Source organism: Arachis ipaensis, chromosome B10 (assembly GCF_059453495.1).
Source record: "Arachis ipaensis isolate K30076 ecotype BB chromosome B10, ASM5945349v1, whole genome shotgun sequence".
NCBI lineage: Eukaryota > Viridiplantae > Streptophyta > Magnoliopsida > Fabales > Fabaceae > Arachis > Arachis ipaensis.
Genome location: NC_142435.1, coordinates 7,945,156 through 8,006,103, shown reverse-complemented (window position 1 = coordinate 8,006,103; position 60,948 = coordinate 7,945,156). Strand labels below are relative to the sequence as shown.

Genomic DNA, 60,948 nt, shown 5'->3' with positions numbered 1-60,948 from the left:
TATTACTTGGATGACCCAGTGCACTTGTTGGTTAGTTGTGCGGAATTGTGACAAAGTGTGATTCACGTTTGAGAGCTCCAAGTCCTTTGGCGCCATTGTTGATGATCACAATTTCGTGCACCAAGTTTTTGGTGCCGTTGCCGGGGAAGGAACGAATGAACGAACAATAATTTCACATTTGTTTCCGGCAACAACACCAAGTTTTTGGCGCCGTTGCCGGGGATTGTTCGAGTTTGGACAACTGACGGTTCATCTTGTTGCTTAGATTAGGTATTTTTTTCTTCAGAATTTTTAAGAATGAATTCTAGAGTTTCAAGGTGATGTTCCCACCATCACAAAAGCTGATTGATTCTCATCAATTTAGCTATTGAATGTAATGTCCTGCTGAAGCTTGGCCAAACATGTCTAATCTTTTTAGACTGAAGCTTTAGACTAACATTGCATGATTCCTGGAATTCTTATTGAAAGTTTTGATTCTCTTTATTTTCTTTTCCATATAATTTTCGAAAAAATACATAAAAAAAATTTTTTAAATCATAAAACCAAAAAATTTTATGTTTCTTGTTTGAGTCTAGTATCAATTTTTAAGTTTGGTGTCTTGCATGCATTGTTTATTTGATCCTAGTTGCATTTTTATTGATTTCCATCATCAAAAATTCAAAAAATATTTTTAAAACTATGTCTTTTGGGAGGTTCCAACCTTGCTCTGATTATCTGTGAGGCTCCATGGGAGCTCACTGTCAAGCTATTGACATTAAAGAAGCACTTGTTGGGAGGCAACCCAATGTTATTTAATCATATCTATTTTATTTTCTCTTTGTTATTTCGTGTTTTTTTAGGTTGATGATCATGTGGAGTCACAAAAACTACTGAAAAATCTAAAACAAAATGAAAAGCAGCATTAAAAACAGCACACCCTGGAGGAGAGCAGTCTGGCGTTTAACGCTAGAAACAGGCCCCAAGCTGGTGTTTAACGCCAGAAACAACCATCTACCTGGCGTTAAACGCCAGAAACAAGCTACATTTGGGCGTTTAACGCCAGAAACAGGCAGCAGTCTGGTGTTAAACGCCAGCAAGGGCGTTTTACACGCCTAATTGGAGCAGGGATGTTAAGTCCTTGACCCCACTTGATCTGTGGACCCCACAGGATCTCCACCTCTTCTTATCTCTTCTTCACACCTTTCTACAACATTCTTCCCCAAAATAACCTCTACCAATCACCTCCAATTCCCCTGCAAAACCATCATACAACCCACCTACACCCACCCACTCAAATTCAAACCATCACTCTTTCCTTTTCACACATCCTAACCACCTAAACCCCCCTAGCCGAACCATTCACACACCTCCATCTTCTCCTTCTCTTCTTCTTCTCATCCTTTCTTTCTTCTTTTGCTCGGGGATGAGCAAACATTTTAAGTTTGGTGTGGAAAAAGCATTGCTTTTTTATTTTTCCATAACCATTTATGGCACCTAAGGCCAGAGAAACCTCTAGAAAGAGGAAAGGGAAGACAAAAGCTTCCACCTCCGAGTCATGGGAGATGGAGAGATTCATCTCAAGGGTCCATAGCTCAGTAGTAGAGCACTTGACTGCACAACAAGAGAGCCCACTCATGGACCTCAACAAGAGCATGAGAAATTCCCTCACCAAGAAATCCCTGAGATACCTCAAGGGATACATTTTCCTCCACACAACTATTGGGAGTAACTAAGGATAGGAGCACCAAAATCACTAGGGATGGAGCAATAAAGGCAAGGAAGAGACATAGAGGAGCTCAAGAGCACCATTGGTTCTTCAAGAAGAGGAAGACGTCACCCTCACTAAGGTGGACTCATTCCTTAATCTCCTTGTCTATTCATTTTTTGTTTTTCAGTTTTTGAGCCTTATGTGTTATTTATGTTTGTGCCTTTACTACGCGATCATTAGTGTCTAAGTGTCTATGCCTTAAAGTTATGAATATGAATCCATCACCTCTCTTGAATGAAAAATGTTTTAATTACAAAAGAACAAGAAGTACATGGTTTCGAATTCATCCTTGAAACTAGTTTAATTATTTTGATGTGGTGACAATACTTTTTGTTTTCTGAATGAATGCTTGAACAATGCATATGTCTTTTTGAAGTTGATGTTTATGAATGTTAAATATGTTGGCTCTTGAAGAATAAGGAAAAAGGAGACATGTTATCTGATAATCTAAAAAATCATAAAAATGATTCTTGAAGCAAGAAAAATCAGTGAATACAAAAGCTTGTAGAAAAAAATAGAAAAAAAAATATATATAGCGTAAAAAAAACAAGAAAATAGAAAAAGAAAAAGCAAGCAGAAAAAGCCAAAAGCTCTTAAAACCAAAAGGCAAGAGCAAAAAGCCAGTAGCCCTTAAAACCAAAAGGCAAGGGTAATAAAAAGGATCCAAGGCTTTGAGCATCAGTGGATAGGAGGGCCTAAAGGAATAAAATCCTGGCCTAAGCGGCTAAACCAAGCTGTCCCTAACCATGTGCTTGTGGCGTGAAGGTGTCAAGTGAAAACTTGAGACTGAGCGGTTAAAGTCAAGGTCCAAAAGCAAAAACAGAGTGAGCTTAAGAACCCTGGACACCTCTAATTGGGGACTCTAGCAAATCTGAGTCACAATCTAAAAAGGTCCCCCCAGTTATGTGTCTGTGGCATTTATGTATCCGCTGGTAATACTGGAAAATAAAGTGCTTAGGGCCACGGCCAAGACTCATAAAGTAGCTGTGTTCAAGAATCAACATACTGAACTAGGAGAATCAATAACACTATCTAACTCTGAGTTCCTATAGATGGCAATCATTCTGAACCTCAATGGATAGAGCGAGATGCCAAAACTATTCAAGAGGCAAAAAGCTACAAGTCCCGCTCATCTGATTGGAGCTAAGTTTCATTGATATTTTGGAATTTATAGTATATTCTCTTCTTTTTATCCTATTTGATTTTCAGTTGCTTGGAGACAAGCAACAATTTAAGTTTGGTGTTGTGATGAGCGGATAATTTATACGCTTTTTGGCATTGTTTTTACATAGTTTTCAGTATAATTTAGTTAGTTTTTAGTATAATTTTATTAGTTTTTAAATAAAATTCACAATTCTAGACTTTACTATGAGTTTGTGTGTTTTTCTGTGATTTCAGGTATTTTCTAGCTGAAATTGAGGGACTTGAGCAAAAATCAGATTCAGAGGTTGAAGAAGGACAGCAAATGCTGCTGGATTCTGACATCCCTGCACTCAAAGTGGATTTTCTGGAGCTACAGAACTCCAAATAGCGCGCTCTCAATTGCGTTGGAAAGTAGACATCTAGGGCTTTCGAGCATTATATAATGGTCCATACTTTGCCCGAGTTTAGACGATACAAACTTGCGTTCAACGCCAGTTTCATGCTGTATTCTGGAGTTAAACGCCAGAAACAGGTTACAAACTGGCGTTCAACTCCAAGAGAAGTCTCTACACGTGTAAATCTCAACGCTCAGCCCAAGCACATACCAAGTGGGCCCCGAAAGTGGATTTCTGCATCAATTACTCATTTCTGTAAACCCTAGTAACTAGTTTAGTATAAATAGGACTTTTTACTATTGTATTTACATCTTTGGAACATCTTTGGAACGTCTTTTTGATCATCTTTAGATCACGTTTGGGGGCTGGCCATTCGGCCATGCCTGAACCTTCATCACTTATGTATTTTCAGCGGTAGAGTTTCTACACACCAAAGATTAAGGTGTGGAGCTTTGCTGTTCCTCATGGATTAATGCAAAGTACTACTGTTTTTTTATTCAATACAAACTTATTCCACTTCTAAGATATTCATTCACACTTCAATGTGAATGTGATGATCGTGACAATCATCATCATTCCCAACTTATGAACGCGTGCCTGACAACCACTTCCGTTCTACCTTAGATTGAATGGGTATCTCTTGGATATCTAATACAGGGGACCGAGTCTGAGATATTAGAATCTTCGTGGTATAAGTTAGAACCCATGGATGGCCATTCCTGAGATCTGGAAAGTCTAAACCTTGTCTATGGTATTCCGAGTAGGATCTGGGAAGGGATGGTTGTGACGAGCTTCAAACTCGCGAGTAGTGGGCATAGTGACAGATGCAAAAGGATCAATGGATCCTATTCCAGTATGATCGAGAACCGACAGATGAATAGCCATGCTGTGACAGAGCATCTTGGACCATTTTCACTGAGAGGACGGGAAATAGCCATTGACAATGGTGATGCCAACATACAGCTTGCCATGGAAAGGAGTAGGAATGATTGGATAAAGACAGCAGGAAAGTAGAGGGTCAGGAGGAACGAAAGCATCTCTATACGCTTATCTGAAATTCTCACCAATGAATTACATAAGTATCTCTATCCTAAAGTATGGTTGGACTCTCAACCTAAAGATAGCCTGAACTCTTGGGATAAGCTGGTCAATGCTTTCTTAGCCAAGTTTTTTCCTCCTCAAAAGCTTAGTAAGCTTAGAGTAGATGTTCAAACCTTCAGACAAAAGGAAGGTGAATCCCTCTATGAAGCTTGGGAGAGATACAAGGAACTGACCAAAAAGTGTCCTTCTGACATGCTTTCAGAATGGACCATCCTGGACATATTCTATGATGGTCTGTCTGAGCTATCAAAGATGTCACTGGACCATTCTACAGGTGGATCTATTCACCTAAAGAAAATGCCTGCAGAAGCTCAAGAACTCATTGACATGGTTGCTAACAACCAGTTTATGTATACTTCTGAGAGGAATCCTGTAAGTAATGGGACGCCTATGAGGAAGGGAGTTCTTGAAATTGATACTCTGAATGCCATATTGGCTCAGAACAAAATATTGACTCAGCAAGTCAATATGATCTCTCAAAGTCTGAATGGATTGAAGGAATCATCCAACAGTACTAAAGAGGCATCTTCTGAAGAAGAAGCTTATGATCCTGAGAACCCTGCAATAGCAGAAGTGAATTACATGGGGGAACCCTATGGAAACACCTATAATCCCTCATGGAGAAATCATCCAAATTTCTCATGGAAGGATCAACAAAAGCCTCAACAAGGCTTTAATAATGGTGGAAGAAACAGGTTTAACAATAGCAAACCTTTTCCATCATCCACTCAGCAACAGATAGAGAATTCTGAGCAGAATCCATCTAGCTTAGCAAATATAGTCTTTGATCTATCTAAGGCCACTTTGAGTTTCATGAATGAAACAAGATCCTCCATTAGAAATTTGGAGGCACAAGTGGGCCAACTGAGTAAAAAGGTCACTGAAACTCCTCCTAGTACTCTCCCAAGCAATACAGAAGAGAATCCAAAGAGAGAGTGCAAGGCCATTGATATAACCAAAATGGCCGAACCCAAAGAGGAGGAGGAGGACATGAATCCTAGTTAGGAAGACCTCCTGGGACATTCAGTGAACAATAAGGAGTTTCCCTTAGAGGAACCAAAGGAATCTGAGGCTCATCTAGAGACCATAGAAATTCCAATGAACCTCCTTCTGCCCTTCATGAGCTCTGATGAGTATGCTTCTTTTGAAGAGAATGAAGATGTTACTGAAGAGCAAGTTGCCAAGTACCTTGGTGCAATCATGAAGCTGAATGCCAAATTATTTGGTAATGAGACTTGGAAAGATGAACCTCCCTTGCTCACCAATGAACTGAATGCATTGGATAGGCAGAAATTACCTCAAAAGAGGCAAGATCCTGGCAAATTCTTAATACCCTGTGACATAGGCACCATGACCTTTGAGAAGGCTCTGTGTGACCTGGGGTCAGAAATAAACTTAATGCCACTCTCTGTAATGGAGAAACTTGGGATCTTTGAGGTGCAAGGTGCTAGAATCTCATTAGAGATGGCAGACAACTCAAGAAAACAAGCTTATGGACAAGTAGAGGACGTGTTAGTAAAGGTTGAAGGCCTTTACATCCCTGCTGATTTCATAATCCTAGACACTGGGAAGGAAGAGGATGAATCCATCATCCTTGGAAGACCCTTCCTAGCCACAGCAAGAGCTGTGATTGATGTGGACAGAGGAGAGTTGGTCCTCCAACTGAATGAGGACACCCTTGTGTTTGAAACTCAAGGATCTCCTTCTGTAACCATGGAGAGGAAGCATGAAAAGCTTCTCTTTCTGCAGAGTCAACCAAAGCCCCCACAGTTAAACTCTAAGTTTGATGTTGGGAGGCCACAACCAAACTCTAAGTTTGGTGTTGAACCCCCACATTCAAACTCTAAGTTTGGTGTTGGGAGGTTCCAACCTTGCTCTGATTATCTGTGAGGCCCTATGAGAGCTCACTGTCAAGCTATTGACATTAAAGAAGCGCTTGTTGGGAGGCAACCCAATGTTATTTAAGGATATCTATTTTATTTTCTTTTTGTTATTTCGTGTTTTATTAGGTTGATGATCATGTGAAGTCACAAAAACTACTGAAAAATCAAGAACAGAATGAAAAATAGCATTGAAAATAGTACACCCTGGAGGAGAGCAGTCTGGCATTTAAATGCCAGAAACAAGCATCTGTCTGGCGTTTAACGCCAGAAACAGGCACCAAGCTGGAGTTTAACGCCAGAAATAGGCAGCAGTCTGGCGTTAAACGCCAGGATTGCACAGCAAGGGCGTTTTACACACCTAATTGGAGCAGGGATGTTAAGTCCTTGGCCCCACTGGATCTGTGGACCCTACAGGATCCCTACCACTTCTTCTCTCATCTTCATACCTTTTCATAACATTCTTCCTCAATTAACCTCCACCAATCACCTCCATTACTCCTCCAAAACCATCATACAACCCACCTACACCCACCCACTTAAATTCAAACCATCACTCCTTCTTTTTCACACATCATAACCACCTAAAACCCCCTTGACCGAACCATTCACACACCTCCATCTCCTCCATTTTCTTCTTCTTCTACTCACTTCTTTTTTCTTTTGCTCGAGGACGAGCAAACATTTTAAGTTTGGTGTGGAAAAAGCATTGCTTTTTTGTTCTTCCATAACCACTAATGCCTCAAGGGATGCACTTCCCTCCACAAAACTATTGGGAGCAAATCAACACCTCCCTAGGAGAATTAAGTTCCAACATGAGACAACTAAGGGTGGAGCACCAAGAGCACTCCATCATCCTCCATGAAATTAGAGAAGATCAAAGAGCTATGAGGGAGGAGCAAGAAAGACAAAGAAGAGACATAGAGGAACTCAAGAGCACCATTGGTTCTTCAAGGAGAGGAAGACGCCACCTTACTAAGGTGGACTCATTCCTTAATCTCCTTGTCTATTTATTTTACTGTTTTTCGATTTTTGAGCTTTATATTTTATTTATGTTTGTGTCTTTACTATATAATCACTAGTGTCTAAGTGTCTATGCCTTAAAGTTATGAATATGAATCCATCACCTCTCTTAAATGAAAAATGTTTTAATTACAAAAGAACAAGAAGTACAGGGTTTCAAATTCATCCTTGAAACTAGTTTAATTATTTTGATGTGGTGACAATACTTTTTGTTTTCTGAATGAATGCTTGAACAGTGCATATGTCTTTTGAAGTTGATGTTTATGAATGTTAAATATGTTGGCTCTTGAAAGAATGATGAAAAGGAAAAATGTTATTTGATAATCTGAAAAATCATAAAAATGATTCTTGAAGCAAGAAAAAGCAGTGAATACAAAAGCTTGCAGAAAAAAAAAATAGAAAAAAAATATAGCGAAAAAAAAGGGGGGAAAGAAAAAGAAAAAGCAAGCAGAAAAAGATAAATAAAATATAACTAGGATAGAGATACTTATGTAATTCATTGGTGAGAATTTCAGATAAGCGTATAGAGATGCTCTCGTTCCTCCTGACCCTCTGCTTTCCTGTTGTCTTCATCCAATCATTCCTACTCTTTTTCATGGCAAGCTGTATGTTGGGCATCACCATTGTCAATGGCTACTTTCCATCCTCTCAGTAAAAATGGTCCAAGATGCTCTGTCACAGCACGACTATTCATCTGTCGGTTCTCGATCATACTGGAAGAGGATCCATTGATCCTTTTGCGTCTGTCACTACGCCCAGCACTCGCGAGTTTGAAGCTCGTCACAGCCATCCCTTCCCAGATCCTACTCAGAATACCACAGACAAAGTTTAGACTTTTCGGATCTCAGGAATGGCCATCCATGGGTTCTAACTTATACCACGAAGATTCTAATATCTCGGACTCGGTCCCCTGTATTAGATATCCAAGAGATACCCATTCAATCTAAGGTAGAACGGAAGTGGTTGTCAGGCACACATTCATAAGTTGGGAATGATGATGATTGTCACGATCATCACATTCACAGTGAAGTGCGAATGAATATCTTAGAAGCGGAATAAGTTTGTATTGAATAGAAAAATAGTAGTACTTTGCATTAATCCATGAGGAACAGCAGAGCTCCACACCTTAATCTATGGTGTGTAGAAACTCTATCGTTGAAAATACATAAGTGATGAAGGTTCAGGCATGGCCGAATGGCCAGCCCCCAACGTGATCTAAAGATGAAACTAAAGATGTTCCAAAAGATGTTCCAAAAAATGTAAATACAATAGTAAAAAGTCTTATTTATGTTAAACTAGTTACTAGGATTTACAGGAATGAGTAAATGATGCAGAAATCCACTTCTGGGGCCCACTTGGTGTGTGCTTGGACTAATCATTGAGCTTTACACGTGTAGAGGCTTCTCTTGGAGTTGAACGCCAGTTTGTAACCTGTTTCTGGCGTTTAACTCCACTTTGCAACCTGTTTCTGGCGTTTAACTCCAGAATGCAGCATGGAATTGGCGTTGAATGCCAGTTTGTGTCATCTAAACTCGGGCAAAGTGTGGACTATTATATATTTCTGGAAAGCCCTGGATGTCTACTTTCCAACGCAATTGAGAGCGCTCCATTTGGAGTTTTGTAGCTCCAGAAAATCCACTGAGTGCAGGGAGGTCAGAATCCAACAGCATCTGCAGTCCTTCTTCAACCTCTGAATCTGAGTTTTGCTCAAGTCCCTCAATTTCAGCCAGAAAATACCTGAAATCATAGAAAAACACACAAACTCATAGTAAAGTCCAGAAATGTGAATTTTAATTAAAAACTAATAAAAATATACTAAAAACTAGCTAAATCATACTAAAAATTATGTAAAAACAATGCCAAAAAGCGTATAAATTATCCGCTCATCACAACACCAAACTTAAATTGTTGCTTGTCCCCAAGCAACTAAAAATAAAATAGGATAAAAAGAAGAGAATATACTATAAATTCCAAAATATTAATGAAACTTAGCTCCAATCAGATAAGCGGGACTTGTAGCTTTTTGCCTCTTGAATAGTTTTGGCATCTCACTTTATCCATTGAAGTTCAGAATGATTGGCATCTATAGGAACTCAGAATTCATATAGTATTATTGATTCTCCTAGTTCAGTATGTTGATTCTTGAACACAGTTACTTTATGAGTCTTGGCCGTGGCCCTAAGCACTTTGTTTTCCAGTATTACCACCGGATATATAAATGCCACAGACACATAACTGGGTGAACCTTTTCAGATTGTGACTCAGCTTTGCTAAAGTCCCCAATTAGAGGTGTGCAGGGTTCTTAAGCACACTCTGTTTTTGCTTTGGACCTTGAATTTAACCGCTCAGTCTCAAGTTTTCACTTGACACCTTCACGCCACAAGCACATGGTTAGGGACAGCTTGGTTTAGCCGCTTAGGCCATGATTTTATTCCTTTAGGCCCTCCTATCCACTGATGCTCAAAGCCTTGGATCCTTTTTATTACCCTTGCCTTTTGGTTTTAAGGGCTACTGGCTTTTTGCTCTTGCCTTTTGGTTTTAAGAGCTTTTGGCTTTTTCTGCTTGCTTTTTCTTTTTCTATTTTCTCTTTTTTTTCGCTATTTTTTTTCTTTTTTTTTCTGCAAGCTTTTGTATTCACTACTTTTTCTTGCTTCAAGAATCATTTTTATGATTTTTCAGATTATCAGATAACATTTCTCCTTTTCATCATTCTTTTAAGAGCCAACATATTTAACATTCATAAACATCAACTTCAAAAGACATATGCATTGTTCAAGCATTCATTCAGAAAATAAAAAGTATTGTCACCACATCAAAATAATTAAACTAGTTTCAAGGATGAATTCGAAACCCTGTACTTCTTGTTCTTTTGTAATTAAAACATTTTTCATTTAAGAGAGGTGATGGATTCATATTCATAACTTTAAGGCATAGACACTTAGACACTCGTGATCATATAGTAAAGACACAAACATAAATAAAACATAAAGCTCAAAAATTGAAAAACAGTAAAATAAATAGACAAGGAGATTAAGGAATGAGTCTACCTTAGTGAGGGTGGCTTCTTCCTCTCCTTGAAGAATCAATGGTGCTCTTGAGCTCCTCTATGTCTCTTCCTTGCCTTTGCTGCTCCTCCCTCATGGCTCTTTGATCTTCTCTAATCTCATAGAGGATGATGGAGTGCTCTTGGTGCTCCACCCTTAGTTGTCCCATGTTGGAACTTAATTCTCCTAGGGAAGTATTGATTTGCTCCCAATAGTTTTGTGGAGGAAAGTGCATCCCCTGAGGCATCTCAGGGATTTCATGGTGAGGAATTTCCTCATGCTCTTGTGTCTCTTGTTGAGGTCCATGATCTCTTATTTGCTCTATCCTTTTCTTAGTGATGGGCTTGTCCTCTTCAATGAGAATGTCTCTGGCCTTAGGTGCCCTAGATGGTTATGGAAAAACAAAAAGCAATGCTTTTACCACACCAAACTTAGAAGGTTTGCTCGTTCCCGAGCAAAAGAAGAAAGAAATGATAGAAGAAGAAGAAAATGGAGGAGATGGAGGTGTGTGAATGGTTCGGTCAAGGGGGTTTTAGGTGGTTATGATGTGTGAAAAGGAAGGAGTGATGGTTTGAATTTAAGTGGGTGGGTGTAGGTGGGTTGTATGATGGTTTTAGAGGAGTAATGGAGGTGATTGATGGAGGTTAATTGAGGAAGAATGTTATGAAAAGGTATGAAGAAGAGAGAAGAAGAGGTGTGGATCCTGTGGGGTCCACAGATCCAGTGGGGCCAAGGACTTAACATCCCTGCTCCAATTAGGCGTGTAAAACGCCCTTGCTGTGCAATCCTGGCGTTTAACGCCAGACTGCTGCCTGTTTCTGGCGTTAAATGCCCAAATGTAGCTTGTTTCTGGCGTTTAACACCAAGTAGATGCTTGTTTCTGGCGTTAAATGGCAGCTTGGTGCCTGTTTCTGGCGTTAAACGCCAGACAGATGCTTATTTCTGGCATTTAAATGCCAGACTGCTCTCCTCCAGGGTGTGCTATTTTTAATGCTGTTTTTCATTTTGTTTTTGATTTTTCAGTAGTTTTTGTGACTCCACATGATCATCAACCTAATAAAACATGAAATAACAAAGAGAAAATAAAATAGATATGATTAAATAACATTGGGTTGCCTCCCAAAAAGCGCTTCTTTAATGTCAATAGCTTGACAGTGAGCTCCCATGGAGCCTCACAGATAATCAGAGCAAGGCTGGAACCTCCCAACACTAAACTTAGAGTTTGAATGTGGGGGTTCAACACCAAACTTAGAGTTTGGTTGTGGCCTCCCAACACCAAACTTAGAGTTTGACTGTGGGGGCTTTGATTGACTCTGCAGTGAGAGAAGCTTTTCATGCTTCCTCTCCATGGTTACAGAAGGAGATCCTTGAGTTTTAAATACAAGGTTGTCCTCATTCAGTTGAAGGATCAATTTCCTCTGTCCACATCAATCGCAGCTCTTGCTGTGGCTAGGAAGGGTCTTCCAAGGATGATGGATTCATCCTCTTCCTTCCCAGTGTCTAGGATTATGAAATCATCAGGGATGTAAAGGCCTTTAACCTTTACTAACACATCCTCTACTAGTCCATAAGCCTGTTTTCTTGAGTTGTCTGCCATCTCTAATGAGATTCTAGCAGCTTGCACCTCAAAGATCCCAAGTTTCTCCATGATAGAGAGTGGGATTAAGTTTATTCCTGACCCCAGGTCACACAGAGCTTTTTCAAAGGTCATGGTGCCTATGTTACAGGGAATTAGGAATTTACCTGGATCCTGTTTCTTTTAAGGTAATTTATGCCTATCCAATGCATTCAGTTCATTGGTGAGCAAGGGAGGTTCATCTTCCCAAGTCTCATTACCAAATAATTTCTGCCTATCCAATGCATTCAGTTCATTGCACCAAGGTACTTAGCAACTTGCTCTTCAGTAATATTTTCATCCCCTTCAGATATCAGAGCTCATAAAGGGCAGAAAGAGGTGCAATGGAATCTCTATGGTCTCTAGACGAGCCTCAGATTCCTTTGGTTCCTCAAAGGGGAACTCCTTATTGGTCAGTGGACGTCCCAGGAGGTCTTCCTCACTAGGATTCATGTCCTCCTCCTCCTCTTTGGGTTCGGCCATTTTGGTTATATCAATGGCCTTACACTCTCTCTTTGGATTCTCTTCTGTATTGCTTGGGAGAGTACTAGGAGGAGTTTTAGTGACTCTTTTACTCAGCTGGCCCACTTGTGCCTCCAAATTTCTAATGGAGGACTGTGTTTCATTCTTGAAACTCAAAATGGCCTTAGATAGATTAGAGACTATATTTGCTAAGCTAGATGGATTCTGCTCAGAATTCTTTGTCTGTTGCTGAGTGGATGATGGAAAAGGTTTGCTATTGTTAAACCTGTTTCTTCCACCATTATTAAAGTCTTATTGAGGCTTTTGTTGATCCTTCCATGAGAAATTTGGATGATTTCTCTATGAGGGATTATAGGTGTTTCCATAAGGTTCCCCATGTAATTCACCTCTGCTATTGCAGGGTTCTCAGGATCATAAGCTTCTTCTTCAGAAGACGCCTCTTTAGTACTGTTGGATGATTCCTTCAATCCATTCAGACTCTGAGAGATCATATTGACTTGCTGAGTCAATATTTTGTTCTGAGCCAATATGGCATTCAAAGTATCAATTTCAAGAACTCCCTTCCTCTGAGGCGTCCCATTACTCACAGGATTCCTTTCAGAAGTGTACATAAACTGGTTATTTGCAACCATATCAATGAGTTCTTGAGCTTCTGCAGGCGTTTTCTTTAGGTGAATGGATCCACCTGTAGAATGGTCCAATGACATCTTTGATAGCTCAGACAGACCATCATAGAATATATCCAGGATGGTCCATTCTGAAAGCATGTCAGAAGGACACTTTTTGGTCAGTTCCTTGTATCCCTCCCATGCTTCATAGAGGGATTCACCTTCCTTCTGTCTGAAGGTTTGGACATCCACTCTATGCTTACTAAGCTTTTGAGGAGGAAAGAACTTGGTTAAGAAAGCCTTGACCAGCTTATCCCAAGAGTTCAGGCTATCTTTAGGTTGAGAGTCCAACCATACTCTAGCTCTGTCTCTTACAGCAAACGGGAAAAGCATAAGCCTGTAGACCTCGGAATCAACCCCATTGGTCTTAACAGTATCACTGATCTGCAAGAATTCAGTTAAGAACTGAAAAGGATCTTCTGATGGAAGTCCATGGAACTTGCAGTTCTGTTGCATCAGAGAAACTAATCGAGGTTTAAGCTCAAAGTTGTTTGCTCCAATGGCAGGAATTGAGATGCTTCTTCCATGTAAATTGGAATTAGGTGCAGTAAAGTCACCAAGCATCTTCCTTGCATTGTTGTTATTTTCGGCCATGTCTCCTTCTTTTTCGAAATTTTCAGTCAGATTTTCTCCAGAGAGTTGTGCTTTAGCTTTCCTTAGCTTCCTCTTCAGAGTCCTTTCAGGTTCAGGATCAGCTTCAACAAGAATGTTCTTATCCTTGTTCTTGCTCATATGAAAAAGAAGAAAACAGAAAAGAAAATATGGAATCCTCTATGTCACAGTATAGATATTCCTTTATGTGAGTAGAAGAAGAAAAGAATAGAAGAAGGAGAATCCAAACACAAGGGTGAGGAGTAGGTTCGAATTCTTAGATGAAGAGGGGTGTTAGTAATGAAATAAATAAATAGAAGGAGGTGAGGGAGAAGAATAATTCGAAAATTAAACAGAATAAAATAAAAATATTTTAAAATTAAATTTAAAATTCTAAAATTAAAATTAAAATTAAATTAAATTAAAATTAAAAATAATTAGTTAATTAAAATGAAATTTTGAAAAAGAGGGAAGGGATTTTCGAAAATTAGAGAGAGAATTAGTTAGGTAGTTTTGAAAAAGATATGATTCAAACAAAAAGATGGGATTAGTTTGAAAAAGATTTGAAAATCAATTTTTGAAAAGATAAGAGGTTAGAAAAGAAGTTAGAAAAGATTTTGAAATTGATTTGAAAAGATTTGATTGAAACTTATTTTGAAAACGATTTTGAAAAAGAAATTTAAAAAGATTTGATTTTGAAATTAAAGTTGATTACTTGACTAACAAGAAACTAAAAGATTTGATTTTAAAATTTAAAGATTGAACCTTTCTTATTAGGCAAGTAACAAACTTAATATTTTTGAATCAATCACATTAATTGTTAACATTGAATTCGAAAATATGGACTAAAAATAAGAAAAAGATTTTGAAAATTAATTTGAAATTTTCGAAAATATGAAAGAAAAAATGAAAAAGATTTTATTTTTGAAAAAAATTTGAAAAAGATAGAATTTTTAAATTGAAAATTTGATTTGACTCATAAGAAACAATTAAATTTTAAAAATTTTTGAAAAAGTCAACTCAAATATTCGAATTTTATGAGAAGAAAAAGGGGAAGATATTTTTTTATTTTTGAATTTTTAATGAAGAAAGAGAAAAACAACAAAAAGACTCAATGCATGAAAATTTTAAATCAAAACACATGATGCATGCAAGAACACTTTGAATGTCAAGATGAACACCAAGAACACTTTGAATGTCAAGATGAACACCAAGAACTTATTTTTGAAAATTTTTAAGAAAAGAAAAACATGCAAGACACCAAACTTAGAAATTTTTCATGTATAGACACAAACAAATTGAAAATGCATATGAAAAACAAGAAAAGACAGAAAATAAGAAAATATGAAGATCAAACAAGAGGATTCATCAAGAACAACTTGAAGATCATGAAGAATGCAATGCATGAATTTTCAAAAAATGCAAGAAAGAGATAAACATGCAATTGACACCAAACATAAAATTTGACTCAAGACTCAAAAAAGAAACATCAAATTATTTTTGGTTTTATGATTTTATTAATTAAATTTTTTTTTGTTTTTTCAAAAATTATTTGGAAAAAGAAAAAGAAGAAATTTTTTTTGTATTTTTCGAAAATAAGAAATAAAAAGCTTTAAAATTAAAATAAAATTACCTAATCTGAGCAACAAGATGAACCGTCAGTTGTCCAAACTCGAACAATCCCCGGCAACGGCGCCAAAAACTTGGTGCACGAAGTTTTTGTGATCATCAATGGCACCAACAACTTGGTACGCACAATTGTAATCTCAACTCTTTATCACAACTTCGCACAACTAACCAGCAAGTGCACTGGGTCGTCCAAGTAATAAACCTTACGTGAGTAAGGGTCGATTCCACGGAGATTGTCGACCTGAAGCAAGTTATGGTCACCTTGTAAATCTCAGTCAGGCGGGTTCAATTGATTATAGTGAATTGATAATAAGAACATAAATAAAGTATAAACTGGGATAGAGATACTTATGTAATTCATTGGTGAGAATTTCAGATAAGCGTATAGAGATGCTTTCGTTCCTCCTGACCCTCTGCTTTCCTGCTGTCTTCATCCAATCATTCCTACTCCTTTCCATGGCAAGCTTTATGTAGGGCATCACCGTTGTCAATGGATACATCCCATCCTCTCTGTGAAAATGGTCCAATGCGTTGTCACTGCATGGCTAATCATTTGTCGGTTCTCGATCATACTGGAATAGGATTTACTATCCTTTTGCGTCTGTCACTACGCCCAGCACTCGCGAGTTTGAAGCTCGTCACAGCCATCCCTTCCCAGTCCTACTCGGAATACCACAGACAAGGTTTAGACTTTTCGGACCTCAGGAATGGCGGTCCATGGGTTCTAACTTATACCACGAAGATTCTAATATCTCGGACTCGGTCCTCTGTATTAGATATCTAAGAGATACTCATTCTAGCTTGTTTGCATGTAGAGCAGAAGTGTTTGTCAGGCACGCGTTCATAAGTGAGAATGATGATGAGCGTCACATAATCATCACATTCATCATGTTCTTGGGTGCGAATGGATATCTTAGAATAGGAATAAGCTTGAATTGAATAGAAAAACAATAGTACTTTGCGTTAATTCATGAGGAACAGCAGAGCTCCACACCTTAATCTATGGGGTGTAGAAACTCTACCATTGAAAATACATAAGTGATGAAGGTTCAGGCATGGCCGAATGGCCAGCCCCCAACATGATCTAAAGATGAAACTAAAGATGTTCCAAAAGATGTTCCAAAGATGTAAATACAATAGTAAAAAGTCCTATTTATGCTAAACTAGTTACTAGGGTTTACAGGAATGAGTAAATGATGCAGAAATCCACTTATGGGGCCCACTTGGTGTGTGCTTGGGCTGAGCATTGAGCTTTACACGTGTAGAGGCTTCTCTTGGAGTTGAACGCCAGTTTGTAACCTGTTTCTGGCGTTTAACTCCACTTTGCAACCTGTTTCTGGCGTTTAACTCCAGAATGCAGCATGGAACTAGCGTTGAACGCCAGTTTGCGTCATCTAAACTCGAGCAAAGTGTAGAATATTATATATTGCTGGAAAGCCCTGGATGTCTACTTTCCAATGCAATTGAGAGCGCGCCATTTGGAGTTCTGTAGCTCCAGAAAATCCACTTTGAGTGCAGGGAGGTCAAAATCCAACAGCATCTGCAGTCCTTCTTCAACCTCTGAATCTGATATTTGCTCAAGTCCCTCAATTTCAGCCAGAAAATACCTGAAATCACAGAAAAACACACAAACTCATAGTAAAGTCCAAAATTGTGAATTTTATTTAAAAACTAATAAAATTATACTAAAAACTAACTAAATCATACTAAAAATTATGTAAAAACAATGCCAAAAAGCGTATAAATTATCCGCTCATCACAACACCAAAATTAAATTGTTGCTTGTCCCCAAGCAACTGAAAATCAAATAGGATAAAAAGAAGAGAATATACTATAATTTCCAAAATATCAATGAAACTTAGCTCCAATCAGATGAGCGGGACTTGTAGCTTTTGGACAACTGACGGTTCATCTTGTTGCTCATACTAGGTAATTTTATTTTAATTTTAAAGCTTTTTATTTCTTATTTTCGAAGAATACAAAAAAAAATTTAATTAATAAAATCATAAAACCAAAAATAATTTGATGTTTCTTATTTGAGTCTTGAGTCAAATTTTAAGTTTGGTGTCAATTGCATGTTTATCTCTTTCTTGCATTTTTCGAAAATTCATGCATTGCATTCTTCATGATTTTCAAGTTGTTCTTGATGAATCCTCTTGTTTGATCTTCATATTTTCTTATTTTGTGTCTTTTCTTATTTTTCATATGCATTTTTAATTTGTTTGTGTCTATACATGAAAATTTTCTAAGTTGGGTGTCTTGCATGTTTTTCTTTTCTTAAAAATTTTCAAAAATAAGTTCTTGGTGTTCATCTCGACATTCAAAGTGTTCTTGGTGTTCATCATGACATTCAAAGTGTTCTTGCATGCATCATGTGTTTTTATTCAAAATTTTCATGCATTGAGTCTTTTTGTTGTTTTTCTCTTTCTTCATTAAAAATTCAAAAATAAAAAAAATATCTTCCCCGTTTTCTTCTCATAAAATTCGAATATTTGAGTTGACTTTTTCAAAAAATTTTTAAAATTTAATTGTTTCTTATGAGTCAAATCAAATTTTCAATTTAAAAATTCTATCTTTTTCAAATCTTTTTCAAAAATCAAATCTTTTTCATTTTTTCTTTCATATTTTCAAAAATTTCAAATTAATTTTCAAAATCTTTTTCTTATTTTTAGTCCATATTTTCGAATTCAATGTTAACAATTAATGTGATTGATTCAAAATATTAAGTTTGTTACTTGCCTAATAAGAAAGGTTCAATCTTTAAATTTTAAAATCAAATCTTTTAGTTTCTTGTTAGTCAAGTAATCAACTTTAATTTTAAAGTCAAATCTTTTTAAATTTCCTTTTCAAAATCTTTTTCAAAATAAGTTTCAATCACATCTTTTCAAAGTCAATTTCAAAATCTTTTCTAACTTCTTTTCTAACCTCTTATCTTTTCAAAAATTGATTTTCAAATCTTTTTCAAACTAATCCCATCTTTTTGTTTGAATCATATCTTTTTCAAAACTACCTAACTAATTCTCTCTCTAATTTTCAAAAATCCCTTCCCTCTTTTTCAAATTTCCTTTTTAATTAACTAATTGTTTTAATTTCAATTTAATTTAATTTCAATTTTAATTTTAGAATTTTAAATTTAATTTTAAAATATTTTTATTTTATTCTGTTTAATTTTCGAATTATTCTCCTCCCTCACCTCCCTCTATTTATTTATTTCATTACTAACACCCCTCTTCATCTAAGAATTCGAACCTACTCCTCACCCTTGTGTTTGGATTCTCCTTCTTCTATTCTTTTCTTCTTCTTCTCACATAAAGGAATCTCTATACTGTGACATAGAGGATTCTATATTTTCTTTTCTGTTCTCTTCTTTTTCATATGAACAGGAACAAGGATAAGAACATTCTTGTTGAAGCTGATCCTGAACCTGAAAGGACTCTGAAGAGGAAGCTAAGGGAAGCTAAAGCACAACTCTCTGGAGAAAATCTGACTAAAAATTTCGAAAAAGAAGGAGACATGGCCGAAAATAACAACAATGCAAGGAAGATGCTTGGTGACTTTACTGCACCTAATTCCAATTTACATGGAAGAAGCATCTTAATTCCTGCCATTGGAGCAAACAACTTTGAGCTTAAACCTCAATTAGTTTCTCTGATGCAATAGAACTGCAAGTTCCATGGACTTCCATAAGAAGATCCTTTTCAGTTCTTAACTGAATTCTTGCAGATCTGTTATACTGTTAAGACCAATGGGGTTGATCCCGAGGTCTACAGGCTTATGCTTTTCCCGTTTGCTGTAAGAGACAGAGCTAGAGTATGGTTGGACTCTCAACCTAAAGATAGCCTGAACTCTTGGGATAAGCTGGTCAAGGCTTTCTTAGCCAAGTTCTTTCCTCCTCAAAAGCTTAGTAAGCATAGAGTGGATGTCCAAACCTTCAGACAGAAGAAAGGTGAATCCCTTTATGAAGCTTGGGAGAGATACAAGGAACTGACCAAAAAGTGTCCTTCTGACATGCTTTCAGAATGGACCATCCTGGATATATTCTATGATGGTCTGTCTGAGCTATCAAAGATGTCATTGGACCATTCTGCAGGTGGATCTATTCACCTAAAGAAAACACCTGCAGAAGCTCAAGAACTCATTGATATGGTTGCAAATAAGCAGTTCATGTACACTTTTGAAAGGAATCCTGTGAGTAATGGGATGCCTCAGAGGAAGGGAGTTCTTGAAATTGATACTCTGAATGCCATATTGGCTCAGAACAAAATATTGACTCAGCAAGTCAATATAATCTCTCAGAGTCTGAATGGATTGAAGGAATCATCCAACAATACTAAAGAGGCATCTTCTGAAGAAGAAGCTTATGATCCTAAGAACCCTGCAATAGCAGAGGTGAATTACATGGGGGAACCCTATGGAAACACCTATAATCCCTCATAGAGAAATCATCCAAATTTCTCATGGAAGGATCAACAAAAGCCTCAATAAGGCTTTAATAATGGTGGAAGAAACAGGTTCAGCAATAGCAAGCCTTTTCCACCATCCACTCAGCAACAGACAGAGAATTCTGAGCAGAACCCATCTAGCTTAGCAAATATCGTCTCTGATCTATCTAAGGCCACTTTGAGTTTCATGAATGAAACAAGGTCCTCCATTAGAAATTTGGAGGCACAAGTGGGCCAGCTGAGTAAAAGAGTCACTGAAATCCCTCCTAGTACTCTCCCAAGTAATACAGAAGAGAATCTAAAGAGAGAGTGCAAGGCCAATGATATAACCAAAATGGCCGAACCCAAAGAGGAGAAGGAGGACGTGAATCCCAGTGAGGAAGAACTCCTGGGACGTTCAGTGAACAATAAGGAGTTTCCTTTAGAGGAACCAAAGGAATCTGAGGCTCACCTAGAGACCATAGAGATTCCATTAAACCTTCTTCTACCTTTCATGAGCTCTGATGAGTATTCTTCTTCTGAAGAGAATGAAGATGTTACTGAAGAGCAAGTTGCCAAGTATCTTGGTGCAATCATGAAGCTGAATGCCAAATTATTTGGTAATGAGACTTGGGAAGATGAACCTCCCTTGCTCACCAATGAACTGAATGCATTGGATAGGAAGAAATTACCTCAAAAGAAACAGGATCCTGGTAACTTCCTAATTCCCTGTAACATAGGCACCATGACCTTTGAAAAAGCTCTGTGTGACCTGGGGTCAGGAATAAACTTAATGCCACTCTCTGTAATGGAGAAACTTGGGATCTTTGAGGTGCAAGCTGCTAAAATCTCATTAGAGATGGCAGACAACTAAAGAAAATAGGCTTATGGACTAGTAGAGGACGTGTTAGTAAAGGTTGAAGGCCTTTACATCCCTGCTGATTTCATAATCCTAGACACTGGGAGGGAGGAGGATGAATCCATCATCCTTGGAAGACCCTTCCTAGCCACAGCAAGAACTGTGATTGATGTGGACAGAGGAGAATTGATCCTTCAACTGAATAAGGACAACCTTGTGTTTAAAACTCAAGGATCTCCTTCTGTAACCATGGAGAGGAAGCATGAAAAGCTTCTCTCACTGCAGAGTCAATCAAAGCCCCCACAGTCAAACTCTAAGTTTGATGTTGGGAGGCCACAACTAAACTCTAAGTTTGGTGTTGAACCCACACATTCAAACTCTAAGTTTGGTGTTGGGAGGTTCCAAGCTTGCTCTGATTATCTGTGAGGCTCCATGGGAGCTCACTGTCAAGCTATTGACATTAAAGAAGCACTTGTTAGGAGGCAACCCAATGTTATTTAATCATATCTATTTTATTTTCTCTTTGTTATTTCGTGTTTTATTAGGTTGATGATCATGTTGAGTCACAAAAACTACTGAAAAATTAAAAACAAAATGAAAAACAGCATTAAAAACAGCACACCCTGGAGAAGAGCAGTCTGGCAATTAAACGCCAGAAACAAGCTACATTTGGGCGTTTAATGCCAGAAACAGGCAGCAGTCTGGCGTTAAACGCCAGGATTACACAGCAAGGGCGTTTTACACGCCTAATTGGAGCAGGGATGTTAAGTCCTTGATCCCACTTGATCTGTGGACCCCACAGGACCCCCACATTTTCTTCTCTCCTCTTCACACCTTTTCATAACACTCTTCGCCAAATACCCCTCACCAATCACCTCAATCACTCTTTCCCATCACCTCTCCACCACTCACATCTATCCTCTCTTCCCCATAAACCCCACCTACCTTCAAAATTCAAAATAATTTTTCTCCCAAACCCAACCCTAATGGCCGAACCCTACACACCCCTCACTCCTATATAAACCCCTTACTCCTTCTTCATTTTCACACAACACAACCCTCTCTTCTTCTCCTTGGCCGAATACATCTTCTTCCTCCATCTCCTCCATTTTCTTCTTCTTCTACTACTTTCTTTCTTCTTTTGCTCGGGGACGAGCAAACATTTTAAGTTTGGTGTGGTAAAAGCATAGCTTTTTGTTTTTTCATAACCATTTATGGCACCTAAGACCAGAGAAACCTCTAGAAAGAGGAAAGGGAAGGCAATTGCTTCCACCTCTGAGTCATGGGAGATGGAGAGATTCATCTCAAAGGTCCATCAAGACCACTTCTATGAAGTTGTGGCCAAGAAGAAAGTGATCCCTGAGGTTCCTTTCAAGCTCAAAAAGAATGAGTATCCGGAGATCTGACTTGAGATCCAAAGAAGAGGTTGGGAAGTTTTCACCAACCCCATTCAACAAGTCGGGATCCTAATGGTTCAAGAGTTCTATGCAAACGCATGGATCACTAGGAACCATGATCAAAGTGTGAACCCGAATCCAAAGCATTGGCTCACCATGGTTCGGGGGAAATACTTAGATTTCAGTCCGAAAAATGTAAGGCTGGCGTTCAACTTGCCAATGATGGAAGAGAACGCACGCCCCTACATAAGAAGGGTCAACTTTGGTCAAAGGTTGGACCAAGTCCTCATAGACATATGTGAGGAAGGAGCTCAATGGAAAATTAACTCAAGAGGCAAGCCGGTTCAATTAAGAAGGCATGACCTCAAACCAGTGGCTAGGGGATGGCTAGAGTTCATTCAACGCTCAATCATTCCTACTAGTAACCGGTTTGAAGTTACTATAGACCGGGCCATCATGATCCATAGTATCATGATTGGAGAGGAGGTGGAAGTTCATGAGATTATACCTCAAGAACTCTATAAGGTGGCTGACAAGTCCTCCACTTGGGCAAGGTTAGCCTTTTCTCACCTCATTTGCCACCTCTGCAATTCGCCTGGAATTGACATAGAGGGAGACATCCTCATTGAAGAGGATAAGCCCATCACTAAGAAAAGGATAGAGCAAACAAGAGATCATGAACCTCAACATGAGCATGAGAAAATTCCTCACCATGAAATCCCTGAGATGCCTCAAGGGATGCACTTTCCTCCACAGAATTATTGGGAGCAAATCAACACTTCCCTAGGAGAACTAAGTTCCAACATGGGACAACTAAGGGTGGAGCACCAAGAGCACTCCATCATCCTCCGTGAAATTAGAGAAGATCAAAGAGCTATGAGGGAGGAGCAAGAAAGACAAGGAAGAGACATAGAGGAGCTCAAGAGCACCATTGGTTCTTCAAGAAGAGGAAGACACCACCCTCACTAAGGTGGACTCATTCCTTAATCTCCTTGTACTTATTTTTCTGTTTTTCATTTATTATGCTTATGTGTTATTTATGTTTGTGCCTTTACTACATGATCATTAGTGTCAGTGTCTATGCCTTAAAGTTATGAATATGAATCCATCACCTCTCTTGAATGAAAACTGTTTTAATTACAAAAGAACAAGAAGTACATGGTTTCGAATTCATCCTTGAAACTAGTTTAATTATTTTGATGTAGTGACAATACTTTTTGTTTTCTGAATGAATGCTTGAACAGTGCATATGTCTTTTGAAGTTGATGTTTATGAATGTTAAATATGTTGGCTCTTGAAAGAATGATGAAAAAGGAGACATGTTATCTGATAATCTGAAAAATCATAAAAATGATTCTTGAAGCAAGAAAAAGCAGTGAATACAAAAGCTTGCAGAAAAAAAAATAGAAAAAAAATAGCAAAAAAAAAAAAGAAAGAAAAAGAAAAAGCAAGCAGAAAAAGCCAAAAGCTCTTAAAACCAAAAGGTAAGAGCAAAAAGCCAATAGCCCTTAAAACTAAAAGGCAAGGGTAATAAAAAAGATCCAAGGCTTTGAGCATCAGTGGATAGGAGGGCCTAAAGGAATAAAATCCTAGCCTAAGCGGCTAAACCAAGCTGTCCCTAACCATGTGCTTGTGGTGTGAAGGTGTCAAGTGAAAACCTGAGACTGAGCGGTTAAAGTCAAGGTCCAAAGCAAAAACAGAGTGTGCTTAAGAACCCTGGACACCTCTAATTGGGGACTTTAGCAAAGCTGAGTCACAATCTGAAAAGGTTCACCCAGTTATGTGTCTATGGCATTTATATATCCAGTGGTAATACTGGAAAACAAAGTGCTTAGGGCCACGGCCAAGACTCATAAAGTAGCTGTGTTCAAGAATCAACATACTGAACTAGGAGAGTCAATAACACTATCTGAATTCTATGTTCCTATAGATGCCAATCATTCTGAACTTCAATGGATAAAGTGAGACGCCAAAACTATTCAAGAGGCAAAAAGCTACAAGTCCCGCTCATCTGATTAGAGCTAAGTTTCATTGATATTTTGGAATTTATAGTATATTCTCTTCTTTTTATCCTATTTGATTTTCAGTTGCTTGGGGACAAGCAACAATTTAAGTTTGGTGTTGTGATGAGCGGATAATTTATACGTTTTTTGGCATTGTTTTTACATAATTTTTAGTATGATTTAGCTAGTTTTTAGTATATTTTTATTTGTTTTTAATTAAAATTCACATTTCTGGACTTTACTATGAGTTTGTGTGTTTTTCTGTGATTTCAGGTATTTTCTGGCTGAAATTGAGGGACTTGAGCAAAAATCAGATTCAGAGGTTGAAGAAGGACTGCAGATGCTGTTGGATTCTGACCTCCCTGCACTCAAAGTAGATTTTCTGGAGCTACAGAACTCCAAATGGCGCGCTCTCAAATGCGTTGGAACGTAGACATCCAGGGCTTTCCAGCAATATATAATAGTCTATACTTTGCCAGAGTTTAGATGACGCAAATTGGCGTTCAACGCCAGTTCCATGCTGCATTCTGGAGTTAAACGCCAGAAACAGGTTGCAAAGTGGAGTTAAATACCAGAAACAGGTTACAAACTGGCGTTCAACTCCAAGAGAAGCCTCTACACATGTAAAGCTCAATGCTCAGCCCAAGCACACACCAAGTGGGCCCCATAAGTGGATTTCTGCATCATTTACTCATTCCTGTAAACCCTAGTAACTAGTTTAGCATAAATAGGACTTTTTACTATTGTATTTACATCTTTGGAACATCTTTAGTTTCATCTTTAGATCACGTTGGGGGCTGGCCATTCGGCCATGCCTGAACCTTCATCACTTATGTATTTTCAACGGTAGAGTTTCTACACACCATAGATTAAGGTGTGGAGCTCTGCTGTTCCTCATAGATTAATGCAAAGTACTACTGTTTTTCTATTCAATACAAACTTATTCCGCTTCTAAGATATTCATTCGCACTTCAATGTGAATTTGATGATCGTGACAATCATCATCATTCCCAACTTATGAACGCGTGCCTGACAACCACTTCTGTTCTACCTTAGATTGAATGGGTATCTCTTGGATATCTAATACAGGTGACCGAGTCCGAGATATTAGAATCTTCGTGGTATAAGTTAGAACCCATGGATAGCCATTCCTGAGATCCGGAAAGTCTAAATCTTGTCTGTGGTATTCGGAGTAGGATCTGGGAAGGGATGGCTGTGACGAGCTTCAAACTCGCGAGTGCTGGGCGTAGTGATAGATGCAAAAGGATCAATGGATCCTATTCCAGTATGATCGAGAACCGACAGATGAATAGCCGTGCTGTGACAGAGCATCTTGGACCATTTTCACTGAAAAGGACGGGAAGTAGCCATTGACAACGGTGATACCCAACATACAGCTTGCCATGGAAAGGAGTAGGAATGATTGGATGAAGATAGCAGGAAAGCAGAGGTTCAGGAGGAACGAAAGCATCTCTATACGCTTATCTGAAATTCTCACCAATGAATAACATAAGTATCTCTATCCCAGTTTATACTTTATTTATGTTCTTATTATCAATTCACCATAATCAATTGAATCCGCCTGACTGAGATTTACAAGGTGACCATAGCTTGCTTCAGGCCGACAATCTCCGTGGGATCGACCCTTACTCAAGTAAGGTTTATTACTTGGACGACCCAGTGCACTTGCTGGTTAGTTGTGCGAAGTTGTGATAAAGAGTTGAGATTACAATTGTGCGTACCAAGTTGTTGGCGCCATTGATGATCACAATTTATGCGCACCAAGTTTTTGGCGCAGTTGCCGGGGATTGTTCGAGTTTGGACAACTGACGATTCATCTTGTTGCTCAGATTAGGTAATTTTATTTTTATTTTAAAGCTTTTTATTTCTTATTTTCAAAAAATACAAAAAAAATTTCTTCTTTTTCTTTTTCCAAATAATTTTCGAAAAAACAAAAAAAAATTAATAAAATCATAAAAACCAAAAATTTTGTGTTTCTTGTTTGAGTCTAGTGTCAAATTTTAAGTTTGGTGTCAATTGCATATTTTTAACTTTTCTCTAAAAAAAATTTTCAAAAACTCATGCAGGGTGTTCTTCATGATCTTCAAGTTGTTCTTGGTAAGTCTTCTTATTTGAACTTTAAAATTTCTTGTTTTGTGTCTTTTCTTGTTTTTCATATGCATTTTTGAATTATTAGTGTCTAAATTTTGAAAATGTCTAAGTTTGGTGTCTTGCATATTTTTCTTTTCTTAAAAATTTTCAAAAATAAGTTCTTGGTGTTCATCTTGACATTCAAAGTGTTCTTGCATGCATCATGTGTTTTGATTCAAAATTTTCATGCATTGAGTCTTTTTGTTGTTTTTCTCTTTCTTCATTAAAAATTCAAAAATAAAAAAAATATCTTCCCCTTTTTTCTTCTCATAAAATTCGAATATTTGAGTTGACTTTTTCAAAAAAAATTTAAAATTTAATTGTTTCTTATGAGTCAAATCAAATTTTCAATTTAAAAATTCTATCTTTTTCAAATCTTTTTCAAAAATCAAATCTTTTTCATTTTTTCTTTCATATTTTCGAAAATTTTAAAATTTATTTTCAAAATCTTTTTCTTATTTTGTTTCATAATTTCAAAATATCTACTAACAATTAATGTGATTGATTCAAAAAATTTTAAGTTTGTTACTTGCCTAGTAAGAAAGGTTCAATCTTTAAATTTTAAAATCCTATCTTTTTGTTTCTTGTTAGTCAAGTAATCAACTTTAATTTTCAAAATCAAATCTTTTTAAATTTCTTTTTCAAATCTTTTTCAAAATAAATTTCAATCACATCTTTTTCAAAATTAATTTCAAAATCTTTTCTAACCTCTTTTCTAGCTTCTTATCTTTTCAAAATTGATTTTCATATCTTTTTCAAAACTACCTAACTAACTCTCTCTTTCTAATTTTCGAAAATCCCTTCCCTCTTTTTCAAAATTCCTTTTTTTATTAACTAATTGTTTTAAATTTTAATTTAATTTTATTTCTCTTTTTAATTTTCGAATTCTAACTAATAATTAAAATAAAAACAAAAATAGTTTTCCTTTTATTTTAATTTAATTTCGAATTTTTCTCTTCTCCCTCTTCTCTTCTTCTCTTCTTCTCTTCTTCTACTTACATAAAGGAATCTCTATACTGTGACATAGAGGATTCCATATTTTCTTTTCTGTTTTCTTCTTTTTCATATGAGCAGGAACAAGGATAAGAACATTCTTGTTGAAGCTGATCCTGAACCTGAAAGGACTCTGAAGAGGAAGCTAAGGGAAGCTAAAGCACAACTCTCTGGAGAAAATCTTACAGAAATTTTCGAAAAAGAAGGAGACATGGCTGAAAATAATAACAATGCAAGGAAGATGCTTGGTGACTTTACTGCACCAAATTCCAATTTACATGGAAGAAGTATCTCAATCCCTGCCATTGGAGAAAACAATTTTGAGCTGAAACCTCAATTAGTTTCTCTGATGCAACAGAACTGCAAGTTTTATGGACTTCCATCAGAAGATCCTTTTCAGTTCTTAACTGAATTCTTGCAGATCTGTGATACTGTAAAGACCAATGGGGTTGCTCCCGAGGTCTACAGGCTTATGCTTTTCCCGTTTGCTGTAAGAGACAGAGCTAGAGTATGGTTGGACTCTCAACCTAAAGATAGCCTGAACTCTTGGGATACGCTGGTCAAGGCTTTCTTAGCCAAGTTCTTTCCTCCTCAAAAGGTTAGTAAGCTTAGAGTGGATGTTCAAACCTTCAGACAAAAGGAAGGTGAATCCATCTATGAAGTTTGGGAGAGATACAAGGAACTGACCAAAAAGTGTTCTTCTAACATGCTTTCAGAATGGACCATCCTGGACATATTCTATGATGGTCTGTCTGAGCTATCAAAGATGTCACTGGACCATTCTGTAGGTGGATCTATTCACCTAAAGAAAACGCCTGCAGAAGCTCAAGAACTCATTGACATGGTTGCTAACAACCAGTTTATGTACACTTCTGAGAGGAATCCTGTAAGTAATAGGATGCCTATGAGGAATGGAGTTCTTGAAATTGATACTCTGAATGCCATATTGGCTCAGAATAAAATATTGACTCAGCAAGTCAATATGATCTCTCAAAGTTTGAATGGATTAAAGGAATTATCCAACAGTACTAAAGAGGCATCTTCTGAAGAAGAAGCTTATGATCCTGAGAACCCTGCAATAGCAGAGGTGAATTACATGGGGGAACCCTATGGAAACACCTATAATCCCTCATGGAGAAATCATCCAAATTTCTCATGGAAGGATCAACAAAAGCCTCAACAAGGCTTTAATAATGGTGGAAGAAACAGGTTTAACAATAGCAAACCTTTTTCATCATCCACTCAGCAACAGACAGAGAATTCTGAGCAGAATCCGTCTAACTTAGCAAATATAGTCTCTGATCTATCTAAGTCCACTTTAAGTTTCATGAATGAAACAAGGTCCTCCATTAGAAATTTGGAGGCAAAAGTAGGCCAACTGAGTAAAAAGGTCACTGAAACTCCTCCTAGTACTCTCCCAAGCAATACAGAAGAGAATCCAAAGAGAGAGTGCAAGGCCATTGATATAACCAAAATGGCCGAACCCAAAGAGGAGGAGGAGGACGTAAATCCCAGTGAGGAAGACCTCTTGGGACGTTCAGTGATCAATAAGGAGTTTCCCTTAGAGGAACCAAAGGAATCTGAGGCTCACCTAGAGACATCCATTAAACCTTCTTCTGCCCTTCATAAGCTTTGATGAATAATCTTCCTCTAAAGATGATGAAAACATTACTGAAGAGCAAGTTGCCAAGTATCTTGGTGCAATCATGAAGCTGAATGCCAAATTATTTGGTAATGAGACTTGGAAAGATGAACCTCCCTTGCTCACTAGTGAACCGAATGCATTGGATAGGCAGAAATTACCTCAAAAGAAACAGGATCCTGGAAAATTCCTAATTCCCTGTAACATAGGCACCATGACCTTTGAGAACGCTCTGTGTGACCTGGGGTCAGGCATAAACTTAATGCCACTCTCTGTAATGGAGAAACTTGGGATCTTTGAGGTGCAAGCTGCTAGAATCTCATTAGAGATGGCAGACAACTCAAGATAATAGGCTTATGGACTAGTAGAGGACGTGTTAGTAAAGGTTGAAGGCCTTTACATCCCTGCTGATTTCATAATCGTAGACACTGGGAGGGACGAGGATGAATCCATCATCCTTGGAAGACCCTTCCTAACCACAGCAAGAGCTGTGATTGATGTGGACAGAGGAGAGTTGGTCCTTCAACTGAATGAGGACAACCTTGTGTTTGAAACTCAAGGATCTTCTTCTGTAACCATGGAGAGGAAGCATGAAAAGCTTCTCTCACTGCAGAGTCAATCAAACCCCCCACAGTCAAACTCTAAGTTTGGTGTTGAACCCCCACATTCAAACTCTAAGTTTGGTGTTGGGAGGTTCCAAGCTTGCTCTGATTATCTGTGAGGCTCTATGGGAGCTCACTGTCAAGCTATTGACATTAAAGAAGTGCTTGTTGGGAGGTAACCCAATGTTATTTAATCATATCTATTTTATTTTCTCTTTGTTATTTCATGTTTTATTAGGTTGATGATCATGTGGAGTCACAAAAACTTCTGAAAAATCAAAAACAGAATGAAAACCAGCATTAAAAATAGCACACCCTGGAGGAGAGCAGTCTGGCGTTCAAACGCCAGAAACAAGCATCTGTCTGGCGTTTAACGCCAGAAACAGGCACCAAGCTGGCGTTTAATGCCAGAAACAAGCATCTACCTGGCGTTAAATGCCAGAAACAAGCTACATTTGGGTGTTTAACGCCAGAAACAGGCAGCGGTCTGGCGTTAAACGTCAGGATTGCACAGCAAGGGCGTTTTACACGCTTAATTGGAGCAGGGATGTTAAGTCCTTGGCCCCACTGGATCTGTGGACCCAACAGGATCCCCACCTCTTCTTCTCTCTTCTTCACACCTTTCTACAACATTCTTCCCCAAAATAACCTCCACCAATCACCTCTAATTCCCCTCCAAAACCATCATACAACCCACCTACACCCACCCACTCAAATTCAAACCATCACTCTTTCCTTTTCACACATCCTAACCACCTAAACCCCCCTGGCCGAACCATTCACACACCTCCATCTTCTCCTTCTCTTCTTCTTCTCATCCTTTCTTTCTTCTTTTGCTCGGGGACGAGCAAACATTTTAAGTTTGGTGTGGAAAAAGTATTGCTTTTTTGTTTTTTCATAACCATTTATGGCACCTGAGGCCAGAGAAACCTCTAGAAAGAGGAAAAAAGGAAGACAAAAGCTTCCACCTCCGAGTCATGGGAGACGGAGAGATTCATCTCAAGGGTCCATAGCTCAGTAGTAGAGCATTTGACTGCACAATAAGAGAGCCCACTCATGGACCTCAACAAGAGCATGAGGAATTCCCTCACCAAGAAATCCATGAGATACCTCAAGGGATACATTTTCCTCCACACAACAATTGGGAGCAACTAAGGATAGGAGCACCAAAATCACTAGGGATGGAGCAACAAAGGCAAGGAAGAGACATAGAGGAGCTCAAGAGCACCATTGGTTCTTCAAGAAGAGGAAGACGTCACCCTCACTAAGGTAGACTCATTCCTTAATCTCCTTGTGTATTCATTTTCTGTTTTTCGGTTTTTGAGCCTTATGTGTTATTTATGTTTGTGCCTTTACTACATGATCATTAGTGTCTAAGTGTCTATGCCTTAAAGTTATGAATATGAATCCATCACCTCTCTTGAATGAAAAATGTTTTAATTACAAAAGAACAAGAAGTACATGGTTTCGAATTCATCCTTGAAACTAGTTTAATTATTTTGATGTGGTGACAATACTTTTTGTTTTCTGAATGAATGCTTGAACAGTGCATATGTCTTTTTGAAGTTGATGTTTATGAATGTTAAATATGTTGGCTCTTGAAGAATAAGGAAAAAGGAGACATGTTATCTAATAATCTGAAAAATCATAAAAATGATTCTTGAAGCAAGAAAAAGCAGTGAATACAAAAGCTTGCAGAAAAAAAATAAAAAAAATATATAGCGAAAAAAAAAGAAAATAGAAAAAGAAAAAGCAAGTAGAAAAAGCCAAAAGCTCTTAAAACCAAAAAGGCAAGAGCAAAAAGTCAGTAGCCCTTAAAACCAAAAGGCAAGGGTAATAAAAAGGATTCAAGGCTTTGAGCATCAGTGGATAGGAGGGCCTAAAGGAATAAAATCCTGGCCTAAGCGGCTAAACCAAGCTGTCCCTAACCATGTGCTTGTGGCGTGAAGGTGTCAAGTGAAAACTTGAGATTGAGCGGTTAACGTCAAGGTCCAAAGCAAAAACAGAGTGTGCTTAAGAACCCTGGACACCTCTAATTGGGGACTTTAGCAAAGCTGAGTCACAATCTGAAAAGGTTCACCCAGTTATGTGTCTGTGGCATTTATGTATCCGGTGGTAATACAGGAAAACAAGGTGCTTAGGGCCACAGCCAAGACTCATTAAGTAACTGTGTTCAAGAATCAACATACTAAACTAGGAGAATCAATAACACTATCTGAACTCTGAGTTCCTATAGATGCCAATAATTCTGAACTTCAATGGATAAAGTGAGATGCCAAAACTATTCAAGAGGCAAAAAGCTACAAGTCTCGCTCATCTTATTGGAGCTAAGTTTCATTGATATTTTAGAATTTATAGTATATTCTCTTCTTTTTATCCTATTAGAACCCATTAATTTGTGTATTAGATTACGAATCGAGAGGAATCGTGGAGTTGCTTGGGGACAAGCAACAATTTAAGTTTGGTGTTGTGATGAGCGGATAATTTATACGCTTTTTGGCATTGTTTTTACATAGTTTTTAGTATGATTTAGTTAGTTTTTAATATATTTTTATTAGTTTTTAATTAAAGTTCACATTTCTAGACTTTACTATGAGCTTGTGTGTTTTTCTGTGATTTCAGGTATTTTCTGGCTGAAATTGAGGGACTTGAGAAAAAATCAAATTCAAAGGTTGAAGAAGGACTGCAGATGCTGTTGGATTCTGACCTCCCTGCACTCAAAGTGAATTTTCTGGAGCTACAGAACTCCAAATGGCACGCTCTTAATTGCGTTGGAAAGTAGACATCCAGGGCTTTCCAGCAATATATAATACTCCATACTTTTTCTGAGTTTAGATGACACAAACTGGCGTTCAACGCCAGTTCCATGCTGCATTCTGGAGTTAAACGCCAGAAACAGGTTACAAACTGGCGTTCAACTCCAAGAGAAGCCTCTACACGTGTAAAGCTCAATGCTCAGCCCATGCACACACCAAGTGGGCCCCAGAAGTGGATTTCTGCATCATTTACTCATTTCTGTAAACCCTAGTAGCTAGTTTAGCATAAATAGGACTTTTTACTATTGTATTTACATCTTTTGGAACATCTTTGGAATATCTTTAGTTTCATCTTTAGATCACATTTGGGGGCTGGCCTCTCGGCCATGCCTAGACCTTGTTCTTATGTATTTTCAACGGTAGAGTTTCTACACACCATAGATTAAGGTGTGGAGCTCTGCTGTTCCTCATAAATTAATGCAAAGTACTATTGTTTTTCTATTCAATTCAAGCTTATTCCTATTCTAAGATATCCATTCGCACCCAAGAACATGATGAATGTGATGATTATGTGACGCTCATCATCATTCTCACTTATGAACGCGTGCCTGACAAACACTTCCGTTCTACATGCAAACAAGCTAGAATGAATATCTCTTAGATATCTAATACAGAGGATCGAGTCCGAGATATTAGAATCTTCGTGGTATAAGTTAGAACCCATGGACGGCCATTCTTGAGATCCGAAAAGTCTAAACCTTGTCTGTGGTATTCCGAGTAGGATCTGGAAAGGGATGGCTGTGGCGAGCTTCAAACTCGCGAGTGCTGGGCGTAGTGACAGACGCAAAAGGATAGTAAATCCTATTCCAGTATGATCGAGAACCGACAGATGATTAGCCATGCAGTGACAGTGCATTGGACCATTTTCACAGAGAGGATGGGATGTAGCCATTGACAACGGTGATGCCCTACATACAGCTTGCCATGGAAAGGAGTAGGAATGATTGGATGAAGACAGCAGGAAAGCAGAGGTTCAGGAGGAATGAAAGCATCTCTATACACTTATCTGAAATTCTCACCAATGAATTACATAAGTATCTCTATCCCAGTTTATATTTTATTTATGTTTTTATTATTAATTCACCATAACCATTTGAATCTGCCTGACTGAGATTTACAAGGTGACCATAGCTTGCTTCAGGCCGACAATCTCCATGGGATCGACCCTTACTCACGTAAGGTTTATTACTTGGATGACCCAGTGCACTTGCTGGTTAGTTGTGCGAAGTTGTGATAAAGAGTTGAGATTACAATTGTGCGTACCAAGTTGTTGGCGCCATTGATGATCACAATTTCTGCGCACCAGCTATCAAATTCAAGAACTAAGATGTTCGACGTTCCAGTTTTTGATTAATTCGGAGGTGTTTAACGTACTGTGAAGTCTTACCTTCTCTCTGATGTATTGTCTCGTTGATATCCCCACTAAGTAGTTTGCTCCGATGGACAAAATGGACTTGGTTACTTGGTCCATGATTCCCTAACAGTATCACTTTTTGTCCTAGTCCGCGGTAACCTACTATGAAATCAATGGCTATTCTCTTTTACCTTTAATGTAGAACCTTTGATACTTGTAGCATTTCGTACGGCTTCTAGTGGTCTCTCTTTTCTTTCTTGTGCGTTCAATATGCAGTCACATAGATTGCCACTTCGTTCTTCACTTCTGGCTATTCAAAATATCTTCTTGGATTCGTGGTAGGTTTTAGAAATCTTAAGGTAAATTCGAAAATCCTCTCTTGTAAGCTTCGGGCAATAGTTTCTTATTTCAACTTCTGACCTCGACACATAACCCTCTCTTGGCATCTTTTTTATTCAACCGGCTTCAGCACTCTTAGTAGCTCCTTATCATCGTTATTGCACTCCTTAAGTCCTTGACTCTACTATATCTATTTCGGCATTAGGCATATAAATCTCTTCTTAGTTCCCTCTTGTTTTCCAGACTTCGACATCCTCAGTAGATCTTTATCATCTTCTTACGCTTCCTGCATTTCGTCCTTGCCACGTTTTAAGACCGCAATAGATTTAGTTTGACTCCTTTAGCTATACCCTTGATATCCAATTTAAAGTTCCAACTTACCTAGCCTTCCTTCCTCCGAAATTTATATCCAAGCATTTCCCCAGGAACTTCTTACTCAGGGCGTCCGTTACCACTTCACGATGTTGTATTTACACATATCCTAAACCCCTCTGGTAATGTATCGCACTAATTTTGAGTTGTTAAATAAGTTCGGGTATCCTGGTTACTGGATTTGGGGTTAATCCTTCTCTTAGAGTTCGAAAGCTCTCTTCATATTCGGGTATCCATGTAACCGGTGTATTTCTAGTGCGTTAAACTAATCATAGGCTTTGTGGTCGGCAAGAATTTAAAGCTTCAAAACTCTTTTTGACGGCGCACGCTTACATGCTTCATCTTTCGTGTCCAAAAGTCTTTCTCTTAAGGAATCAACATCTCAACAGTTGCAGCTATAATTTATACGTGATACTAATATAGGCTCAAGTTAATTTTCAAAAGGACATTAAGCTCAAAAAATGAATGAGCAATACAAACGGTGTTTGTAATAAATCAGAAGGAGAATCTTGTATATGGTTAATCAGGATTATACCGAAATGATGGAATGCACAAGAAAAGGAACCAAGGTGCATCTCAAGAAAAGAGTTCAAATTAAAGACCTTTGGTAGAAAGAACAGAGCGTACAGAGTCAAAGAAGTTTCAGCTGATTCTGAAGAACATGGTTTGCGAATAAGGGTAATTCTAGTCATAGCAAGCATATAAGATTCAAGGATTACGCGTTTATACCAAGACAAGCTCAGACTCATCCTGGAAGAAACAAAATTCATGCGCATAAGGAGTAAGGTTAGAAAGGTAATCAAGCCAATTAGGAAGAGTTCCAGATAGAATGTCAATGTAGGTTTCAAAAGAAGGATTAGATCAAGTCACGAAGGTTCGTTAGCACACTCTCTCTGCATAAGGTTTCCTACCGTTCTCTTCCCTCTTCTCCGGCATAACCGGCGCTTCCTACAAAGAAATAGTTGGTTAGATGATTCCCTCTTCTAGTACTTCCTTCCACTCAATCCTAAATTCTACCGATTATAATGAAGTCCTTACTTGTGGTGCGATTGAAGTTAATCCGGCTTCCGGTACTAAGCCCGAGTTCTGACACACCTACATGAATTATCTTAGAAACTCTCTCGTATAGGGATTTGGTTTCATCTTCACTTACCTCTTAACAATTAACAGCTAAAGGTTGAATTCGCTCTATTCCTCTTCCTCAAAGTTTCACCGTCACTGGATTCCAAACAATAACTCCGCGTAACCCTCAACACTCTTGATTCCTTAGATACGGTCCAACCTGCTTCCACTATACGGTCCAACCTGCTTCCACTATGTCACTTAATCCTTAACCTTCAAAAGCCTAACCACTCCTCCAAGTTAGCTATGTATCACTCCATCTTAACAACCAATAGTTTTCGACTAATTAGCGACTTGGACCTCATGATTACTGAAACTTGTCATGCGTCACGAACGAATATTACATATCAATGGTACACAAGGAAGTTAAAAATTCAACTGCTGGTTTATAATTACCTCGGGTCTGAAAATCGAATTCGGTTGTATCCTAGCCTTTCTTGTGTGGACAATTTCGAAATACATGCCCTGGCCTCCCGCACTTGTAACGTACACCTAATCCGGCCCTGCATGGTCTATTTGGATGGTACTTCTTGCATCTTGGACACTAATGAGCGGATAATTTATACCCTTTTTGGTATTGTTTTTACATAGTTTTTAGTATGTTTTAGTTACTTTTTATTATATTTTATTAGTTTTTATGCAAAAATCACATTTCTAGACTTTACTATGAGTTTGTGTGTTTTTCTGTAATTTCAGGTATTTTCTGGCTGAAATTGAGGGCCCTGAGCAAAAATCTGATTCAGAGGCTGAGAAAGGACTGCAGATGCTGTTGGATTCTGACGCTCCTGCACTCGAAGTAAATTTTCTAGAGCTACAGAAGCCCAATTGGTACGCTCTCAATTGCGTTGGAAAGTAGACATCTTGGATTTTCCAGAAATATATAATAGTCCATATTTTTTCTGAGATTTGATTGCCCAAACTGGCGTTCAAACGCCAGTCAGAGACCCTTTTCTGGCGTAAAACGCCAGAACTGGCACCAGAACTGGAGTTAAACGCCCAAACTGGCATTCAAGCTGGCGTTTAACTCTAGAAATGGCCTATGCACATGTAAAACTCAATGCTCAGCCCAAGCACACACCAAGTGGGCCCCGGAAGTGGATTTCTGCACTATCTGCACTTAGTTACATATTTTCTGTAATCCCTAGTAACTAGTTTAGTTTAAATAGAACTTTTCCTATTGTATTATAGAACTTATGCCACTTTAAACATTTGGGAGGCTAGCCATTCGGCCATGCCTAGACCTTTTTCTCTTATGTATTTTCAACGGTGGAGTTTCTACACCTCATAGATTAAGGTGTGGAGCTCTACTGTTCTTCATGAATTAATGCAAGTACTATTGTTTTTCTTTCAATTCACGCTTACTTATTCTCTAAGACATACTCTCAAACTTAATTCAGTTAAGTCAGAATGAAGGGGTGACCCGTGACAATCACCCACTATCTTTGTTACTCGCTTAGCCAAGATCCGCGTGCCTGACAATCACAAGCGGTCTACATGATGTTCAACGTAGTCATTGGACGACAGCCGGAGTATATTCTCTTGGGTCTCTAATCCACAGACCAAGTCCGTGAGATTAGAACCTTCGTGGTATAGGCTAGAACCAATTGGCAGCATTCCTGAGATTCGAAAAGTCTAAACCTTGTCTATGGTATTCCGAGTAGGATCTGGGAAGGGATGACTGTGACGAGCTTCAAACTCGTGAATGTTGGGCACAGTGACAGTATAAAAAAGGATAGAGAGATCCTATTCCGATGCTAGGGAGAACCGACAGATGATTAGCCGTACGGTAGCTGTACCTGGTATTTTTCATCCGAGACAAGAAATCTGATAGTTGATTAGCCGTGCAGAAACCGTACCTGGTATTTTTCATCCGAGAGGATCATACAGCTTGCCATGGAAAGGAGCACGCATGATTGGATGAAGACAATAAGAAAGCAAAGGTTCAAAACCAACAAAGCATCTCCAAACGCTTATCTGAAATTCCCACCAATGAATTACATAAGTATCTTTATTTTATTTTATGTTTTATTTATCTTTTAATTATCAAAACTCATAACCAATTGAATCCGCCTGACTAAGATTTACAAGATGACCATAGCTTGCTTCAAGCCGACAATCTCTGTGGGACCGACCCTTACTCACGTAAGGTATTACTTGGACGACCCAGTGCACTTGCTGGTTAGTTGTGCGGAGTTGTGAAAAGTGTGATCACAATTTCGTGCACCAAGTTTTTGGCGCCGTTGCCGGAGATTGTTCGAGTTTGGACAACTGACGGTTCATCTTGTTGCTTAGATTGGGTAATTTTATTTTATGTTTAAGCTTTTTATTTTTATTTTCTAAAAAATACAAAAAAAAATTGTTCTTCAGAATTTTTAAGAATGAATTCTAGAGCTTCTTGAGATGTTGAAGCCTAGCTGGCTGTTAAGCCATGTCTAATCTTTTGGACTGAGGTTTCCACTTTCCATTATAGAAAGGACATGTCTGTATTTGTTATGCTAAAGCTTGGCTGGCCATTTGGCCATGTCTAATTCTTTTGGACCGAAGCTTTAGACTAACATTGCATGAATCCTGGAATTCTTATTAAAAATTTTGAATTTTTTTATTTTCCTTTTCCAAAATAATTTCGAAAAAAAAAATTAATAAAATCATAAAAACCTAAAAAAATTTTGTGTTTCTTGTTTGAGTCTTGTGTCAAAATTTTAAGTCTGGTGTCAATTGCATGTCTTAAATTGTTCTTAAATTTTCAAAAATTCATCATATGTTCTTTCTTGATCTTCAAGTTGTTCTTGATGATTTTCTTTGTTTAATCTTGTGATTTTCTTGTTTTGTGCTTTTTGTTGTTTTTCATGTGCATTTTCGAATTCATAGTGTCTAAACATTAAAAATTTTTAAGTTTAGTGTCTTGCATGTGTTTCTTTTCTTAAAAAATTTTCAAAAATATGTTCTTGATGTTCATCATGATCTTCAAAGTGTTTTTGGTGTTCATCTTGACATTCAAAGTGTTCTTGCATGCATTATTTGTTTTGATCTTAAATTTTTATATCTTATGTCATTTTGTTGTTTTTCTCTTTCTTCATTAATTCAAAAATAAAAAATAATATCTTTCCCTTATTTCACTCATAAATTTCGAAATTTTGGGTTGACTTAGTAAAAAAATTTCAAAATTTAGTTGTTTCTTGTTAGTCAAGTCAAAATTTCAATTTAAAAACTTTATCTTTTCAAATCTTTTTCAAAAATCAAATCTTTTTCATTTTTCTTTCATGTTTTCTAAAATTTTTTTTTATTAATTTTCAAAATCTTTCTCTTAATTGTATTTCATAATTTTGGAAATTATTGCTAACATTTAATGTTTTGATTCAAAAATTTCAAGTTTGTTACTTTCTTGTTAAGAAAGGTTCAATCTTAAAATTCTAGAATCATATCTTTTAGTTTCTTGTTAGTCAAGTCATCAACTTTAACTTTCAAAATCAAATCTTTTTAAATTTATTTTTCAAAATAAATTTCAATCATATCTTTTTCAAAACTTAATTTCAAAATCTTTTTCTAACTTCTTATCTTTTCAAAACTTATTTTCAAATCTTTTTCAATTAACCACTTGACTTGTTTGTTTTAATTTTAAAAAGTTTACTATTTCTTATCTTTTTCAAAACCACCTAACTACTTTTCTCTCTCATTAATTTTGAAAACTAACTAACCACTTTTTCAAAATTCTTTCTAATTAACTAATTGTTTTAAATTCTAATTTTATTTTATTTCTTTTCTTAAATTTTGAATTCTAACTTAATTAATTAAATAAAAATAAAAAATTATTTTTCTTCTCCCTCTTTTTAAAATTCGAATACTCTCTCTCTCTCATCTCTTTCTATTTATTTAATTATTTACTAACACTTCTCCTCTACTCATAATTCGAACCCTCTTCCTCTCTCTGTGTTCGAATTCTTCTTATCCTCTCTCTACCTCATTCTTCTATTCTTCTATTCTTCTACTCACCTAAAGGAATCTCTATACTGTGACATAGAAGATTTCTCTTCTTTTCTGTTCTCTTCTTTTTCATATGAGCAGGAACAAGGATAAGGATATTCTTGTTGAAGCTGATCCTGAACCTGAAAGGACTCTGAAGAGGAAGCTAAGAGAAGCTAAAGCACAGCACTCCGGAGAGGACCTTACAGAAATTTTTGAAAAAGAAGTAGACATGGCAGCCGAACCCAATAACAATGGTGGAGATGCAAGGAAGATGCTTGGTGACTTTACTACAGCAACTTCTGACTTCTATGGAAGAAGCATCTCAATTTCTGCAATTGGAGCAAATAACTTTGAGCTTAAGCCTCAATTAGTTTCTCTAATACAGCAGAATTACAAGTTTCATGGACTTCCATTGGAAGATCCTCATCAGTTCTTAGTTGAATTCTTGCAGATATGTGATACTGTTAAGACCAATGGGGTCAATCCTGAGGTCTACAGACTTATGCTTTTCCCATTTGCTGTAAGAGACAGAGCTAGGATATGGTTGGACTCACAACCTAAAGAAAGCCTGAACTCTTGGGAAAAGTTGGTCAATGCTTTCTTGGCCAAATTTTTTCCACCTCAAAAGTTGAGCAAGCTTAGAGTGGAAGTCTAAACCTTCAAATAGAAGGAAGGTGAATCCCTCTATAAAGCTTGGGAAAGATACAAGCAATTGATCAGAAGGTGTCCTTCTGACATTCTTTCAGAATGGAGCATCTTATGTATATTCTATGATGGTCTGTCTGAATTGTCCAAGATGTCATTGGACCACTCTGCTGGTGGATCTCTCCATCTGAAGAAAACACCTGCAGAAGCCTAGGAACTCATTGAAATGGTTACAAATAATCAGTTCATGTATACTTCTGAAAAAAATCCTGTGAATAATGGGATGACTTAGAAGAAAGGAGTTCTTAATATTGATACTCTGAATGCCATATTGGGTCAGAACAAAATATTGACTCAGCAAGTCAATATGATTTCTCAGAATCTGACTGGATTGCAAGATGCATCCGGCAATACTAAGGAAGCCTCCTCTGAAGGAGAAGCTTATGACCCTGAGAATCCTGCAATGGAAGAGGTGAATTACATGGGAGAATCCTATGAAAACACTTACAATCCTTCATGGAGGAATCATCCTAATTTCTCATGGAAGGATCAGCAGAAGCCTAATCAAGGCTTTAATAATAATAATGGTGGAGAAATAGGTTTGGCAATAGCAAACCTTTTCCATCATCTTCTGAGCAACAGACAGAGAATTCTAAGCAGAGCCTCTCTGACTTAGCAACCATAGTCTCTGATCTATCTAAGACCACTCTCAGTTTCATGACTAAAACAAGGTCCTCCATCAGAAATTTGGAGGCACAAGTGAGTCAGCTGAGTAAAAGAGTTACTGAAATCCCTCCTAGTACTCTCCCAAGTAATACAGAAAAGAATCCAAAGAGAGAGTGCAAGGCCATCAATATACCCAAAGTGGCCAAACCTATAGAGGAGGAAGAGGCAGTGATTTCCAGTGAGGAAGACCTCAATGGACGTCCACTGACCACTAAGGAGTTCCCTAATGAGGAACCAAAGGAATCTGAGGCTCATACAGAGACCATAGAGATTCCACTGAACTTACTATTGCCATTCATGAGCTCTGATGAGTATTTCTCCTCTGAAGAGGATGAAGATATTGTTGAAGAGCAAGTTTCTCAGTATCTAGGAACAATCATGAAGTTGAATGCCAAGTTATTTGGTAATGAGACTTGGGAGGATGAACCTCCATTGTTCATTAATGAACTAAATGCCTTGGTTCAACAGAAATTACCTCAGAAGAAATCGGATCCCGGAAAGTTCTTAATACCTTGTACCATAAGCACCATGACCTTTGAGAAGGCTCTGTGTGACCTGGGGTCAGGAATAAACCTCATGCCACTCTCTGTAATGGAGAAACTAGGGATCTTTGAGGTACAAGCTGTAAGAATATCATTAGAGATGGCAGACAAATCAATGAAACAGGCTTATGAACTTGTAAAGGATGTCTTAGTGAAGGTTGAATGCCTGTACATTCCTGCTGACTTCATAATCCTAGACACTGGGAAGGATGAGAATGAATCCATCATCCTTGGAAGACCCTTCCTAGCCATAGCAAGGGCTGTGATTGATGTGGACAGAGGAGAGTTAGTCCTTCAATTGAATGAGGACTACCTTGTGTTTAAGGCTCAAGAATCTTCCTCTGTAACCATGGAGAAGAAGCATGAAAATCTTCTCTCAATACAGAGCCAAACAGAGCCCCCATACTCAACTTCTAAGTTTGGTGTTGGGAGGCCACCATTAAGCTCTGAGTCTCTACTGTGAAGCTCTCTAAGAGCTCACTGTCAAGCTATTGACATTAAAGAAGCGCTTATTAGGAGGCAACCCAACGTTATTTAATTATATTTATTTTTATAGACATTTGTTTTCCATTGTTATTTTGTGTTTTCTTTAGGTCGATGATCATGTGGAATCATAAAAACAGCTGTAGAATTAAAGCAGAATCAAAAACAGCATCAAAAACAGCACACCCTGGAGGACAGACTTACTGGTGTTTAAACGCCAGTAAGGATAGCAGAATGGGCGTTTAACGCCCAGTCTAGCATCATTCTGGGCGTTAAACGCCAGAATTGGCAGATAGACTAGCGTTTAATGCCAAAAAAGGGTGTCTGGTGTCTGGCTGGCGTTAAACGCCAGAATTGACAGACAGACTGGCGTTTAACGCCACCAAAGGGTGTATGGTTGGCGTTAAATGCCAGAAAAGGGCATCAGCCTGGCGTTTAATGCCAGGAAAGGTAGCAGAGCTGGCGTTAAACGCCAGAAATGGCACACAGAGGGCGTTTAAATGCCAGAAAGGTACAGGGACTAGAATTCCTTGACACCTCAAGATCTGTAGATCCCACAGGATCCCCACCTACCCCTAACTCACTCTCTCTCCTTTTCACACCTTTCCATAACACTCTTTCCCAAATACCCTTTACCTATCAAGTCCTACCATCTTTCCCATAATCTCTTCACCACTCACATCCATCCACTATTCCCCAAAAATCCCACCTACCTCATCATTCAAATTCAAAACATTTCCCTCCCAAACCCAACCCCTTCATACACGACTTCCCTCTCTCTCTTACCCTATAAATACCCCTCCTTACCACCTTCAATTTCACACATTATAAACACTTAAACCCCCCTTGGCCGAATCCAAAACACCCCTCTATCTCCTCCATTTCTCCTTCTTCTCCTCCTTTCTTTCTTCTTTTACTCGAGGACGAGAAAACCTTTTAAGTTTGGTGTGGGAAAAAACTCTGCTTTTTGTTTTTCCATAACCATTAATGGCACCTAAGGCCAGAGAAATCTCTAGAAAGAGGAAAGGGAAGACAATTGCTTCCACCTCCGAGTCATGAGAAATGGAGAGATTCATCTCAAAAGTCCATCAAGACCACTTCTATGAAGTTGTGGCCAAGAAAAAGGTGATCCCCGAGGTCCCCTTCATGCTCAAAAAGAGTGAATATCCGGAGATCCGACGTGAGGTTTGAAGAAGAGGTGGGGAAGCTCTCACCAACCCCATCCAACAAGTCGAAATCTTAATGGTTCAAGAGTTCTATGCTAATGCATGGATCACTAAGAACCATGATCAAAGTATGAACCCGAACCCAAAGAATTGGCTCACAATGGTTCGAGGAAAATACTTGGATTTCAGTCTGAAAACTGTAAGGTTGGCATTCAACTTGCCAATAATGAGAGAAGATCCTCATCCTTTCACTAGAAGAGTCAACTTTGATCAAATGTTGGACCAAGTCCTCATGGACATCTGTGTGGAAGGAGTGCAATGGAAGAGAGACTCCAAAGGTAAGCTAGTTCAACTGAGAAGGCTTGACCTCAAGCCCATAGCTAGAGGATGGTTAGAGTTCATCCAACGCTCTATCATTCCTACTAGCAACCGGTCTGAAGTTACTGTGGACCGGGCTATCATGATCCATAATATCATGATTGGAGAGGAAGTAGAAGTTCATGAGATCATATCTCTAGAACTATACATGGTGGCTGACAAGCCCTCCACTTTGGCAAGGTTAGCCTTCCCTCATCTTATCTGTAACCTATGCAATTAAGCAGGAATTGTCATAGAGGAAGACATCCTCATTGAAGAGGACAAACCCATCACTAAAAAGAGGATGGAGCAAATAAGAGAGCCCACTCATGGACCTCAACAAGAGCATGAGGAAGTCCCTCATCACTCAGAAATCCCTGAGATGACTCAATGGATGCATTTCCCTCCACACAACTATTGGGAGCAACTCAACACCTCTTTAGGAGATTTGAGTTCCAACATGGAGCAACTAAGGATGGAGCACCAAGAGCACTCCATTGTCCTCTATGAAATCAGAGAGGACTGAAGAGCCATAAGGGAGGAGCAACAAAGGCAAGGAAGAGATATTGAGGGGCTAAAACACTCCATAGGATCTTCAAGAGGAAGAACTAGCCGCTGTCACTAAGGTGGACCCGTTCTTTAATTTCCTTGTTATTTATTTTTCGTTTTTCGTTTCTATACTTTATGTTTTGTCTATGTTTTTGTCTTTATTACATGATCATTAGTGTTTAGTGTCTATGTCTTAAAGCTATGAATGTCCCATGAATCCTTCACCTTTCTTAAATGAAAAATGTTTTCTGAAAAAGAAAAAGAAGTACATGAATTTCGAATTCTATCTTGAAAATAGTTTAATTATTTTGATGTGGTGGCAATACTTTTTGTTTTCTGAATGAATGCTTGAACAGTACATATTTTTTATAGTGAAGTTTATGAATGTTAAAATTTTTGGCTCTTGAAAGAATAATGAAAAAGGAGAAATATTATTGATAATCTGAAAAATCATAAAATTGATTCTTGAAGCAAGAAAAAGCAGTGAAAAACACAAAGCTTGCGAAAAAAAAGAAGGCGAAAAATAAAGAAAAAGCAAGCAGAAAAAGCCAATAGCCCTTTAAACCAAAAGGCAAGGGTAAAAAGGATCCAAGGCTTTGAGCATTAATGGATAGGGGGCCTAATGGAATAAAATCCTGGCCTAAGCGGCTAAATCAAGCTGTCCATAACCATGTGCTTGTGGCGTGAAGGTGTTAAGTGAAAAGCTTGAGACTGAGCGGTTAAAGTCGTGGTCCAAAGCAAAAAGAGTGTGCTTAAGAGCTCTGGACACCTCTAACTGGGGACTCTAGCAAAGATGAGTCACAATCTGAAAAGGTTCACCCAGTTATGTGTTTGTGGCATTTATGTATTCGGTGGTAATACTGGAAAACAAAATGCTTAGGGTCACGGCCAAGACTCATAAAGTAGCTGTGTTCAAGAATCAACATACTGAACTAGGAGAATCGATAATACTATCTAAATTTTGAGTTCCTATGGATGCCAATCATTTTGAACTTCAAAGGATAAAGTGAGATGCCAAAACTATTCAGAAGCAAAAAGCTACTAGTCCCGCTCATCTAATTGGAACTAAGCTTCATTGATATTTTGGAATTTATTGTATTTTCTCTTCTTTTTATCCTATTTTTTTTAGTTGCTTGGGGACAAGCAACAATTTAAGTTTGGTGTTGTGATGAGCAGATAATTTATACCCTTTTTGGCATTATTTTTACATAGTTTTTAGTATGTTTTAGTTACTTTTTATTATATTTTTATTAGTTTTTATGCAAAAATCACATTTATGGACTTTACTATGAGTTTGTGTGTTTTTCGGTAATTTTAGGTATTTTTTGGCTGAAATTGAGGGACCTGAGCAAAAATCTGATTCAGAGGCTGAGAAAGGACTGCAGATGCTGTTGGATTCTGACCCTCCTGCACTCGAAGTAAATTTTCTAGAGCTACAGAAGCTCAATTGGTGAGATCTCAATTGCGTTGAAAAGTAGACATCTTGGGCTTTCCAGCAATATATAATAGTCCATACTCTTCCCGAGATTTGATGGCCCAAACTGGCATTCAAACGCCAGCCAGAGACCCTTTTCTGGCGTAAAACGCCAGAACTGGCACCAGAACTGGAGTTAAACGCCTAAACTGGCATCCAAGCTGGCGTTTAACTCTAGAAATGGCCTATGCACGTGTAAAGCTCAATGCTCTGTCCAAGCACACACCAAGTGGGCCCCGGAAGTAGATTTCTGCACTATCTGCACTTAGTTACTTATTTTCTGTAATCCCTAGTAACTAGTTTAGTATAAATAGAACTTTTTACTATTGTATTATAGAGCTTATACCACTTTAAACATTTGGAAGGCTGGCCATTCGGCCATGCCTAGACCTTTTTCTCTTATGTATTTTCAACGGTGGAGTTTCTACACCTCATAGATTAAGGTGCGAAGCTGTGCTGTACTTCATGAATTAATGCAAGTACTATTGTTTCTCTTTCAATTCACGCTTACTTCTTCTCCAAGATATACTCTCAAACTTAATTCAGTTAAGTCAGAATGAAGGAGTGACCCGTGACAATCACTGATGAGCGGGTAATTTATACGCTTTTTGACATTGTTTTTAGTATGTTTTTAGTAGGATCTAGTTACTTTTAGGGATGTTTTTAATAGATTTTGTGTTAAATTCACATTTCTGGACTTTACTATGAGTTTGTGTGTTTTTCTGTGATTTCAGGTATTTTCTGGCTGAAATTGAGGGACTTGAGCAGAAATCAGATTCAGAGGTTGAAGAAGGACTGCAGATGCTGTTGGATTCTGACCTCCCTGCACTCAAAGTAGATTTTCTGGAGCTACAGAATTCGAAATGGCGCGCTTCCAATTGCGTTGGAAAGTAGACATCCAGGGCTTTCCAGCAATATATAATAGTCCATACTTTGGCCAAGAATTGACGACGTAAACTGGCGTTCAACGCCAGCTTTCTACCCAAATCTGGCGTCCAGCGCCAGAAAAGGATCCAAAACCAGAGTTGAACGCCCAAACTGGCACAAAAACTGGCGTTCAACTCCACAAATGGCCTCTTCACGTGCAACACTTAAGCTCAGCCCAAACACACACCAAGTGGGCCCCGGAAGTGGATTTATACATCAAATACTTACTCATGTAAACCCTAGTAGCTAGTTTATTATAAATAGGACCTCTTACTATTGTATTAGGCATCTTTGGATTACCTTATGATCCTTTGATCACGCTTTAAGAGGCTGGCCATCTCGGCCATGCCTGGACCTTCACTTATGTATTTTCATACGGTAGAGTTTCTACACTCCATAGATTAAGGTGTGGAGCTCTGCTGTTCCTCAAAGATTAATGAAAGTACTACTGTTTTCTATTCAATTCATCTTATTTCGCTTCTAAGATATCCATTCGCACCCAAGAACGTGATGAAGGTGATGATTATGTGTGACGCTCATCACCATCTCCCCTATGAACGCGTGCCTGACAAACACTTCTGTTCTACATGAATTAAGCTAGAATGAGTATCTCTTAGATCTCCTAACCAGAATCTTCGTGGCGTAAGCTAGAATGATGGCGGCATTCAAGAGAATCCGGAAGGTCTAAACCTTGTCTGTGGTATTCTGAGTAGGATTCAATAATTGAATGACTGTGACGAGCTTCAAACTCGCGAGTGCTGGGCGTTAGTGACAGACGCAAAAGGAGGGTGAATCCTATTCCAGCATGATCGAGAACCGACAGATGAATAGCCGTGCCGTGACAGGGTGCGTGAGCATATTATTCACTGAGAGGAGGGGATGTAGCCACTGACAACGGTGATGCCCTTGCATAAAGCCAGCCATGGAAAGGAGTAAGACTGATTGGATGAAGATAGCAGGAAAGCAGAGGTCCAGAGGAACGAAAGCACCTCCATTCGCTTATCTGAAATTCCTACCAATGATTTACATAAGTATCTCTATCCCTATTTTATTATATAATATTCGAAAACAACATTATCACTTTATATCCGCCTGACTGAGATTTACAAGGTGACCATAGCTTGCTTCATACCAACAATCTCCGTGGGATTCGACCCTTACTCACGTAAGGTATTACTTGGACGACCCAGTGCACTTGCTGGTTAGTTGTATCGAAGTTGTGACAGACTGTAAAACTAGATCAGAGCACCAAGCTTTGGAGCCATTACCAGGATTTGTTCGAGCCTGGAGATCACAATTTCGTGCACCAATCACCCACTATCTTCGTTACTCACTTAGCCAAGATCCGCGTGCCTGACAACCACAAGCGGTCTACATGATGTTCAACGTAGTCATTGGACGACAGCCGGAGTATATTCTCTTGGGTCTCTAATCCACAGACCGATTCCGTGAGATTAGAACCTTCGTGGTATAAGCTAGAACCAATTGGCAGCATTCCTGAGATCTAGAAAGTTTAAACCTTGTCTGTGGTATTCTGAGTAGGATCTGGGAAGGGATGACTGTGACGAGCTTCAAACTCGCGAATGTTGGGCGCAGTGACAGTGTGCAAAAGGATAGAGAGATCCTATTCCGATGCTAGGGAGAACCGACAGATGATTAGCCATGCGGTAGCTGTACCTGGTATTTTTCATCCGAGATGAGAAATCCGACAGTTGATTAGCCGTGCAGAAACCGTACCTGTTATTTTTCATCCGAGAGGATCATACAGCTTGCCATGGAAGGGAGCACGCATGATTGGATGAAGACAATAATAAAGCAGAGGTTCAGAAGCAACAAAGCATCTCCAAACGCTTATCTGAAATTTCCACCAATGAATTACATAAGTATCTTTATTTTATTTTATGTTTTATTTATCTTTTAATTATCAAAAATCATAACCAATTGAATTCGCCTGACTAAGATTTACAAGATGACCATAGCTTACTTCAAGCCGACAATCTCCATGGGATCGACCCTTACTCACGTAAGCTATTACTTGGACGACCCAGTGCACTTGCTGGTTAGTTGTACGGAGTTGTGAAAAGTGTGATCACAATTTCGTACACCAGGCACCTTAAGTCATCCAGTTCGGTACTAGTTTGCCCTTCTAAATTCGGATCCAGACAGTTTTTGTTCCTTTGGTCATTATTCCGGCGTTGGAAACGTGAAGCGACAAAATGATTCTTTTTGAAATTTTGGCTCCTAGGTGTAATATGCCCCTTTTTCTTTGGGAAGGGTTCCCGGCGATTACTCCTTGCTACCTCAATCCTCCTTGAGCTTTCTCCCGTTGCCTGACCCGGGTTAACTTGCTCTGGATAACCCACTGGTACCCCTGTAGTCGGAACATTATGTCCACCTTCATATTCATTATCACTTTCGTTGCCGGTTCCAGCTTGTGGTTCCATCCCATCGATCACTCGGATGGTCGCAGCAGCAACAGCACCAATGGCAGCAACAACACTCATCATTGCGATCACGATATCTGTCAAACTATCTACCGGTATGGTTACCTCATTAACTCTCCGTCTTCGACCTCGATTGCACTCACGACCGCGCCCACGAGACGCCATTTGGTTCCTGTTTATACCAAACAAGTGATATCAAGGTGATTAGTCTCAATATCTCAAGTCCAGTATTTCAAAGTCCCAGATGCATGCTCATGAGCATTCATGCCACATATACCAGTTAGATACCTTAAATAGCATGTATAAACACCCAAAGTATACCCAGAGGCATAATCAGTCCGTCCCTCAAGCTCTATAGAAATGAACTGCTCTGATACCATAATGTAACACCCTACCACACAAGGCTTTACACCTAGGATGTAAAACAAAGGTGGTGAGGCGCTACGACCTCTAAAATAAAATACATACGTATAATAGCAGAAAGAATATAATAAACTAGGAGCCTTAAAAAATGGGTAAAACAAAATCGCAAAATAAAAAGCGCAACGCTCAAGAGAAAGGATTACTTGCGTGCTAAGAAACTTAAAAGCTAATGATAGGAATAAGACAAGAGTCATAAGAGTGCCAAAAATGCAGAGGAACTAGCTTCTGACTCAGCATGCGAAGCCAAGGCTGGCCGGAGAATATTTATATATATATACATAAGAACCCCGAATATCCAAAATATAGAAACAAGTCCCTAACTCTCCTGTAGCCTCTATGAGGAACAAAATAAACAAGTTTAGCAAGCTAAGTACATGAGTCATATATACACAAACAGAGAACCCAAAATATCCCAAGGACTACTCCGCTTTAAAGATCCAGACGCCTAGCGAGGAGCCTCTCGACCTGCATCTGAAAACAACAACACAGTATGGGATGAGAACCGGAGGTTCTCAGCATGGTAAAGGTACCTTGCGTATAATAAATAAGGTCCTGGGAATGCCAAAGGCAATCCTAGAACTTCGTCATACAATTACAGAACTTAACCTCTAAGTAAAATCCATAAATAGGGGTAGGTGTTCTAAGTACACTATAATCCTTTGTCTTAAACCTAACACCTAACACTCAACCCTTAACCATTCCTCCGTCCCTCCGTCTTCCATAAATTCAGCAGAGACAAGCAACCAAAAAAATTCACGCACAAGTAATAAGCAGATAGTGCAAATAGCAAGAATAGCAGGTAACACGATATATATGTTCAATTAGGCAATCCCAGATAATGCATAGCAATCACACAAACAAATGCACATGATACATGCCTGTTCTATGGCTGATAAGGCTCATATGTCGGTTATCCAGCCAACACGACAAGTCCGAAAACCTTAGACTGTCCCCCGTCGCGCATCCCCGTGATTCTATGCATAGATTTCACATTCATATAACATTCAAACATTCATTCATAAATTACACAAAGGGGGCTATCCATACCTGGGAATTTATACGTGCCTGGTGCACGAATTTGTTACATGTCAATGTCAATATTACTATTTTTTACAAATTCGCACAACTAACCAGCAAGTGCACTGGGTCGTCCAAGTAATACCTTACGTGAGTAAGGGTCGAATCCCACGGAGATTGTTGGCTTGAAGCAATCTATGGTTACCTTGTAGCTCTTAGTCAGGAAAATAATTCACTTATCAAATTGAATTACGAGGAATAAAAGAGCATGAAATAAATACTTGTTATGCAGTAATGGAGAATATGTTGGAGTTTTGGAGATGCTTTGTCTTTTGAATCTCTGCTTTCTCCCTGTCTTCTTCTTCACGCACGCACGTCCCTCCTATGGCAAGCTGTGTGTTGGTGGATCACCGTTGTCAATGGCTACCATCCTTCCTCTCAGTGAAAATGGTCCAGGTGCGCTGTCACCGCACGGCTAATCATCTGTAGGTTCTCGATCATACTGGAATAGGATTTACTATCCTTTTGCGTCTGTCACTACGCCCAGCACTCGCGAGTTTGAAGTTCGTCACAGTCATCCAATCCCAGAATCCTACTCGGAATACCACAGACAAGGTTTGGACTTTCCGGATTCTTAAGGATGCCGCCAATAGATTCTAGCTTATACCACCGAGATTCTAATTAAGGAATCTAAGAGATACTCATTCAATCTAATGGAGAACGGAAGTGGTTGTCAGGCACACGTTCATAGGTTGAGAATGGTGATGAGTGTCACGGATCATCACATTCATCATAATGAAGCACGAATGAACATCTTAGATAGGAACAAGCGTGTTTGAATAGAAAACAGAAGTAATTGCATTAATTCATCGAAACACAGCAGAGCTTCTCACCCCTAATAATGGAGTTTAGAGACTCATGCCGTCAAAGAGTACAAATTTCAGATCTAAAAATGTCATGAGATACAAAATAAATCTCTAAAAGTTGTTTAAATACTAAACTAGTAACCTAGGTTTACAGAAAATGAGTAAACTATGGTAGATAGTGCAGAAATCTACTTCTGGGGCTGAGACTAAAGCTTCTCACGTGCCTGGGCTGTTTTGGGCATTCAACGCCAGGTTGTAACCTGTTTCTGGCGCTGGACGCCAGACTGCAACATGGAACTGGCGTTGAACGCCAGTTTACGTCATCTATCCTTGAGCAAAGTATAGACTATTATATATTTCTGGAAAGCCCTAGATGTCTACTTTCCAACGCAATTGGAAGCGTGTCAATTGGACTCCTGTAACTCCAGAAAATCCATTCCGAGTGCAGAGAGGTCAGAATCCAATAGCATCAGCAATCATTTTTCAGCCCGAATCAGATTTTTGCTCAGCTCCCTCAATTTCAGCCAGAAAATACCTGAAATTACAGAAAAGCACACATACTCATAGTAAAGTCCAGAAATATGAATTTTTCCTAGAAACTAATGAAAATATACTAAAAACTTAACTAAAACATCCTAAAAACTACATGAAATTAACCCCAAAAAGCGTATAAAATATCCGCTCATCACAACACCAAACTTAAACTGTTGCTTGTCCCAAAGCAACTAGACAAATAAAATACAATACAAATAAGTCACGAAGCAATAATATCTCAGAGTTTTTGAGTGAAGCTCAGATTCTAATTAAATGAGCGGGACTAGTAGCTTTTTGCTTCCGAACAGTTTTGGCATCTCACTTTATCCATTGAAGCTCAGAATGATTGGCATCTATAGGAACTTAGAATTCAGATAGTGTTATTGATTCTCCTAGTTTGGTATGTTGATTCTTGAACACAGCTACTTTATGAGTCTTGGCCGTGGCCCTAAGCACTTTGTTTTCCAGTATTACCACCGGATACATAAATGCCACAGACACATAATTGGGTGAACATTTTCAGATTGTGACTCAGCTTTGCTAAAGTCCCCAATTAGAGGTGTCCAGGGTTCTTAAGCACACTCTTATTTTTGCTTTGGACCTTGACTTTAACCGCTCAGTCTCAAGTTTTCACTTGACACCTTCACGCCACAAGCACATGGTTAGGGACAGCTTGGTTTAGCCGCTTAGACCAGGATTTGATTCCCTTAGGCCCTCCTATCCACTGATGCTCAAAGCCTTGGATCCTTTTTATTACCCTTGCCTTTTGGTTTTAAGGGCTATTGGCTTTTTCTGCTTGCTTTTTTTTTTGCAAGCTTTGTATTCACTGCTTTTTCTTGCTTCAAGAATCATTTTTATGATTTTTCAGATTATCAATAACATGTCTCATGTTCATTATTCTTTCAAGAGCCAACATATTTAACATTCAAGAACATCAAATTCCAATGACATATGCTCTGTTCAGGCATTTATTCAGAAGGCAGAAAGCATTGCCACCACATGTAAACAATTAGAATTTGTTTTATTAAAAATTCGAAAAATATTGCCTCCTTATTCTAAAGAAAATCTTCTATTTTTTTCATGTTTAATGATGATGAGAAAAATAAATTATAGCTTAATTGGAGATAAAATAACTACTAATTACTACTATAACTTCTAAGGTAAAACTCAAATAAGAATAATTATCACAGAGTTAAGGTTAAGATTAGAGCTCAACAACCTTGAGTTTGGGATGTGGATGTTCCTCTAGTCTGTGGAGTGCTTGGTCCTTCAAGAGATAACTTCTGACGCTTCAGTTCCTTTAAGTCACGCCCTTGCTCTTCTTGTTCCCTGAGCAGTTTGCAGAGCATACTATTTTGATTTTGCTGTTCTTCCTTTATTTGGTTCGTAGATTCTTGCAACTTGGTGACAGATGCTTCAAGCTGTTCCCAATATTCAAATTGAGGGACTTCCGGGAGGAATTCTTGTGCCCTCCTCTTGATGGGGTCATCCTGCATTTGTTGTTTTTCCATTGTGGTTTTAGTGATTGGTTGCTCTACTGAGATGTACTCCGTTATTCCCATCCTTACTCCAGCATCTTTATAGAGCATAGAGATTAGGCTTGGATAAGCCAACCTGGCATCTTTGGAGTTCTTGTTTGCAAGTATGTAAAATTCAGATGGAATCAGTTGATGAACTTCCACTTCTTTTCCCAACATAATGCAATGGATCATCACTGCTCTTTTGACGGTGACTTCAGAACGGTTGCTAGTGGGCAACATAGAACGCCCAATGAAGTCCAGCCATCCTCTGGCGACTGGTTTGAGATCTTCTCTCTTGAGTTGATTTGGGACACCCTTGTTGCTGGTGATCCACCTGGCTCCAGGGATGCATATATCCTCTAGAATCTTATCCAGGCCCTTGTTTGTTCTCATCATTCTCCTATTGAAGGAGTCTAGGTCATCTTTCAGCTGAAGTAGCTTAAAGATCTCCCTGATTTTGTCAGGGTGGATGTGAACAATCTTTCCTCTGACCACAGTCCGATAGTCATAGAGGGCAGTTCCAGATATTCTCTGCCTGTCTGTTTGCCACAGATTAGCGTAGAACTCCTGAACCATATTCCTTCCCACTTTTGTTTCAGGATAAGCTAGGACTTCCCAGTTCCTGTTTCGAATCTGCTCTTGGATCTCCGGATATTCATCTTCCTTCAGATCGAACTTGACTTCCAGGATCACTGATCTTAGACCTATTATTTTGTAGTAATGGTCTGAATATTCTTTGGTTAAGAACTTCCCTTGATTCCAAAGTGGTTTTGGAATACTCTCTTTCTTGCCTCTTGGAGTGGTTTGTTTTCCTTTAGGAGCCATGATCTTAGTGGGTATAATTTAGTGATCACGGATAAACACACCAAACTTAGAGGTTTGCTTGTCCTCAAGCAAAAGAAAAGAAAGGAGAGGGATAGAAGGAGAGCTAGTGTCGAATGGTGGATGAGATGAGGGAGGCCGAATGTGGATTTAAAAGGGAGGGGGTGGGTTTCCGAAAATTTTTAAAAAAAAGATAAGATAGAAGATATGATTTATAAAAAAAAATAAGTATGATATGAAAAGATGTGATTTAAAACTGAAAAGATATGAAAGATATTTGAAAAAGATAAATTTGGATTTTGAAAAAGATAATGTGAAGATTTGAAAAAGATATTGATGAGTTGAAAGGATTTTAGAAGGAAAAGAGATAGATTTGTTTTGGAAAATTTGAAAAAGAGTTGGATTGGATTGAAAAAGAATTTGTGTTTATGGATTAAGATACGTTTGATATTTTTAAAGTAGGGTTTTTAGAAATTAGGGGTTTTAGAAATCAGGGTTTATAACATATTTATGCAAAAAATCATGAATTGAAACATGAAAATTAAAATTAAAATGAAAAATATGAAGTAAAAACGAATTTACCTCCTCCCCACCATCCTGGCGTTAAACGCCCAAACGCTACATGTTTTGGGCGTTTAACGCCCAATTGCTGCTTCTCCTGGGCGTTCAACGCCCAGCTGTTGCTTCTTTCTGGCGTTGAACGCCAGGAACTCCTTTGTCACTGCGCGTTTTTCTGAACGCCCAGGACACTATAAATCTGGCGTTAAACGCCCAGAAGGAGCTTCTTTCTGGCGTTCAACGCCCAGAAGATGCTTCTTTCTGGCGTTTAACGCCCAGATAGCTATCCTTACTGGCGTTCAACGCCCAGTGGATGCTTCTTTTGGGCGTTGAACGCCCAAAACAGACTTTTACTGGCGTTTTCTTGCCAGTGAGCTCGCTTTCTCTGTTTTGTGTGTTGAATCCTTCTGTAACCCTGTGAACTTATACAATTGACTCTTTACCTTAGTAGCAATGAACTTTATATAAACAAATAAAATCAAGAATAGGGCAAAATAACAGAAAAAAGTCTTCCCAATGGCTGGATTGCCTCCCAGCAAGTGCTTCTTTATTGTCTTTAGCTGGACCTTGCTGAGCTTTTAATCTAGCTTAATCCTTGAGCACTCTTGCTCAACATTGCCTTCAAGATAGTGCTTGATTCTCTGTCTATTAACAATGAAATTCTTATCAGAATCAATGTCTTGAAGCTCCACATAACCATATGGTGATACACTTGTAATCATATATGGTCCCCTCCACCGGGATTTCAGTTTCCCTGGGAATAGCCTGAGCCTAGAGTTAAACAACAGAACCTTTTGTCCTGGTTCAAAGATTCTAGATGACAGCTTTCTGTCATGCCACCTTTTAGATTTTTCTTTATAAAGCTTGGCATTTTCGAAAGCAATGAATCTGAATTCCTCTAGCTCATTCAGTTGGAGCAATCTTTTTTCTCCAGCTAATTTGGCATCAAATTTTAGGAATCTGGTTGCCCAGTAGGCCTTATGTTCCAGTTCCACGGGCAGGTGACAAGCCTTACCATACACAAGTTGGTACGGAGAGGTCCCTATAGGAGTCTTGAATGCTGTTCTGTAAGCCCACAGAGCATCATCCAAGCTTCGTGCCCAATCCTTTCTACGGGTACTTACAGTCTGTTCCAGGATTATTTTCAGTTCTTTGTTAGAAGCTTCAGCTTGCCCATTTGTCTGTGGATGATATGGAGTCGCCACCTTGTGGCGAATCCCATACCGGACCATGGCAGAGTAAAGCTGTTTGTTGCAGAAGTGAGTGCCCCCATCACTGATTAGTACCCTAGGGACACCAAACCTGCTGAATATATGTTTCTGGAGGAACTTCAGCACTGTTTTAGTATCATTGGTGGGTGTGGCAATGGCCTCTACCCATTTTGATACATAGTCAACTGCCACCAGAATATAAGTGTTTGAGTATGATGGTGGAAAAGGCCCCATGAAATCAATTCCCCATACATTAAATAACTCAATCTCTAAGATTCCTTGTTGAGGCATGGCATAACTATGAGGCAAATTACCAGCTCTCTGGCAACTGTCACAGTTACGTACAAACTCTCAGGAATCTCTGTAGAGTGTAGGCCAGTAGAAACCACATTGGAGGACCTTGGTGGCTGTTCGCTCACCTCCGAAATGACCTCCATATTGTGACCCATAGCAATTCCATAAGATCCTCTGTGCTTCTTCTCTAGGCACACACCTACGGATTATTCCGTCTGCACATCTCTTAAAGAGATAGGGTTCATCCCACAAGTAGTACTTTGCATCAGAAATTAATTTTTTCTTTTGTTGCCTACTGTACGCCTTGGGTATGAACCTTGCAACTTTATAGTTTGCAATGTCTGCAAACCATGGTGTTTCCTGAATGGCGAACAAATGCTCATCCGGAAAGGTTTCAGAGATCTCAATAGAGGGAGAGGGCGCCCCTTCTACTGGCTCTATTCGGGACAGATGATCAGCCACTTGGTTTTCTGTCCCTTTTCTGTCTCTTATTTCTATATCAAACTCTTACAGAAGCAATACCCATCGTATAAGCCTGGGTTTTGAATCCTGCTTTGTAAGTAGATATTTAAGAGCAGCATGGTCAGTGTACACAATCACTTTTGATCCTACTAAGTATGATCTAAACTTGTCAATGGCATAGACCACTGCAAGCAATTTCTTTTCTGTGGTTGTGTAATTTTTCTGGGCATCATTTAAAACACGGCTAGCATAATAAATGACATGCAGAAGTTTGTCATGCCTCTGCCCCAGTACTGCACCAATGGCGTGATCACTGGCATCACACATTAATTCGAATGGTAATGTCCAGTCTGGTGCAGAGATAACTGGTGCTGTGACCAGCTTAGCTTTCAGAGTTTCAAACGCCTGCAGGCACTCTGTGTCAAACAAAAATGGCATGTCAGCAGCTAGCAGGTTGCTTAGAGGTTTTGCAATTTTTGAAAAATCCTTTATAAACCTCCTATAGAATCCTGCATGCCCCAGAAAGCTTCTGATTGCCTTAACATTGGCAGGTGGTGGTAATTTTTCAATTACCTCTATTTTAGCTTGATCCACCTCTATTCCCTTGTTTGAAATTTTATGCCCAACGACAATCCCTTCAGTCATCATAAAGTGACATTTTTCCCAGTTTAAAACCAGGTTGGTCTCTTGGCATCTTTTTAAAACCAGTGTCAGGTGATCAAGACAGGAGCTGAATGAGTCTCCATATACTGAGAAGTCATCCATGAAGACTTCCAGAAATTTTTCTACCATATCAGAGAAAATAGAGAGCATGCATCTCTGAAAGGTTGCAGGTGCATTACACAGCCCAAATGGCATCCTTCTGTAAGCAAATACTCCAGATGGACATGTGAATGCTGTTTTCTCTTGATCCTGGGGATTTACTGCAATTTGGTTGTAGCCTGAATAGCCGTCCAAAAAGCAATAATAATCATGACCTACTAGTCTCTCTAGCATCTGGTCTATGAATGGTAAAAGAAAATGATCCTTCCTGGTGGCTGTATTGAGCCTTCTGTAGTCAATACACATGCGCCACCCTGTAACTGTTCCTGTAGGAACCAGTTCATTTTTTTCATTATGAACCACTGTCATGCCTCCCTTTTTGGGGACAACTTGAACAGGGCTCACCCAGGGGCTATCAGAAATAGGATAAATAATCCCAGCCTCTAGTAATTTGGTGACCTCTTTCTGCACCACTTCCTTCATTGCAGGATTTAGCCGCCTCTGTGGTTGAACCACTGGCTTAGCATTGTCCTCCAATAAGATCTTGTGCATGCATCTAGCTGGGCTTATGCCCTTAAGGTCACTTATGGACCACCTAAGAGCTGTCTTGTGTGTCCTTAGCACTTAAATTAGTGCTTCCTCTTCCTGTGAATTTAAAGCAGAGCTTATGATCACTGGAAAAGTATCACCTTCTCCCAGAAATACATATTTCAGGGATGGTGGTAATGATTTGAGCTCGGGTTTAGGAGGTTTTTCCTCTTCCTGAGGAAATTTCAGAGACTCTTTCAATTTCTCTGAATTCTCTAGATCAGGCGGAACATCTTTAAAGATGTTTTCCAGCTCTGATTCGAGACTCTCAGCCATGTTGATCTCCTCCACCAAAGAGTCAATAAGATCAACTTTCATACAGTCTTTTGGTGTGTCTGGATGCTGCATGGCATTGACAGCATTCAACTTAAACTCATCCTCATTGACTCTCAGGGTGACTTCCCCCTTTTGGACATCAATGAGAGTTCGTCCAGTTGCTAGGAAAGGTCTTCCTAGAATGAGAGTAGCACTCTTGTGCTCCTCCATCTCCAGCACTACGAAGTCAGTGGGAAAGGCGAATGGCCCAACCCTGAAAATCATGTCCTCAATCACGCATGATGGGTATTTAATGGAGCCATCAGCAAGTTGGAGACATATCCGGGTTGGTTTAACTTCTTCAGTTAAACCAAGCTTTCTGATAGTGGATGCAGGTATTAGGTTGATGCTTGCCCCAAGATCACATAAGGCTGTCTTGGTGCAATTACCCTCTAATATGCATGGTATCAGAAAGCTTCCGGGATCTTTAACCTTTTCAGGGAAGCTTTTCAGAATGACTGCACTGCATTCTTCAGTGAGGAGAACTTTTTCAGTTTCTCTCCAATCCTTTTTATGACTTAAGATCTCTTTCATGAACTTAGCATAAGAAGGTATTTGCTCAAGTGCTTCTACAAACAGAATCTTTATTTCAAGAGTTCTGAGATAATCTGCAAAGCGAGCAAATTGCTTATCCTGCTCCTCTTGGCGAAGTTTTTGAGGATAAGGTATCTTGGCTTTATATTCCTCAACTTTGGTTGCTACAGGTTTATTTCCTACAGAAGTGGTTGAAGAAGCCCTTTTAGAGGGGTTGTCATCAGCACTTGTGTGTGTCTGATCCCTCACTGGCAATTGAGTGCCAGGGTTGGAAGCTGGAGTGACGTTAGACGCCAACTCCTCATATGTTCCTGGCGTCTGAACGCCAGAACTGTGCTTCCTTGGGGCATTCAACGCCAGTTCCTTGCTTGTTTCTGGCGTTGAACGCCAGTCCTGAGCATGGTTTGGGCGTTCAGCGCCAGCCTTCCACCCAATTTCTGGTGTTTTAGTGCCAGAATTATTTTCCCCGGGCTCTTACTGTCCTCAGATGGAATTTGGGTAGTTTGCTCATTTCTTGGCTTCCTGCTGCCTTGAGGTGGGGTATTTAATGTTTTTCCACTTCTTAATTGAACTGCTTGGCATTCTTCTGTTATTTGTTTTGACAGTTGTTGCTTTGTTTGCTTTAATTGTTCTTCCATATTTATATTAGCCATCCTTGTCTCTTGTAGTCTCTCCTTGAATTCGGCTAACTGTTTTGTTAGAAAATCCAATTGTTGATTGAATTCAGTAGCTTGTTCAGCAAGACTGAGTTTAGTAGTCACTGTTTTAGCCTCTTCTTTCATGGAAGGTTCGCTGCTTAAGTACAGATGCTGATTTCTGGCAACTGTATCAATGAGCTCTTGAGCTTCTTCAATTGTCTTCCTCATGTGGATAGATCCACCAGCTAAGTAGTCTAGAGACATCTGAGCTCTTTTTGTAAGCCCATAATAGAAGATGTCTAACTGAACCCACTCTGAAAACATTTCAGAGGGGCATTTTCTTAGCATCTCTCTGTATCTCTCCCAGGCATCATAAAGAGATTCATTATCTCCTTGTTTAAAGCCTTGGATGTCCAGCCTTAGCTGTGTCATCCGTTTTGGAGGAAAGTATTGATTCAGAAATTTTTTTGTCAGCTGTTTCCATGTCTTTATGCTAGCCTTAGGTTGGTTATTTAACCACCTCTTAGCTTGGTCTTTTACAGCAAATGGGAATAGTAATAATCTGTAGACATCCTGATCTACTTTCTTATCATGTACTGTGTCAGCAATTTGTAAAAACTGTGCCAGACACTCTGTAGGTTCTTACTGTGGAAGACCGAAATACTGGCAACTTTGCTGCACCATGATAATGAGCTGAGGATTCAACTCAAAGCTACTGACTCCAATGGAGGGTATACTGATACTACTCCCATATGAAGCAGTGGTGGGGTTAGCATATGACCCCAGAGTCCTTCTGGACTGTTCATTTCTACTTAGATCCATGATGGAGAAAGGGAGATGATGTAAAATAGAGAAAAAAATATTTTTATTTATTTATTTATTTATTTATTTTGAAAATAAAATAAATAAAAATGGGTGAAGATTTTCGAAAAATGGAGAGAGAGAGAAAGAAAAAATGGTTAGGAAGTTTTGAAAAAGATATGATTGAAAGGATTTGATTTTTAAATTTGATGACTAATTTAATGCTAATTTTTCGAAAATTATGAGTAGAATAAAGAAAATATATTTTTTTATTTTTGAATTTTATGATGAAAGAGAAAAACACACAAAAGACACACAACTTAAAATTTTTAGATCTAATGCTCCTTGTTTTCGAAAATTTTGGAGGAAAAACACCAAGGAACACCAAACTTAAAAATTTTAAGATCAAAACACAAGGAAGACTCAAGAACACTTTGAAGAATCACAAGAACAACAAGAACATGAAGGAGGAACACCAAACTTAAAATTTTTAGAAAACCAAACTAAAATTTTCGAAAATTATAAAAAGATTAACAAGAAAACACCAAACTTAAAGTTTGGCACAAGATTCAATCAAATAAAAATTATTTTTGAAAAGAAAGATTTTAAAAAGAAGATACCCAATTACCAAGAACATAGACCAACACTCTAGCCAATTGGACAGTAAATGTAACACTTGTTTTGAAGAAGTATTTTTAATAACTAAGAATAAAATTTTTTTGAAAACTAATGTTTTGAAAAGGCACAAGAAAAACAAGAAAAGATGCAGATCAAGAAAAACTAAAGATCAAACAAGAAAAATACACAAGAACAACTTGAAGATGAAGAAAGAACAAAGAACACAAATTTTGAAAAAAAAATTTAAAAGAAAATAAAAACATGCAATTGACACCAAACTTAAAATATGAAACTAAACTCAAACAGAAGAACTCAATTA

General features: G+C 38.6%; 1 protein-coding gene and 4 non-coding genes across 5 annotated transcripts; 1 reads left to right on the top strand and 4 right to left on the bottom strand.

Annotated features, from left to right (window-relative positions):
• Positions 1–4,476: 4,476 nt before the first annotated feature.
• On the bottom strand, positions 4,477–4,584 carry LOC148579089 (small nucleolar RNA R71). The gene has a single exon (XR_015899439.1). It is a non-coding gene; the product is annotated as a small nucleolar RNA R71 (small nucleolar RNA).
• Positions 4,585–13,192: 8,608 nt separating this feature from the next.
• LOC148579088 (small nucleolar RNA R71) lies at positions 13,193–13,300 on the top strand. Its single transcript, XR_015899516.1, has one exon. It is a non-coding gene; the product is annotated as a small nucleolar RNA R71 (small nucleolar RNA).
• A 5,925-nt stretch (positions 13,301–19,225) lies between these two features.
• LOC148579087 (small nucleolar RNA R71) lies at positions 19,226–19,333 on the bottom strand. Its single transcript, XR_015895581.1, has one exon. It is a non-coding gene; the product is annotated as a small nucleolar RNA R71 (small nucleolar RNA).
• An 8,414-nt stretch (positions 19,334–27,747) lies between these two features.
• LOC148579086 (small nucleolar RNA R71) lies at positions 27,748–27,855 on the bottom strand. The gene has a single exon (XR_015896465.1). It is a non-coding gene; the product is annotated as a small nucleolar RNA R71 (small nucleolar RNA).
• A 7,962-nt stretch (positions 27,856–35,817) lies between these two features.
• Positions 35,818–48,831, bottom strand: LOC148579085 (uncharacterized). Its single transcript, XM_088488441.1, has 2 exons — positions 48,328–48,831; positions 35,818–35,934 (listed from the first exon to the last, which is right to left on the bottom strand). The coding sequence occupies exons 1-2, from the start codon at positions 48,829–48,831 to the stop codon at positions 35,818–35,820; spliced, it is 621 nt and encodes a 206-aa protein (XP_088344567.1).
• Between the last annotated feature and the right edge of the window lie 12,117 nt (positions 48,832–60,948).

Coding starts and splice junctions, on each gene's coding strand:
- LOC148579085 (XM_088488441.1), bottom strand. CDS start 48,831: ATGGCGTCTCGTGGGCGCGGTCGTGAGTGCAATCGAGGTCGAAGACGG. Junction 35,935..48,327: donor TGGATGACTTAAGGTGCCTG/GTGTACGAAATT, acceptor TCCGCTCATTAG/TGTCCAAGATGCAAGAAGTA.